The 72089-nt window shown below is 40.9% G+C and overlaps 2 protein-coding genes across 3 annotated transcripts in view; both read left to right on the forward strand.

Annotated features, from left to right (window-relative positions):
- The first annotated feature begins 13544 nt into the window (after nucleotides 1-13544).
- Nucleotides 13545-26436, forward strand: SERTM1 (serine rich and transmembrane domain containing 1). Of its 2 annotated transcripts, XM_040055573.1 has the most exons (4): nucleotides 13866-14028; nucleotides 20524-20625; nucleotides 22563-22694; nucleotides 25258-26436. In XM_040055573.1, the coding sequence occupies exon 4, from the start codon at nucleotides 25441-25443 to the stop codon at nucleotides 25762-25764; it is 324 nt and encodes a 107-aa protein (XP_039911507.1). In that variant the 5' UTR covers nucleotides 13866-14028; nucleotides 20524-20625; nucleotides 22563-22694; nucleotides 25258-25440; the 3' UTR covers nucleotides 25765-26436. The 2 variants fall into 2 exon arrangements, with proteins under 2 accessions (XP_039911508.1, XP_039911507.1); XM_040055574.1 differs by lacking the exon at nucleotides 22563-22694 and having other exon boundaries at nucleotides 13545-14028.
- A 39470-nt stretch (nucleotides 26437-65906) lies between these two features.
- The window catches only part of RFXAP (regulatory factor X associated protein), an 11023-nt gene continuing 4840 nt past the window's right edge, over nucleotides 65907-72089 (forward strand). Inside the window, exons 1-3 of the mRNA XM_040055254.1 lie at nucleotides 65907-65921; nucleotides 67058-67801; nucleotides 70333-70440. Of these exons, the coding sequence (XP_039911188.1) occupies nucleotides 65907-65921; nucleotides 67058-67801; nucleotides 70333-70440 (867 nt within the window). The remainder of the gene's footprint in view (nucleotides 65922-67057; nucleotides 67802-70332; nucleotides 70441-72089) is intronic.

The raw sequence follows: 72089 nt of genomic DNA on the forward strand, positions 1-72089 counted from the left end.
AGTGTCTTGACACCACTCCAAGAACAATTTACCCAGAATGGCAACCCTCTGGCAGTGCTCCCTCTGCTCCAGGGGTGAAAGTGACTCCCCCTCCTCATGGCCAGCATGTATTTTTTTCTGTATGCCAAACATACCTGTACAGCTGATCTAATAGGGAAGGCTTGGTTCCTTCATGAAAATCAATGCCTGAAGAACTCTGCAGAAAAAAATTATGGTTTCCACTCAGGTTTGACTGTATTCTAAATAGGAAACTCAGACTCCTAAATCATGTCAGCTCACCTCTTTCTACCAATACATCCTGAAAGGATTTATGGAAAACTCCACCTGCCCACACTTGGCACCTTACTCACTCCATCTCTCCTCCTAAAACAACTCCACCAATGGGGTATCCTGCTGCATCAATGCTTTGTGTTTCCTTCCCCAGTACATGGACAGAAAACCTGAAAATGAACATAAACAGCTGACACCTTCATATTCAACTACTCAAATATTAATAGTGGTGGTGTTTCTCTTCAGCCTCTTTTTCCAGCTCTTCCCCTTCTCCTTTCCCCGTTGCTTTAATCTGTCTCACTCAGGCTTACAAAGAGCCACGAGTGTCTTGGGATAAAGAAGTAATAAGTTAAGGAACAAATAGAACTACCCAAAGAAGCAAAATCTCCCAGGAATGGATATCCATTATTTATTTCATACCATCAAAGTAATAAATGCTTCTAGTGTCTCATGATATTGCTTTAAAACTGTCTGCTACATGACTTATATGAAAAAATTAAGACATCCATTACAGTAACAGCCCTTAGTACTTTCATATTCTGTATTCAAAATACTTTGTAAGCATTATAATATATTAATTATATGCTACACATTAAAATCCTTGCAACAAAGTGATAAAACTATTGTTTTCTTTCAGCTAGAATATGGCACATAGAATAGGGATAATGTGAAGACAAGCATCCACAAAGGAGTGGCTTCAAGGAAGGCCACAAAGATGATCAGAGGGCTGGAGCACCTCTTCTGTGAAGACAGGCTGAGAGTTGGGGCTGTCCAGCCTGGAGAAGAGAATGCTCCAGGAAGACCTTATATGTCGGGGGCTTTCTCAGACATTCAGGTGGTTTCAGAGTCCTTTGCTCCCCTGCACAGCTCCGAGCCGAGCCGAAGGAAGACACGGAGTTCTCAGGTTTAGATTTTTCAAGGTTGCATACTTCGTTTATTGTTTCTTATCTTACAATTTTCTCGGAGTCCGACAAGATGTTCGCAGCTGCATGGAATCCTCACGTCTCCCCCCGAGCTGGGCTGTCCTTATCTTTTATACTAATTACTACGTATTTCTTGTTTACTATTTCTTACCAATGTCTATCACTATTACTAAAAAGGTCATCTTTACTTTGACCCAATCCTCACTAACTACTTTGTGCCACGTCAATGCAGCAATGGATTGAGGGAAGGAGAAGGAGAAGAAGAAGGAGACAACGCCCCAGATTCTCCATCTTGTCCCCATTCACTTCAATGCTAGGAACCTAAAACTACTATTTTCTCACCCTGTGATAAGCTAAACTACTATTTTTCACATTCTTGTGGCCTGTAAACTTTCTCTCAGTGTAGGAAGTTTTTCCCATGGACTGAAATCAAAGCCAGTGTCTCTCTGAGCTCTGGGCTGGGGTCCCAGACCCCCCTGCCCAGGTCCCTGACCCTCCAGGGCAGCCAAAGGAATGCCCTGGACTCCAACACTTATAGTACCTTCCAGTACCTGAAGGGGGCTTTCAAGAAAGTTGGAGAGGGACTTTTTACAAGGACAGGTAGTGATAGGACAAGAGGGAATGTCTTTAAACGGGATGAGGTTGGATTTAGATTAGATAATTAGAAAGAAATTCTTTACTCTGACAGTTGTGAGGCACTGGAACAGGTTGCCCAGAGAAGTTGTAGATGCCCCATTCCTGGAAGAGTTCCAGGTCAGGTTGGATGGAGCTTTAAGCAACCTGGTATAGAGGAAAGGTGTTCCCTACCCATGGCAGAGGGGTTGGGACTGGGTGATTTTTAAGATCACTTCCAATCCAAACCATTCTGCGACTATGGTTCTAAGACTGTCACAGCACCTCTTTTATTTTTATTGTATATTCTGAACAAATGTCTCTAAAGCAAACCTCAACTGTAGCCTTTTTTGTTCACCTGTTTCTCTCAAAGGTATAATTAATGTGTGTGAGGCATCTGGACTCAGATGCTATTTAAAAAAGTGCAGATCCATGAGGTGTCTGGGGTTCACTTCCACACCCTCAGATTCCACTGCCATCCTCCCAGTCCCTCCTCCTGCATGCCAGCACGGTGTTCACTTGGAAGTGGGGCCACAAATCCCAACCGGTGCTGCCGCTTCCATGTGTAGCAGATACCCGGGTTTTACACTGAGCGCTTTCATCTGCCAAGCTATTAAATTATATTTGCCTGCACTTATGTATGCAAAACACTGGGTGCAATTTAGCTTGAAGAATATATTAATGCTAATTTGAATTCATATTATAAGAGATGAAAATCTGTCACCAGTTCATGTTTAACCACTCCTGTTCCCATTGTCATTGCTGCTGACTCTTCCAGTATTGGCGTTTTTGAGGATCAAAAGTGACAGTAACTCTGGCCCAAAAACCCTGAAGAAGGCAAAAATCAGTATGCTTTTTTACTGAAATGTGAAGTTGAGTTGAGTAAAATTGACTATCTTTCCTTTGATTTGATTTGAATGGGTGGGGATTTATCCATTCTACTCCATTTAAATTCATGGCTGAGGGACTGCCATGTAGCCAGCCATTTCACCATTAGCTACCATTCTGCTTAACTTTTAAGTAAAATAACATTTAGTGACCCTACAATCAGGCTTTTTATTGTCTCCAAACTGAGAAATATTCACAAAAGCCTACAGCCTATATAAGTTTTATTACTTCTTTGCATTCTATGTCCCTTTCTGCCTACAGAGTGACACCTGAGATTAAAAATGCTATTAATTACTATTCTCTGTATAGCTTTCAGAGACTGCTCTAACTAAAAGGAGACAAAATGTAGCTCAGAGAGGAACAATGTTCAATATTATAGTAAAACTATCTGATAAATAGAAGAGGACTGCTTTGGCAGCTTCTTCAATTTCAGACCTAGCCTTGTTGTCCTGACACACACAGAGCACTACATCATTAAGTCGCCTCGTTTTTTTCCTCCTTTCAGCAAGTTTTGATCTCCAAGGTTGTGGCTATAATTTTAGTTACTACAGTGATGAGTTTAGAAATAGTCTACAGTCTTTAAAGGTGCTATCCAGGCATTTCCCTCCTCTGACTTGCATCTAGTAATTTAATTTTTCTACTTAGGCGTTCATGCTGTGCTTTTGTTTTCAGAAAAGCTAATGAAATTAAGTGACCTTTTAGAAATGCTTCAGTGTCTTCCAGAACAAGTTTAAATGAATGAAAGAATATTCTTAACATATAAAATAGGACAGCTAGGAGGGATAAATGAAGAGCTGAGACACATTCACAGAAGACTGTTGACATCCTATAGAAGCAAACACATGTGGACTCCAGGTTGGTGACTGTCTTAGAAAAAGATGGGAGTTAAAAGTGCTATAATTATTTCTCAAATTCAGAATAGTGATCTACTACAGAAATTCATATACCCTGGTAAGGCTTAAGGGAAAAATTCTGGCCTTTTAATCCCACCATGGGATATAGTGCGCAAAAAAAAAAAAAAAAAAAAAAAAAAAAAAAAAAAAAAAAAAAAAAAAAAAAAAAAAATCAGAGAATGGAAGCAGTTTTAATGCCTCTTGAGACCTCTGGCAATGTGCAGGCTCTCCCCGCTGCAGTTGCTACATGTCCACCTGTATCTCTGCAGCCCACAGAAAAGTAAGAAATAGAGGAAAATAAGACTCTTCCATAAAGCAGTGATGGAATTAATTTGAAATGTGTCTTTCACTAGTGCAGCTTATTTTTTGTACCTGGACCTTATATTGCTTGTCCTGTTTTTAGACCTCTGTCCCTTCACCAAGGACAAAGGTGATATTTCAGAGATATATCAACACAGAGAATTAGTGAGCACATTATTAAAGAAAAAATATTATCCTCTATCACCTTATAATTTAGTACACTTCAATGATAGGAAGGAAGCATAATGTCACCACTTGCACAATAGAAAACACAAACAATAGTTTGATGAGAATTTATTTTGGGGAAAAGTGTGACACCTTTGTTTTAATTCAAGTGACAACTTTGACTTTTTTTGTCTCTGGTACTTGTACAAAGAATATGTCAAAGCAATAAAACGGGATCATAGGCTCCAAGTCTCCATGGGGTTATTGCTAAGGCCTACTGAAAGTACACAGGTAGAGTTTAGAACTACAATACACATTCAGTACTGTTCCCTTTCTGAGGTGATTTGACATGGAGAGGGCTGTGGTAACCCATTCAGTCTGCCATGAATGATGGTTTGAAACAATCAGCCTTCTTTCAGAGAGACCAGAAAATAACTAGAAAGAGTAAAACTGAAGACTTTGGTCATTACTGACCTGGCCTTAATGGAAATAAATTACCCTGGGAGAAAGGCTCGAATATATGCCTCACATTGAAAACTGGTGAATTTTTAAAACTAATTCTGATACTTTTCTATTTGCTAGGTGGAAAAAAGGTAATAATCAAACTCCATATTCAACTTATTTTCTGGGAATTTATTACTGCTGCATAGTAATAACTTATTTATTATTGTTAACTATTTTGTACATATTAAAAAACAATTACTTTAGTTTAAGGGCAACACAAATAATAAATCAAATCCTTCTTTCATTTGTGATGTTATCTGCTGAAGACTTTGCACCCATTACACTACAGCTTGTCCAAAACTTAAAAGGTTGACTAAATAGCACTCTTTGGTGTTTTTGTGCTTCCAAATGTCAAGTACTTCACCGTTCATGTGACCATAACCAGGGACAAGTTTACCTTTTTCTGACAATCAAGGCTACAGGCTAAGAAACCCAGCAATTTACTAAAATGCATGCACCTTATCTATGTGTAAATTATGAGAAAGCAACAATGGGTCATATCTGAAAAATCTGGCGAAATTTTTCATATAATTTCATGAAAAATCAGATTTTAAGCAGTGATGAAGTTGTAATGGCAGAAGGTGAAAATCTGGCACCAGCTGATCTCTTTTAATTAATTATGAAGGACAAATTGGAACAGAGATTATAAATAAACCAAATCAAAAATTCATTTTCCATTGCTTTTCTGCTAACACTCAGAAATAGCTGCCAAACAGAAGACTTTCATGGATTTCAATATTAGAAATCTGGCTCAAGAAAGCTGTCTTCCATACTGAGTAATGGGAATAAATCAGTTTGTGGCACACTTCTCCTTATAGGGCCTTCTTCTGCCACTCATGTGAATCACTGCTGCCCATGGAACGGCACATGCATAAAATGATATGAGAAGTGAATCCTCCCCAGTATGCAGCTGTTAGCCCACCATCCTGAAACTGCTAAACCATCTTTCTCAGTCATCCTCTGAGCCTTTGCAACGGTGATGTGTTTAGCCTTGCCCCGTTTCATTGGGTAACAACAAATAATTGGGAAATAAAATCTTTTATAGCATCTTTCATTGAAAGAGCACTCACATAGCCCACCACAGAAGAAAGGACATTGGGAAATGTCATGAAGAAGGCTCATCAGACACACCAAGTCAGGTCCTGTTCTTCACAGGCTGCCTGTCTCTCCCACTGTAGAGCTGGCCCTCCATACACCTTGAGTGGTTTTTGAAATTAAAAGTAAGGTTTTTCACACTCGCAAAAACAGAAAATCGGGAAAAGGAAACAATTAATATCAGAATTAATCAGACTGACAAAATACAGGGCGCTGTATTCATGATACAACCTGCATATGTCTAAGTGTTGCATTACTCTCTCTGTGTTGGCTGGTCCTGGGTAAGAGTCTTGTTTGTAGCTCAGCATGAGCCTTGGTTGGACACCACGATGCAGAAATCTAACATGACCTTGTTGATCTGCCTTTCACAAACAAACCCATCCCTCCAAATGCTTGGGTCAGGCATCTTCCCTTACTGGTCTCGTTTACAATTTAGCAGAGCTTTGAGCTTCCAAGCCTCAAAGGTGTAGCACAGGAAGACCTTATCTGTTAGGTTTACTCTGATCTGAAACACAATCAAAAAGGAATAGCAAAAAAAGAATTGCATTTTGATAGGTACAGGTGAAATTGGATGACAACATGTAGTAACTCCAGTCCTGACTTTTCTGTTTAAAACTTGAGAAACTGTAAAAGAGAAAACCTAAGGATGCAGGAATAAAATAAGCATTGTTTATAAGTGGCCTGAAGCTCAGCTGCATAACATAGGATATACTATATGCTTGCTTTAGGGTAAGAGCATAGAAAACTGCAAAGCCCCACTTTCAACAAGGAGATAAGCATGTCCAGAGAAGATTTATTTGCCTCTCTGTCTATCAGTGTTATGCTCTAGCATCCCTGACTGCAGTCAAGAGATTCCAAAGGCAAAGGATCTGATGTCAGTGCCAAAAGAGGATTCTCCTCATATATTGCTAAGCACATGTTTAGTACTCTTCAGAATCAGATCCAACTTATTGAAACACTGTCTCAAATGAAAAGCCTATGAAAATTGCACTTGCCGTTAACATGGCTGACTTTTGAGAAGAAAATCCTGGAGTCCCTTTTGTGTACCTTTGGCATTTCTGTCCACAGATAACCTGTGATTATTTGCCTTTGATATTATAAGACTCTAACCCAGCAGGGAATCCACTTCTTTTTTTTGCTAGCACTTCAAATGTGAATAGATCACAGAAAGAGGCAGGAACAGCTGCTATTTCTTCACTCTTAGTTGGTGACAGAACTTGCATTTTATTATAGGGTTGGGATGAAAAGCTGATCTTCCCAGAGTATATGTTCCTGGGTTGTGATGTGCAGATGCACTCAGGAGCTGATACATTATCAAAATTATTCTATCTCACTGCTGATGTCACAGCACTTGATGCTACCGCTCCGAATAATTACCTAAGGCTATCACACAGTTAATAGATTTTCTCTGACTTTAATGAAAAAGAGACACCACAGAAAAAGGCAATGTTACCTCAGGGACAAAAAGAAGCTGCAGCCACTGACCTTTGAGATGTTATAATTATATAAAAAAATAAAAATCCCATTTCTCAGAATTATAATGAACCTTCTTTCCTTACACTGTTGTTTTTGGGTTTTTTTCCTTCAGCTCATAATTTATTACTATATTAAAAAAAAAAAAAAAAAAGTGCTTTTTCAAGAAAGAGTGGCCTCATTTGAGAATATTTCATCCGACATAAATAGATGGGCTGCAGTAGCTGTGCTTCATCCCCTGGGTAAAAGGCAGCCCCATGTGAGATCTGTCTTGTGCTTCGGGTTTGTTTTCCCTTCTTGCTGTGGGCTCTGCAGCTGCCTCTGCAGGCTTCCAACAGGAGGCCCCTGCCCTGAAGAGATTCATCTCTACCACTGTTGCTTCTGCTATTTTGTGGAGATGAGATTGTTCTTTTGGCGGGTTCATTTATCTTTGTGATGGAGGTCCTGATTTTCAATTATACTTAGGCCACTTTGGAGCACTCTGGCAGTGTGATGGGTCTTTAGAATCATCTCAGATCACATTTGCACCCCCTTTAAAGCACTTCTGCTCTGACAGAATGGTATTAGATGATTGTTGAGTACATGGGCATCAGATTTGTAATGGTTTGATTAACTGACAGCTATGTAACTATCTTTTGAAAATGAGATGAACATTAAGATGTCACAGGTAAGGATACCAGGGTAGTTCTGCCTCGGATATATCCAGTATTTGTAAGTGGATTGATCATCTGATACAGGTGCAATAGCAGCCGAGGGTGTGCCTGTGAGCAGACTAAATACAAAATTACACCTCAAATGGCATATAAGTGAAAACAGTGGTTGTACTGACTGATGCAGTGATGGGCTTTTGGGAGAGCTTGTGGATTGCAGTGAAGGCAAATTTGGAAATCCCGGCTTGGGACTTAAAGCTCTTCTGGCACCACTGTGAGATCTATGTGAACAGAAAACCCTTTCCAGATGGCAGTTACTGTCCCCCCAAACTTAAGTAATAAAATAAAGTGTATATATATATATTTTAAAAATAATAAAGGGTGGGAATTGGCTGGTTGGATTTTCCTTAAAATACTTAATTGTATGTGCATACTTGGAGATGAGTGCCCAAGATTCCAACAGAGATAGTGGAGAACTGGGGCTCAGTGGCTCAGTGCCATTTGAGATGCCCTTAGGCATTCTGCCTGCATCTTAGTTACGAAGTAGGAAATCTGAATGCCTCCTGTAGGTCCTGTTCATATCTACCAGCACTCTACAATGTCTCAGGTGCTCCATGACATCTAAAATATCATGGATGGTATCTGTGGGCAAGATGCCACCATTTAACAAGTTTAATCTGATGTTAAGTAAACCAGAATCAATTTCATTGAAACAGGGTAATTAGACCTTATGAACTTAGGGCATGAAACATCTTGGTCCTTGCAAGAGAGACAGACCATCAGAAAAACTACACATATACGCATGCCACCTTGTAACTGTTCTGCCTAACAAAATTTCACACGGAGCTTGTGTCTTTGTGAGGACAAGAAGTAATTAGCCACAAGACACAAATCTCTAAGAAAACAAACTTCCACAGCTGCAATACTTGCAGAACTATTTATTCATCGTAAGTTATGGATGAATTTCATTACCTTTAAAAATCAAGTGCAACTTTCTCATCTGGCTCTGTACAGGATTTGCTGTTGGCTGTTAATGAACCCTGATTCCCAGAAGGAGCAGCAGTCCCCAGACATAAAAATACACCACAATTTGACCTTGGGCATTATCCGTGTACTTAATGTACCTCACTGCAGATACGTCCTAAACAAAGAGCCAACTTACAAAAATTAAAAAGATTTTATGAAAAATGCTGACTGCTAACAGACAGAGCTGACCCATGCCAAGGTTTTATAGCACGGATAAGCAACGTATGAGGCACTTGTCCTCTTACTAGAATGTGAATCTATTAACATGATACAAGTGACATTTAGGGAAATGAATAGCCCATTATTCCACAGGGGTCTCATTAAAGATAGCCTCTCCTGAGGTTGCTTGGTGGCAAAGTTTGTAAGTGGATTAGTAGGAAGCATGGAGAGAATGAATGAACTTCAGTGACTGCTCCTTATAATGACTCCAGGTAATTAAAAAGGCCAGAGCTATCTGGAGAATTCTACTTCTAATAGTGGTCTAACAGTATTTTAAAAACATCTAAGGATGGAGTTAATTGAGCTTTAAAATTCATTTAGTTGGTCCTTGCATTAACAAGTAGCTTTTATGTGATGGAGGAATTAGAAGTTAAATATTGTCTCAATAAGTCTTCAAGGATGTTTCCTATTTTCTGTGTTGGCCATTATTAAATAGTAATGTTTATGCAAATTTAAGCGCCAAAGCCTTTTCAGTATCGGAAAATGTTCCCCTGAAAACTCATTAACTTTCAGCCACTATGTTCACGAAGAAGTACAAGACAAAATGGGTGCTGAAGGCAGTGCTACAAGCTGAGTACAAATCCAGGCACTGAGAGGACATGGTCGGGTTCAGGTAGGCATTACTGTTCCCTGCCTTCTTCTGGGAGCTTAGGGAAGACTGAGGGGAGACACAGTGTTCATCGGTTGTCCAAATAGCAGAAGGTTTTATTTTTAACCCGGCTCTCTGCAGAACTGCATTCTCTGTATGTAAATGTTTAAAGTGGAGACCTCAGATGAGCAGATTAGGATCTGATTTTCTTGGGTGGGATTGAGTTCATTTAACTGCTGTGTTATGTATTGAAGCAGACCTTTCTGAGGAAGTTGCTGAGCTCCTTAGATAGTCAAAATGAGAAAGAGAAATGGCTGCCAGAGAAGGTCACGTACACCTAACTCCTGTACTCAAACTTGGATGAGAAAAAACTCCCTCTGGGAGTTTTTATGGTCACTCTTTGCTTATTCCACCATCTAATGACTCTGAGCAGGTACAGGAAATCATATAAAGAACCATCAAATCAGTAATAATAGCAATAATAAAATGTAATTTTCCATACATTTCTGTATTCTGGGAAAAGCTATAAAAAAGCCATCCACTACTTCCATGCTGTCTCAGACAGCCTAGTAGCAGCAGGAATGACACTGAGCTCTGGAGGCCCAATCACACTAAGCATCAGTCAAGCTACATCTCCTTGATGTGCTCTTTCCAGAACCTCAGTGGCAACCAGGCCCATCCAGACCCTCAGCCTGTTGCTCTGACTCCAAGGAAAAGTCACTACTTATCTGACTGCAACAGCATCTTAAAATAAATAAATAAATAAATAAATAAATAAATAAATAAATAAATAAAAGCTCTATTTGTTACTTTTTTTTTTGCTATTGTTTTTGTTCTCACCATCTCAAGACTCCAGGCATTTTTCTCTTTACTTTCATCTTTCTTTCAAACCTTCCAAACCTTCTCTGAAAATATCTGTCTTCCCATTTCTCTGTTTAACACTCTTGGAATATTTTATCATTGCAAAACATTTTGAAACACCTTTTGCATGAAAGACACTGTCCTGAGGAAGAGCCAACTCACACTGAGTTGTTTGCATAGAGAGCATGAAGGAGGAAGAGCAATAAAAGATCAACTTAATTACTTTGGAGTCGCGGTGCTTCCTGCTGCCACAGCCTCTGCATGAGGTCCTGACGCAGCCACCAGCACTGGTGAGGGAGGTCTGATCTTGCTGACAACTCGTCTGGTGCAGCTCTGCCCGATGTCACTGAGCAGCTCACAGCAAATGAACAACACACAAAGAGTGGCAGGACGTCTGTGATGTAGCCCAGGCTAAAAAAACTTACAGAAACAGCAGTGACCTCCAAAAAGCACGAAAGCCTTTCTGCCCAGTTCCCCTTTTTGCCCTGTTCTCTCTCCTCTGCTGAACAAATCATAACCTCTTCTAGCAGTGCTGTTCACCTCCCCTTGAGAGGTGCTTTATCCAGAAAAAGAATGAAAAATCAGAGCACAGCTGGAAAAAATAATTCTCACTTGTTGCCTAAGTACTTGTATTTTTTGTACCTGAACAAGCTAGGATGATATGACCTAACCTACATTGCATATGTTGAGATTGTGAGACACAGTGGATAGATCTGGATCTGCCTTCTCAGTTTCTTCCAGAGTCAAGGACTACTGGCGATTGATTATGTCTGAGGCTGTGGGGTAAGCACATTCATCAGTAGGAAACGTTTAAGAGTTTTCTCATTCTTCAGTGGATTAGGCTTTGAGCAAAAATCCACAAAAATAATACAAGTCCGAGCGATCATAGTTTGTTTCCTTTTTAGAAAGCACTGGCTTTTTTCTGGCCAGTCCTAGCAACAACATGCCTGGCTTAGCAGCCACTTCAGCTCTGTTGCATTTGCCTTTCCTTCTGTTCTTCTCCCTGCTTGACCTTGGGACAATTCTTGCTGTCTGTCTCAGGTTGCAATTCCATTGGTGGAATAATTAAACCATAACAGAAACCTTTCCCTTGACTTCTTCTTTTTATTCAAGATTCAAATATTTTGCTTTACCACTTTTGGTTCTCTTATCTCCTCAGAATTTTGTACCTAGGAACTTAACTATATGCAAAATCATTGTTGAGAACTTCAATGCACCATCTGTCTCTGTTTATATCCAGTGACGTCCCAGACACAGGGCTTGAACCAGAAAGTCTCTATCTCTAGTCTGAGTATACAAATAAGAAAGGATATAGCAAATTCTCCATATTTTTTTAAATGGTTCCAGCAGGATTATCCACCTCTAATCTAACCATTGCCAGTACAGTAGTAAGTATCTACAACATTTCTTTCTGCACAGTTTCAACAGGCTTTGTGTGCTATTTCCACAGAAGTTAACGTAATCAGCAAATTCACTGTCAAATGTGCCCTTTTCTGCAGTGGCTGCAAGTTGAAGTGAGCCAGTGGTCTGCTTCCAGGTTAGGAATATCACAGCACTAACTGATACTCCATTTTTCTTTTGTTCAAATGCCATAACTGTGACTTTCCCCTCTGAAAAGCCAAACCTAAAAACAAAAACAAAAACAAACAAAACCCCCCAAACAAACAAACAACAACAAACCCCACAGAAACACACACACACAAAAAACCCCACTGATTTCCTTTTTTTATAGGTGAAATATGGAGCACTTTTGCCGCTTGAAAGTCAAACCCATCTCTTGTATGTCACTGCACTCACTAGTTATTATCAAGGAGAAATATGGCTCATTCTTGGGAATGATTTTTCCTTTAAGCTTTGTCTTTTTCCTACTTGTTCATGTGTCTTGTTCCTCCAAGACTGTCTGTTTCATGACATTCCAAGTTACTCTTCTACTGAAACTGTGTAGACTGTATCGAAGAAAGCACATCTCACAGAAGTGCCTCCGCAGCACATTACGGACTGCACAGCTCCCTAAGAGCAATTTAAAATGAAGAACAACCTTTTCCAACATCCTTTCAGAACTGCGCATGGACATTAGCCAGACACAAGACTGAGATGCAGAGAGTGCATTAAACTCCCCATCTGCTCTTCACAGCGCTCATCACTGATGTCTAAACCACAGTAAAGTCATCATCACTGATGTCTAACCCACAGTAAAGTCATTTGGCCAAAAAAAAAAAAGCCATAGTGGATGAGACAAGTGTACTAGAAGCCAGATGAACCTTTCTTTCCTCAATATCCATGTAAGGAAACGTGTCTGATCCAGCCAACATTTTCTCAATATTTCATTCCAGAGCATGTGATATCTGTAGGTAAGTCATTCTCCTAATGAGCTAGGGAAGCCAGGTTTTGTTCTCATTTACACTACCTTATTATCTCAGTTGATCTTAGCACAACTATTAATTTACTCCAGCGTACATGATGTCAGAGTATCCCTGAGGCTCTCAGCAGCCAGCCGAAAACCTGGCAGTTTTTTTCAAAAGTCATCTGCAAGTTTTCACTTTCCAGGAAACCTCTTTTCTAACCTACACCTTCTCTAGGTGCCGTTCCCGTTACGGCGCCACGATCTGACCCCTCTGCAGACGTTCTGCTCCGGAGGAGCCCGCATTTCCCACGGGCACCTCTGCCCGTTGGAATACGGACTTAATATGGCATTAGTTTTGGTTGTTTGTTTTTTTTTTTTAAGGGACCAGCCCCGGCTCGTTTCAGGAGTGTATGCTGTGCGATAGCCGTGGGACGGTAAGCGCCAGGCGTTGATGCGGGCTTGTACGATTCCCGGTGACTTCCATCCCCTAACGCCGCTGAGGTGGGGGGCTCGCCCCGCTTCCAGGCAGCGCCTGGCCCGGGCTCTGACCCAGAGGGTGCGCTCGGGGGGCGCCAGGCCCGCCCCGTCCGTGGCGCTGGGGCAGCGGCCGCCCCGCCCGGCGCGGCCCCGCAGCCCTGCCCGGGGAGGGCGAGGGGCGGGCCGGGGGCGGCGCTGCCTCCGCGGCCGTGCGGGACGGCGGCGGGAGCCGGGGCCGGGGCCGGGGCCGCGCAGGGGAGCGGCGAGCGAAGAGCGGAGCTGCGAAGAGCGGGGCTGCCCCAGCGGGGCAGGAAGGTGCCGCGCCGCCGGAGCATCCCGAGCATCCCGAGCCGGAGCATCCCGGCGGCGTCAGCCGTCTGCTTTTCGAGGGAGGTGGAGGCTCCGGGTGCGGGGTGTTTTTTTCTGGACCTGGCCCTCACCCGGTGCGCGTTGTTCGTGCCCTCGGCGGGCACGGCTGCCCGGCGGCCGAGCGCTGTGGCTCGCACGTTCCCGCGGCGCCGGGGCCGCTCGCTCCCGCTGTCCGGCGCCGAGCGCTGCCGCGCCGGCTGAGGCGGCTCCCGGAGGGTCCCCGGCGGGTTTGGGGAGCTGCCGTGCGCCCTGGAACAGCTCCCGCCGTGCCAGAGCAGCCCGTGCTGCTGCTCCGAGGGAGCATCCTCAGCGGTTTGCCTGTCCTGTGCTGTAACCAAGGGCATTCGATTTTCACAAGCGTTTAACCGAGGTACGTGTTCCGTGGCCTGTGCTTGATCGTTCACAAACGTCTTTTGGAAAGAGCCTGTATTTAGCCTAACTCACTTCGCGGGTTGGCAGGGTGCTTGAATTGAGCGGACGCTTCTTGGGTTTGGAGAAAATGCTTTCGGCGGAGGCAAAAAGAGAAAAGCTCTGGGAGAGCGTGGGGACAGCACTGCCTCTGGAAGGAGGGATGCGGAGAGAAGGGAGGCACGGGCTGGTTTCTTTTGCTTGAAAGGTGCTGCAGCCCAGGGGTGTGATAGCACGGACCATTGGGTCATCATCACTGTGCCAGCAAATTCTTGGCTCAGTGGGCATAAGCACAGACTGCCGCCAGTGTGCTCTTTCACATTATTTGCGGAGAGATGACGGGAGAAGGATTGCTCCCTCTGCAAATAGATTGTAACATGCCTATCCGATGTGCCCTTTGCAAGCACTTTATGTCTGCCTAAAAGCTGCAGGCTGTTTCGACATCATCTTGCTAGATGTAATAAAGTTTGGAACAGAAATCAAGTGAAGCAAACTCTTCCTAGCCTTGCAAAATCTAAACAGTTAAAGGGAAATTGTGAAAATAGTGGTAAAGGGCTGGGAATTTGCCGTGTCGATTAACATTTGTATAAGAAAAGATAATTAGGAATGTATACTAGCTATTATTAAATTAATACTTAGCTGATTGTAGCAGAATGGGAGCAAGATGAAAAAGAGAAATGTGTAAAATCTGGACCACATAAGATGCACAGAGTGTTGGCAGTTTTATTACGATAAGTGATCCAGCTGGACTGTCGTGTCTGTTTCCTTGTGATTTTGCTTTTTACAGTAATTTTGAACCCACTCTAACTTTCCTGTGCCTGAACACACTGAAACAAAAGGCAACCTGAAACCACCAGCTGCCTTCTCTCTGCTATTATGGCTAGAAGGGCTTGCTCCCCTTAGGGATGGTTGCTGGTTGTAGCTGTGTACGGGTTGCCTTCCTTTCCCACCTCCTTCTCGGACTGGGTCACCCCTATCACCCAAGGCAAGGAAAAGAAAAGGCAGGCATATCCCCCTGCCCTCCTCATGTTTCCCCAGCTTTCCTGCGCTCTGGCATGCAGGCTGGTCTGCCTGCGGGCTGCTACTTGCTATATCCAGTACGTGTGCGTTGCTCTCAACAGGATACGTACTGCAGGACCTGGAACTGCTGGGGAAGGGGTCTTGGGCTGTTTCAGTATCCAGCTCTAAATCTAGTATGATCACCATGTATGCATGTGAATATATTTGGCTTAGGAAGTTATTGCCCTGGGCATTCTGTTAACCTTTTCAGATGTAAAAGGCTGAACCTGCATAACTCGCCTCTGCCAAGTGTCTTTGTTCAAAATTGGGTCCTACTGGTGCTGTTAAAATTGTAAGTTGTATTCTGTACATTCCCCATCAGAGGCAGGGAGCAATGGAGCCTTTCCTCCTTGCACCCCATCTACACAGAAGCAGAAGAGGAATTATCTCAATGACAGAGTGCATTCAGAAGTTGCTGAAAAATCTGATGTTTCTGATAGGTCTGAGACTTGGAATCTAAATACTAAAAAGTCACTATATTTTCACCTCTACCTCCTGCCCTCTTTTGCAAGCAGTCCTCTCCCTGTGTCTTCATGACTGCGGTTGTCTCCTTTTCCTGGCTTGCGCAGAGGAAATCCTGCTACAACACAGTCGATCCTTGGCGCTGCTGCAAACCCACCTCTTAGCCTGCCACTTTGTCTGCATCTCCCCTCTTTGTCAGTCCTTCTGCTGCTCCCTCCTTCCCCCTGCATCGGACATGTCAGTCTGAGGCTTCGCTTCCAAGCGTCCTTGACAGTCACCCTGTACATGATGTACCAAGTCTCCTGTTTTCCCAAGATGTACCCTGGGCTTTGATCAGCCTGTGCTCTCAGCATCTTTCTCCCTCAAGCCATCATCTTTGCATTTCTCCGAGCTCCACCTTGTGCTTACTTGTAGCTTCGTATAGGCACCTTGTCCATCATTCCTTTAATTTCCTTGAAATGCCCCAGCACTTTCACTTTGGTTTGATGCCTTCAGCAGCTGTCCGGTGAGATGCTAAGACGTGCCCTCACCCGTGCTGTCACCTTCCCTGCCACTGGAATAACTCTTGCTTCTGGATTGGAGCACAACACTGTCCTCTAAAGCTAGGACATCTGAGAGGCAGTTGTTGGGCAGATGACTCTATCTAGCACCAGCAGAAACTCTCCTTCCATAGCCTACATCATCCTCGCTTGCTCTTTTTAGGCATTTCAGGTGCAACCCTGCCCCCTTATGCTTGCACAGCACAGCGTGGCTCACTGCAGCTCCCTTTGCCATGGTGTTGTTTCTTTGCCTAAGTTGTTTCAGGCTGTTTTGCAAACAGGGACTGTATGTGAATATTAGGCACACAAATATGCCGAGGTTTCTTTGTCAGGGGAGGGCATGCATGCAGCCTGTGTCAGTGAAATAAGGAATGGCATGAGGATAGGGATCTTCTGTTACAGCAGTGAGGGGAAACAGAGAATCAAAAGAGAGGGTTGTTTTCTTGCTTTTCTTGGTAAAACCTGCTGAGCTACCTGAGTCAGGAAGAAGAGTTACAGTAAACGGAGTTACTGTGATAGCACATCCGTGCCTAAAACTCCCTTGACATTTAAGTCTATGTTATGTAGTTGATACTGAATCTGCATTTTTTTTGGAGACAAGAAAAAAAAAGTCTGAAAATGATGCATTAACAGAAATTTCTGGTGAGCCAAGTGTAAAAAATTGTGTCTCAGCTTTATAGTGTGACAAGGTTCCTAAGGAGGTTGAAATGAAATCTGCTTGACATTTTTGGGTGTGATATGGATCTTAAAAAATTGTGATTTATAAAAATGTGTGATTTATAATTGTTGTTTTTATAAAATATATTGAAATCAGTATGTCAGCTGAATTTTGCAAAAGAAAAGTGTTTTCTTATTGTTCAGGACTGTACCTCCTGGGTCACATCTTTGTTAGTTAAGGACCAATAACACCACTGACTAGCAAAGTTAAAGGACACTTACTGTTCAGCAAGCTCCTTGCTGTAGTCTGCCCAGAATTCTCCTGAGACGGGAGTGGACGTGCCTGCACAGAGTGTGGGAGATGAGGGCTCTCAGGTACGCTTGTGCATGCAGCCACGTCATCGGAATCAGGCAGGAGGATGTGCTGCACCACTGGGAGAGACAATAGAGACCTTAAATCCATTCAGTTCCAGATTTAGCCACGCTTTGTCCTAGCAATGCATTCCTTGTAGATGAAGGGGATGTGTATGATATTTTTGAGGGGGTTTTCCCCCTGTACCTTCAGATCCAGGTACAGGAGGAAAATCTGAGGGTCTAAGCACTGCAAGTTTCACTCATGAGTATGACGCAAAATGAAAGCAAGCTCTGATAACAAGAACTACTTGCCTTGGAGCTTGGTATTTAATCTGGTAGGTTTTGGTCTGAGTAAACTGTGCAGGAGCTGAAGCACTGCTCCATGAGAAGTGTGGTGGCTTCAGGAAGGGCGAAGACAGTGCACAGCCCCCACCGCACTGGCCACTTGGCCTCGGTTGTGGAGTCCAGCGCTGCTCTGCTGTGTCAGAAAAAAAAGGTGGTTATTAGGAGCCCATGTGAAGAGTCAGGCGTGAAGTAGCAAAGCTTAATTAACTTTTGTTTGTTCTGAGATTGATTACATCGCTGCTCTGCCACACACACGCATGCTGAGTGGAATCTCCTGAGAGGCTTATCGGGTGGTGGGCTCCACACAGCCTTCGGAAAGGAGCGGTAGCAGGAATGGGACGACTCAACCATGAAAGAAGGCAACAAGGCAGAAGCAGCTGAAATACTTTCATGTATTTGTTCCACTGAGGAGAACGGGTTTTAACAGAATTTTCATTTCTCATTAAGCAGCCATTCCACACTACACTAAATTTTCTGTTCAAACAAAACTTTCAAATTGATCGTATGTTGCAAGAAATCAAACAAGAACTCATTACACAAAATGCAGAAGTTAATGATTCCTGACACCTGCTGGTTTCTCCTCTTCCCTGGCTAACCTTGCCCTGGACCTCCTTTCCAGCTGCATACCCAGGATCTGTCACTTTGACAGTGACACCTTGGTGGCTGTTTTTGACTGTAGAAGTCAATTACCAAGATTTAAAATTGTTATGGGCAATAACTGTGTGAACCTTCATGTCTTCTCTGCCTGATTACCCACTGTCATTAAACTTTAGGAGCTCAGATCTGTTTGAGGTGTCTGCCTGGGTTGAATTTGGCTGAGAGTGGCAGCAGAAGTTATTCAGAGTGGCAGTAAGGGGAATAAATTCAGGAGTGGACACCAAGAAATAATATATCACCCATCACTATGCTCAGCAAAGAGTAGGCTGTTGAGTTTTGGGTGGGGTTTTGTCAACAACCTGTATTTTTTCACTGGAAATTAAAAAAAAAACAAACAAAAAACCAAAAAACAAACAACAAAACAAACAAAAAAACCACCACAAAAACAAAACAAAACACCACAACAACAACAGAAAAACAGCACAGGAAGGAGACTGATTTCCTTGGTGACTGTCCTTTGGGTGAGATTCAGGTTGATGGTCTCAGTGGAGGCTAGACCAGGAGGGACCCATTTTCTCTATCTAAGGTCTCAGAGGCACAGCAGTGAGACTCCTTACCCCACTCCATATCCTGAGAGATACAGGGAACAGGTGGATCCCTACTTCTTTCATATCTTACTGGCACAGTAAATGAATACACTGTTTGGGCCAAATCCTTCTGTAGGATCCTGATGCAGCTGGAACAGTAAAAATAGCTGTGAGGGGCATTAGAGTGGTGCAAGAGGATGAAGTACTGTGGGATATAACTATGCATGGCAAGGGATCTTCTGAATATAAGCTTGTTTATGTTCTGGTCCAAGTATTTCTCTGTTCTTCAAAGACAATTAAAAGCTCTTCCCTCCCCTCCTCACTGTGTACATTTTCCATTTGAATATGAATGCCTGCACTTAGGAAGCCTCGAGGATGTCTTGTGTTTTTGCCTTCGTGTTTAATCAGCCCAAGAGTTGGTAGGCTCTGGTCCCCTTGCCTGGCTGGAGATTGTGGCACTGTTGTATTGAATGAAGGGCTAAACGGGCAAAAGCAGTGCTCTTTGTATCTGGGGGGAGATGGACTAACAAAGACTCTACCAAGAAAAAGAGCAAAACTATTTGTATTTGCCTTGGTTGAAGATACAGCCATGTTCTAGAGATCTATGCCTCTTTCCCCCAGGAAAGAAATAAGGGAGATTAAAAGAGTCTCTGCTACAAGCAGACAAAACTGGGGGGCACAGGGTAGAGCTCTTGGCTGCGTGAGGCGTATTTTCCAGAGAAGACACCTACAGGGGCTGCTGTACCCCCTCCAACCTGTACCACACCTGCCTCAGCCTCAGAAGCAGTTCTGGGCAAGGTGACAAGGGTACATGCCCTCACATCCGGAGCACATGCTGGGTCCATCTCTGGGACAGCTGACTTTGGGGTTCACCTACAGCATCCTACCTCTCCTTCACAAAGAGATGGTCAAGAATCTGTCTGACTCCCTTTGGGTGGAACATTAGTATAGTCAATGTTACCAAAACATTCGGATTTCAGCAATACTGTCTTTTAACAGCTGCACTAGATAATTTTCTTCATTGAACTTGGAAAGGCTTAAACCAAAAGTGATTCACTGACTGTAGGGATGAAAGCAGTACAACAATGCATAAACATCCATCCCCAGATATCAGCTTCTCTAACGCAGTCAAACCAAATGTGCTGAAGGGGCAGAGCTCCAAGATGTACAATGATTGTGAGAGATCCCCTCTTTTGCTTTAATCTGTATCATCTCAGATAATTTCTTCATACACAAGAAATTTAATTTACTTTATGAAAAACCATTCAGGGTCTGTATTTTAATTTTAGGTATTGAACTCATGTAGCACACAAAATTCTTCTAGCTATCCTTGTGCTTATAACATATTCAGTTTGGATATTTCAGGTATGTGAAAATTTTAACTGCAGATCGTTGGAAATAAAGAGAATGAATAAATAATAGTGTGTAATCCAAAAGACCTGATTCCTGGCAGGAGTCTTGAGGGTATAATGTGAAATGAATTGGAGAGCAGACACAGTGCTCTAGTGCTTTAAAAGGTGCCAGGGGACAGATGTCTGTCTTGGTCTTGGAGCACACTGCCGAAGAAGAGAAAGGTGTTATCAAAGCCTGTCTGTAAAGCAGAGTTCAGGATCATGGTTTTGATACTGTAAATGCTGTGCTGTAACTGGGCAGCAGGAGGATGTTGTTAGCAGGAATAAAACACAAGCCAGGATTCCAGTTGCTTTGATGGGTTTTTTTTTCTGTAATTTCTGCCAGTAAAAGCAGTCAAAATTCAGCACTTGTCCTTCCTTTATTATTATTATTATTATTATTGTTATTATTATTATTATTGTAGTTCTTACTAAACTCTTCCACTTTTATTTGCCTTTTTTATAGGGGCTTTTCTCAGCATGCAGTCCCTTTAGATTTGGGCGTGATCACCAGCCACATCCTCTGCACTGGACATTTGGCTTCTATTTCCATATCTTCTTCCTGCTTGTAAGTATTTTATTCTTTCTCCTTGCTCATTTTTCTTTTACTTTTAAAGACCAGATTTAACTCAGGGTTTCTGGGTCTGATCCCAGGTCATGACATCTTTGATTTACATTGATATAAATGACTCTATAATCCTCAGATCCACGGGAAATGTAAATTAGAGAATCATTGGAGCCTATCTGAATTAATCTAAGTATCCTTATGGCTCAGAGGGTTTCCTTTTTCCAGCCCCACACAAACCCTCAAACAAAATATAACTTGATTTTAGCCTGCAACCAAGCCATCTGGGGACTTGTCTTCTTAGATTTTCAAAGACATAAATTTAAATCATATTAAATCAAAATAAAAAAATAAATCATAAATTAAGAGGAAAACTTTGCTTGTGGCAGGAAATAGTTTTTATTTTCCTTCTGTGCTCTATTTCATTGAGTCAGTTGGCAATGTTTCCCAGGCAGAGTGGAAAAGGGATTCTCTGCTCCTGGAAGATCTACCTGTAATGGGAAAAAAATCATTCTACTTACCTGCAGTGTTTTAATTGCCAAAGGCATGAATGCAAGAAGTATTAGGGATCATATTCTTGGTAAACTCCAAGCCAGAACTCATTCTTTGCCTTTTCTACCTACATTTTCAATGGAATAAAATGTTACTCACATCTTTTTTACTGTCTAGAGCTACTGTCTTATTTAGTTGAATGGTGTTAAACTGCTACATTTTTCCAGAGCATATTGCCTTTCAAGGCTGAAGTGTTCCTGGTATGCAAAATTCATTCAGTCCTTTAGTAAGAGCATGCAAACATGTTTTATTGGCATTAAATATTTTGTATTACATGTTTTCTGGAAGGGCAATATTGGTAATATAGGAAGGAAATAAATGTAGAAAACAAAGGTGGTCAAGGGGAAGATGAAAGAATCAAACAAGGATCTCCCTGGCCTTTGCACATAGATCAGTGAAAACTTGCTGTCAGCTATTGGAATCAATCACTATGATAGCAGAACCTGGGGAGGGGCAAGACATCTTCAGGGATGAGTAAGTCTTATCTTAGAACTGGCATCACCTGGGAACCCGCACAATCTCCCTCCTGCTCTTTCTGCCCTGTTACAGCATTTTGAAGTTTGGCCAGACAAGGGACCTGTCTGTTGTAACTATACTAAAGGCAAATTAAGGTCTCATCTGTTAGGAGATGTTTACAATATGGGCTTTTCTTACCTGTAAAGAAACAGTTCGTAGGAGATTGTGACAAAACTCTTAGTTTATGTAATCTAAAAACGCTGATTTTCTTTGATATCAATTTGTCTCCCTGTTTAAACATTTTGGAGACACTGAAACAGCCAAGGTATTTCTCAGCTTGTAGTCACAAAAACACAGGAAGATTCAAGAAAAGAAAGTGTTTATCTGTGGGTGACAAACCCACAAGAAATTGAGTCTACCAGACTTATCTTTGCTGCCTGTTCCTCAGTTTTTAGGGTCTTAAGTTTTAGTGGTGTGAGTACATGCGGTTAAATTATATCTGACTGAGAAGTGGAATTGTTGCATCAAGATCCATGAAGAAATACAATACAGACAGTAAAGCATTTATGACATTGGGACTATGAAAAAGCTCTGATCACGCCATCCTGGAGAGTGTAGCAGTCTCATTTAATATTCTCTTTAGTCTGAACTGGGAAATGGCGATTGTCTTAGCAATGCTAAAGATTAAATTACTTATGTTACCTATAATTTGGCACTCAGGGTGTATGCTAGTTTTGAGGCCTCTGATGCTCCTGACCACATTTGGATTTCCTTACAAAATGGATTTTCTGTCAGGTACCATCAGATATGCAATGGTAGCTAGCTTTGGCATGGCTGCCCAGGCGTGGTGCTGCTGGTACCTGTGGCTGGCCTCTTACACTGTGATGCCTTGCCTGATCCCTCACCTGCTCAGTTTGCCCTTCTTCTGACAGGTGCAACCTTGCCCATCTCCTACTTACCACAGGATAAAAGGAAATATGAAAAACTCCAACTGAGCCTGCTTACAGTATCTGCCAAGTTGGCTTACCCTGGAATAAGAGTGGTTGTCCTCACCTGTGTGAAAGGTATTTATACCAAGGACGTGAATGAAGAAACAATGTACAGCTGGGAGAATATACCTAAATAGTGGCTCTGGTTGAAAAGCCAGGATGTACAAATGACACCATGTATCTAGGAGAGCCTTTCCTTTTGTGCCAGCGCTCATAATTGAGGACCAGAGTAGCAGAACAAGGTTTTGCTGTCTTGTACATATAAAACCAGCAGGGTGTGGAGGTAGAGTCTGTGCTTTCTTGGACCAGTGAATTGTTTTATTGAAGCGTGTGATTCGTCTAGGCAGATTTTCCACCATAGCAGCAAGGCTGTGTAACAAGGGAACAATAGCAACAGGAAAACTCAGCCATAGTCAGAAAGGCAGAGTATGATCTGGGGCTTTCAGCACTGGGGCTGGACTGGAGAACCAGGGAGTCTCCTCAAGTCACACAGCCATGTCCTGGCTCACTGTCTCTGACAAAGTAATCCAGATCCAGCTACACCACAAAATCTGAGTTCCCCAGCTGACAGGTGCCAGTTCTGCCATCCCAGGAGTTTTCAAGAGTGGCTAATTGGAAAGCCACCTCCTGTCAGACAGAGTTCTCCATCAGCACTTACTCAGGAACAATATTTGCAATTCATTCTTTGCCTTAAACCAACTCAGCTTTCCAAAAATAGATAAGGGAAAGGCAGGGACCACTAGAGAATGTGAAAACCTTGCCTCTGTGGTTCATTTCTTGGGTCAGTTTACAGCTGTCAGAAAGAGAACAGGTTTATTGCAGTTCATCAGCTTTGCCATTATACTTTGAAGTCAGTGGCAAAATTCCCAATCATTTTTTGGGACTAGGTTTGGGCTAAATATTATGACGTTGCTATATTTAGTTTTCAGAAATGAAAAAAAAAAACCAACCCAATTACCTAACAAGAAAGTGATTACACACTATTATTTATTCATTCTCAGCCATCTGACTCTCTGGGGGTTATTTCTCCAGTAGGATCAGGGTAGGAGAGACAAACAGTTCATGGCATTAACCTTCTCCTCCAAGCAGAAGCAGGAACCTGAGCTGAAGTGGTAGCTGTGGTGCACTGAATAAAACTACTCATGGCTTCATTTGGAATCAGAGTTTACAGTTTCTCTGACCTCACTACAAAATACTCATTTAAAAATAGCCTGGGTGATGTTTTAAGAACTATAAAAGCTCTGATTTAGCAAAACACTCACATCGCTGCTTAACTGAGGTTCTGATTAGTGCTATTTAATACTATAAATTTTCCACTAACTTTGAAAAAAGTCCCCAAAAATGCCGAAGTTATTCCTTGTACCAGGGTCAAGTTGTAAAAGCAGAATATAGTAGATTTCAAATTTGTGAAAAATTTAAAGGCTTTCAACTTCTGCCATGTTAAAGAATTCATATGAATTAATTCCTTATTATATAGCAATTCAATTAATAATGGATCTGATTCTCATTATGACAAGTAATTAAGAATAAACATCTTCTATATCAAAGCCTATCTTTTAAAAAGGATAAATTAGCTATAACACACTTAACTATTTCCAGAACATGAAATGAACACATATTGTTCCATTAGTTAATTTTATATCTCTAAATTAAAGACAGTTCAAAAGGAGTATAATCTCATAAGGAGCTCTCTTTGTTCAGCCTGTTGTGACTTATTTCACGAGGTACAACAAATACAGTTTCCTGTAGGGCTAAATACTATTAGGGTTATAAAATGGTTTTAGTCTAGTATATTTTATGCATCACTGTGAGTTATATACCACAAAGGTAAGAATATTTTTATCTGGTATGTGCAGATGCAGTTTTGCACTCCTGCATATCTTGCAATCTATTTGGATGCTTGATTAAGGCCACCAAAAGCTCCACAATAAAACAACAGACACAATAAATAAACAGTAAAAACAACATTTGGAATGTAACCTTTTGTCCGCAGCCCTTAGATAGTCCTCTCATGCTTGCTGGGCTGCAGGGCTGCCCATTTCTTGGGATTTTGCTTGCAGCTGTCAGAAGCTGCATCACTCCAGTGAAACATGTCTGCCATTGAGATCTCCATGGCAGAATTACAGCAAGGTACATTTTGACATTTGAAACTGTTCAAAACATTTTGTAAATACGCAGTAAGAAAGCAAGTCTGGCAGATTTTCTAATTCTTGGTACCCCTGGCAAGACACTATGGAGTAAGTAGCTAATGGATTCACCACTGACTGTGATGTTGAGTGGCTTTGCTCATCTAGGTTCAGGAGCTGAAGTCTTGAGAGGAGGTTTCATTACTTGACTAAGTTGTTTTTATCACAAGATAAATTCGGATTCCAATACCTCTGTCCCATATAAAGTACATTTTTGCTTCTGCTGTTCTGCAATTAAACTCATGGTTGGGAAGAGTCAATTTTATTCCATTAGGATTCAGTAGGATTTCTCCTAATCCCTGCATTTTGGAAAATTGAGATATAAAGATAATTGCTAGATAATTCTTTAGGAATTGCATCTTCGAACTAAGAAATGTAACTCTTAAGACCTAAATTATATCAGGTGCACATTATCTGCTAGTAAATTAACTTTTTTTTTTTTTTCCTTGCAGTTCTGAAGGATAAATCTTAAATTGTCCTGGACTAGAGCAGTAAAAAATAAATTCATTCACTGGCTGACCTGTCATCACACCATTGTGATGGAAAAATGTTGGCTTAAGACAAACCCTTTCTATGCCTCTAAAACTGCCTTTGAATACAAGATCTGTTGTGATTTTTAAAACACAAACCCAATAATGTCAGAACCCGACCCTTCATCTGGATTTGTGGGAAACATGGAGAATGGGACTTTTCTGGAGCTGTATCCCACATCCCTTTCAACTTCAGTGGATTCATCGCCTGGCCGTTTATCCAACGTCTATGTCTATGTTTCTATATTCCTTAGTCTCTTGGCTTTTCTCCTTTTGCTACTGATCATTGCACTTCAGAGGCTGAAAAACATAATTTCTTCCAGTTCCTCCTACCCTGAATACAATAGTGATGCTGGAAGTTCGTTCACTAATTTAGAGGTTTGCAGTATTTCTTCCCAGCACTCTGCTCTCTCAAACCTTTCTTCATGAAAATAAATGAAAGGAAACACACAGGGAATGGAAGAGCTTTGCCTAGCTTCTTGGGGAAGTAGTGCATGTAACATTTGCCTTAGAAGACTATTATCCAGAGGTGTTTTTAAAAGTTTCCTTACTTTTTTCCTTTCTTTCCTTTTCTAGTCTTCATTTCCCATTCAACTAATTTTCATTTTGGACAATGGATAATTAGACTTGATCATCATTTCTTGCCTGTAATATTGATGCTGCCTCTTTCTCACACATAGACAGTGTTCATTAAGAGCTCTCCTGCCAAATTTTAATACATTTCTAACTGGATGTGTCATTTTTCTGCTCTAATTGTGGCCCCTTCCCTGGTCTTGTGTCAGCAATATGCTGACTATTTTTCATTTCCTTTTTTAATTGTATAAGGACTCCTGGATGAAATCCCTATTGCTAAAGTACAAAAAAAATCTGCTTAAATTATAAATATTGGGACAATTTAAAGTTGCTAATATTGTTTCCTTATTTCTTTTTAATTTTCACATATTTTTCAGTATTTATTGATGTTTATAAAACACAACTAATTCTTGAAGAATGTTACTTTTGTTTATCTGTGCTCCCAACTCGTTCTGTATAAAGTCTGTGTTTCAGGTTTTGAATCTCTTTGGTTAACTTAGTAAAGTGACTACAACAACGATGCTCACAGTTGAATGTGTGGAGGCATTTTTGCAGTTGCATCTCATTATCTCATTTGCCTAATGACATGTTCCTCCAGGGGGCAGCTTTTGCTGCAGAATCATAAATGCCACACAGCTCCTTTTCATTCTTCACTGACACTGCAGCTTATTCTTACTGGGTACCAGGACAAACCAGTGGTTTCTTGTAACAGACCTGCATTCAACAAATACAGGTAGCCGGTGAAGAGCTCCTAAACTGTCCTTTAGGCACATGATGTTTGTACTCATGTGAGCAGGGCCAGCAGGGACAGCAATTGCTTGTACTGGTGGGCCAGGCTTTGTCCTGTGATTTCAGAAATGCGCAGTGAGTGGAGGGGGACACACAGTGACCTGCACAATGGTCAGGAAGGCTTGGGCTCTGACCTGCAGGAAGTACAAGGTGTACCTGCAGAGGGTAGGAAGGGATGGGAAGGAAAAATGGCACCGGCTTTGCCACTTTTCCCCAACAGCATAAGGAAAGACCAGTGAGAGGGGAAGAGGAGTGGATTCACAATCTCACTCTTCTTTGCCATGCCATTTTCTGAGTCATCATTTCCCCTGCTCAAAATGTAATATGTCGCTCAATTTCTGCAGTAAAATAATGAGCAGCTTTGTGAACTGGATTCTGTGGTCAGCTGGGCTTTAAATCAAGCCAAACATTCAAATTAGTGATTTGAAGTGCCAAGTGTGACCTACTAGAACTGCAGCCCCAGACTGGTGCAATGCCTTGTTGCCCTTACTGCACACTTACTGTGTGAGCACAGCTCCATCCTGCCACCCAAGCCCATACAAATTTTGCTCTCATGGCTCGATCCCAGTCACTGAAGAGACCTAAGAAAGGTATGGCACTGTCACTACCATTTCTATTACGGACATAACACAGGTGTAACTCTGGGAGATGGGATGATCTCAGCAGAACCAGCTGCCCTCCCCTCACATGGCACCACTGCCCAGCAGGCCGAGAGGTTAGGGAACACTTCCCAAACAGATTTACACATCTTGCCAAGCTGTCCATGCATTCATAAACAAGACAGACCCTGCCATTAACTACACAGGCTTTAAAATGCAAATTTGGAAAGTCTGGTGAAAATATAATCATTAGGAATGAAGCTGCTGTTGCCAAACCATACAGATGATGCTGGAGTTGGTGTTTTCAATTTTTAAAAGTGGACATGCAGTATGGTGAGTGGTAATGACTTATGGTGGTGATTAGGTTTCTTACAGAGGCCAAAAAACTTGCTGACTAATAAAGAATGTAAGCCTGCAGATTCCCCGAGCCAAACTGATTTAATGAATATATTTACTGGACAAAAGTTTCTTGTATGTCACTTTTCACTGCATTTGACAATTGGCCATGAAAAAAGAGGTATCTGTTTAAAAGGGATCAGGAAAGAAACATTACTTCCCTTCTGAAACCTCTTTGAAATCCCAAACCTGTAACAGAATGTGTTTGTATGTTGAGCAGTAGATAGAAATAAATGAGCCGTAAATCAAGACAGAGCAATGTTTGACTATCTTCCCTTACTGACAAAGCTGTAAATCTGTTGCTTCCTTTGCTGCAAATGGAGGCATTTAATCAAAACCAGAGATGAGACCACAGGTTGAGATGGGTGTTTGGTCCCAGCAATGTGTTTATATTTGCAGATATAGAGCCATTAAATATTAAAATACAAATTGTTGAAACCCCATGGCTGTGTTCAGTGAGCTCTTGTCAAACTTCACCAGAACAGAAAGTATTTTTCTGACTGCAGAAAACAGCAAATATAACTGAAGCCACACATTTGATTTTGCTTTGTAGCTTACTAGCTGCTATTAATTTTTTCCCACTCTGCAGTGACATACGGGATTGTGTAGTCATCACGGTTTCAGCTGAGTTGCATCTGTTCTCTTTAGGACAGATTTGAATAGAAACAAGTAGGTTCCAACAAAATAGCATAATAGGAGAAGCCACGGGAGAAGAGCACAATGGCTCTTCTGAGGATTACTAAGTACCGGTTCATCAAGGAAAAAAAAAAAACAAAAAACAAACAAAAAAACCAACCAACCAAACAACAACCAAAACTCAAGGAAGAAGAAAAGAAATCCACCTGAGAATCTGAGCCTAAATTAACCCGAGACCACTGGAACAAGCTTCCTAGAGAGGTGCTGGATACACCAAGCCTGTCAGTGTTTAAAAGGCACTTGGACAATGCCCTTATCAACCTGCTTTATCTTTTGGTCAGCCCCAGAGTGGTCAGTTTGACTAGATGATCACTGTAGGTACCTTCCAGTTTCAAATATTCTGCTATTCTATTCTAACTAGAGTTGCAGGGATATGTTTTTCTGTGTCTGGTTCTGGGTTCCCCAGCAGAAGAGAGAGAAATGTGGAGATACCTCACTGAGCCCAGCTCAGGGCTGCTAAGATGATTAAGAGATTGGAGCATCTCTCCTATGAGACTGTTTAGGTGGGACTGTCTAGACTGTAAGAGGCTCTGATGGATCTCATCAACGTATATAAATACCTGATGGAAAGAAGGAAGAAGAGGGAGCCAGGGCTTTACCAGTGGTGTCCACAACAGGACAAGAGGCCAAACTGAAACACATGAAATTCCACAAGAAAACATATTATTGAGAGGGTAGTCAAACACTGGCACAGGCTGTCCAGAGAGGCTGCAGCACTTCCATGTGTTGACTTGCCAGCAGCAGACCCTGCTTTGGGCAAGAGGACTGGATCAGACAATCCTCAGGCAGCCCCTTCATGGCAGTGCAAAAACTCAGAGGCTTCTGGCTCGCTGCCTCCTTCTGATGTGTTATCTCATCCCTGGAGCTGAGTAAACAATATCTTTACTGAGAGGTAATTAGTTCAGTAATTTGTTGCTGAAGAGCTGCGCAGCTCCCCTGCAGCCACCTACTTTTCCAGATTTTACACTGCCTTTTTGTGGTGTGCGTTCACATTTCACAGTCAGCTTTTTCCCTGGGCCATTTTCGGTTGTTACTGCATCCTCTAACTCAAACCCTGCCATTAACTTTGTTAAGTTATGACTCCAATACTGCATGGCATCAGGTAGTTGCAAAGTATACCTGGAAATCTATAGGGAAAAAAAAAAAAAAAAAAAAAAAAAAGGAATAAAACATGGATTAGGAATGAACTGAAGGAGTTTCTGGAACACAAAGAAAATTATTTTGTTTTAGTTCACCAACTATGGTCCATTCAAACATATTTAATCAGAGTACCTGCTGAAAGTTGTTGCAGCCTCTCTATCTAAGGTTCACTTGCATTGTTGGTCACCTTAGCTCTACTGTCAAGTTAACCCATTACATTTATCTGCCCTGAAAATTACCACAGTGTCATGCTTCTCACTTAGCAACTCCTCAGCTCTGTGAAGAGTTTATTCCAGTGAAATTATTTCCTGCGTTCAGACCTTCTCTGCCAGCTCACCTGAAAGGTTTGTCTCTGTGAGCTTAAAGTCTTGTCTGGATTTCCAACGAAAGCCTTTTAACCTGCGGGCAAGCGTTACTCCCATCACTGCCTAACTCCATGGTACTCTGGCAAGGCTGAAACCCCAGCGTGAAAAATGCCATTCACTTGTTTTTGAAATTTTAAAAGTTTAATAGCAAATAAGATGGTTATAAAAATAGAATTAGAGTAAAAAAATTGAACAACTAGAGTTAGGACAATACGAGACAATAAAAAACAAAGTTACAGACGTCTGGGTGCCTCCCCGAGCAAAAAGCTCCGAAGAAGGACCCCTGCTAACAAAGGATTATCTCTTAAAAGCAATAGCTCGTTGAATATTCATATATTTCATACATGATGCATAAACTCTATTTAAACAAAGAACCGTCTCTGGTTAGTATCACTTTTTTTTCCTTTAATTTCTGTGGCATTCTCAAGGCTGAGAGAGGCAGGAGGAGTTGGTTTCTTCCGATAAGGAAGTAGGAAATTCTTTTTTTCTCTGAAAGAGTTACGTTTTCCTGTGGTTGGCATACAAAAACTACACTTTAATTACAAAACTATATTTACTATACTATCAAAACATTAATACAACATTAACAATTAATACAACATAATACATATCGTAAATATCTTGCGTAGAGCCATATAATATGCATTTTTCACACCAGGGAACATCATGTTCCACTCTACTTGAGCTGTTTTGCTCCAGATTTTTTTACTTCCTTTCGGTGAAAGCCCTAGCAGAGGCATCTGCATCGGGAGATTATTCAGGAGGCCCGCGTACCCCCGTTCTCCGGACGGGCCTGTTTTCCCTGCGTGCGCTGCGGCTGTCCGGGGGCACTGCGAGCTGCGGCCCGCTGCCCTCCGCAGGCTCCCAGAGACACGGGCCCCGCGCCGCGGCTGCCGCCGAGGATTGCACGCCCCGAGTGCAAGGCGCGAATCTAGCCCGAAGGAGCCCCCCCTTTTTTTTTTTTTTTTAATATTATCTCCGAGAAAACTGGGCTCGCTCTTGCCTGGAGCAGCCCTGAAGCTGGTTGAGACCTCAGTGGTGCCGGGCAGCTCGACGTGCCCGCGGGACCCGCCTGCGGCCACAGGCCTGCGCTCGCACCCAGCCCCGCAAAGCTCCCGGCTCGCTCACAGCCCCGAATGGGCAGCCCAAAGTGCCCAAGAGGGGCTCGGCCGAGGTCACTTTCCCGATGCCAGATGCAGGTGTTTGCCCAGCTCCTCCCAGCACCGTGCTTTGGAGATAAAAGCAGCATCAGCTTCCCGTGTATCCACCGTGGCAGGTAAGCCCATTAGTGCAATCGTGATAATCACCATGCAGGTGACAGCGAGGACCAGGTGACATGAGCTATTTTTCACTTCTGGTTTCTTTGTTTTAGTTCCGTGGGAGCTGATGACGCTGTAAGTCTGAAAACGCGCTGGTGGCTCGTAGGCTATCGACACACAGAATCTCCAGGTGCCTCCTGAAAATTGGACTGGCTCCTTTGCATAGCTTCACTTCGCCTTCTGTCCTTTACAGGCAGCAGCACAGTGGCTGCGTTTGTTTCAGCACCAAAAGGTGCAGATTTGATGTAATAAATGTTTTTGAACAGCTTCAGTTAAAAAATCAGAAGCAGGAAAGTAAACTTTTTAAAAGTAGAATCTAATGTATAGCTTTTTACAAATAAACTTGGAACTTTTCCTTTGTAAATTCTTCTTTTTTTCCCAAAATATCTGTTTCTAAAGAGAAAAGCTATGCGATTGAATTGTTAAAAATGGAGCATTTTATGCCAGCTGTGCTGACATAACTATTTTTGCCCACAGATTTTTCTAGGTAAGACATTCTACTGATTAAGAGGACAAAAAAATTATTCAATTATTTCTCTCCTCCATATAAACAAGTGCAGGTGTCTGTCAGGGCATTTTTGCCACACATATTTACTTATGAAGCTGCAGTCCTAACACTGAATGCAGATCTGGCCATATAGACCTGGTCCCAGAATACAGTTACATCTCTCTTTTTTTGTTTGTTTGTTATAGAGTATTATTGGATAAATGTAAGATGGAGACTAAGCTTCTAGTTCATGAATTGTGCCCTCACTTCTCCTTCATTACAGGGATCAGTTTGTCATTTGTTTTAGAATATTAGCTACAATCCATAAATCATTTGCATGGCTTTTTCTTCAGCTTGGGCTCAGCAGCTGCTGACAGGTAAGAAATTAGTGTAAAGGACATATTTATGATGGAGAGTCCCCATGTAGTTTGTTCAGGGCAAATCCTGCTCCAGCTCCCCAGATGCTGCTACAGAGCTGCAAATTGTATTCCAGGAGGTTTCTGCCAAGGTACTCTCCTTTTTCCAAACAGCTTCATCAGGATGCAGAAGGTGAAACTTATTAAACTAGGACAAGCTAAAACACCTGCCAGGAAAAAGGAATGGTGATACAAAGGCACCCTAGCAAGAACAGAAGCATGGCAGGGAGCAAAAGGAGATGCAGCCTGAAAAACATGCAAATGGATGTGCCTGGGGCAGGAGTAAACTCAGAAAGGACTATGCTGCCTGGAGAAGCAAGGAGCAGCTGTGACAGAAGAGCATCTTCTCATGTGAGGTGTGATGAATTAGGAACAAATAGGCAGTATTGCAGCAAAAGGGTAAATAAGGCTATCATCCCTCACAAGACACATGGTCCCTTTTTCTGCTGTCCCCAGGGCCACTCTCAGGGACCACACAGGGACAGCTACTGGACAGAGGGAAAACAAAGTTTTCATATCTTGGCAAGTAACTTCACTGGCGGCCCACACATGGAAAGTTCCCCCCTTGCCCCAGTCACACACTCCCCTCCTGCTGCAGCTCTGGCTGTTGCTGCTCTGCTCCTAAATCCCTTGCCTCTGGCAAAGCCTTTTCTGCCCAAGGCATATGAGAGTCCTATTTTTTCCCATACTCTAGTGCTTTTTTTTCTCTTTTTTTGCATCTGAAGGCTCCAAAGGATTGCCAGATAATTTGCACTTCATCTGGGATATCACAAAAGACTCTCTCAGGCTGTCATGGTGCCTCTCTGCACAGCCTGGGCTCCTGGGCAGGAGCTGGACAGGTACCTCCTCAGCTGGAGATACTGAGCTGGTGCTTCCTGTCCTGCCCCAGATCTGCTCTATAGCAGATCTAACTGCTCTTCAAAACCTGTTCTTTACATATCCAGAGAAGGCTTTTTGATGAGAAATGGATCTATCCTCACAGTAATTCTGCATGGTATTGTAACATCACTGGAAAACCCATAGGAGTGTGCCTAATTTCCACAGTAAGAAGTCTGAAGAATGAGTAACACATATTTTCAGTATTTTCTTTAAAACAGAAGCTGTGTCATGGTTTTCAGTTTCCATTCATGGTTTGCGGTTGTTTTTATTCAGAAATTAACTTGTGAGTGGACATGTCACTCTATCTTTGCAGGAATAATTTTTCTTCACTAACTTTTCTATATTTGAGAAAACACACTGTTTCAGATTATGGTCCTGTGTTATATTCCTGAAGAAATTTGCAATTTCAGCCATCACTATGAAATCAAGTGCTTGTGAGGGAAAAGGGAAACCCTAATATCTGCTCCTAACAGTGAATTAAAGGCCAAGTTTATACCTGCCAGACAATTTTGTGAGACTCAGGTGATCCAGGTTTCATGGTGCTGGTCATAAGAAAATGTCAGTCCTGCTGATGTCAAGTGAGGGGCAAGTCTGTGCTTCACAGTGGATGAAGTGAGATCCTGTGGTCCAATCCTGTCCTGAAAGGGTATTGAGTACACAGATTCCCTCCCACATTGTCCCTCATCATCTGCTCTTGCACGGGCTGGCGGCCCAGGGATGATCTGGAAGGACCATACACGGATAAATTTGTGCATTGGAAAGGGGCTCTGCAGCCCTATGCTACACACACACAGAAAAACAAAACAAAATAAAACAAAACAAAAAACCAACCAACCAAACAAAAAACACTTCCAGGAAAAAAAACCAAAACCAAACCCAAACAAACAAAAAAACCACCCCTCTTGATAAAAATTTTAGAAATTTATTACAAAATATTGTAGTCAATTTTGAAAGTAAAGAAGATTGTACTGACAGATTTATAATTGCTTACATCTACTGAGAATTCAGAACAAGGCATGTTGTTTGACCTAAGGCTTTCTGGTGTCTAACTCATCAGTATTCATTCAGTGGAAATAGAGCTTGCTGTGATTAAAAAACAATATCAGATACTGTACCTTGAACTTTGGCAAGATCCAAAGTAGTTAGCTGGGTACTAAAATCAGAGTGCTTTCAGCTGAAGTGGAAGAGAAGGCAGCAAAAAAGAGAAAATTTTGCATGATTTTGCATTACAGAAAATTATAATTTAATGCTGGATTCTAATGCTGTGATAAAAGGGTTGTTGCAGAGGGAAAAAGAAACTGGAAAAATCAGGAAGACAGACAGACTGAGCTTTGCTCAGCTTGGGTGCTCCTAGCCTTTGACATCTGGATTAGTTCAGTGGTTTTCAAAAAGGTAGAACTCTGCTGTTGCTTCCTCTGTGCCCTAGTCCATCTGAGTAGCTGTCTTCTTAAAGTAGTCCTGCTGAGATGGTCTTCTGAGATGGTCTTTGGTCTTCTTCCCCAAAGACGCATCCCAGCAGAGGGAAAAGTGAAGAGGAAAAACCAAGAAAGTTTCAATAATAGAATTTTATATATATATATATATATATATATATATATATATATATACACACAAATAAATAAACAGAGAATAAGCAAAAGGAGTTGAAATTTGTGCAGATAGGACTGAACTGAATTTGTACCTCCTCTGTCTCTCTACCTTAAAAAAAAAAAAAAAAAATAAAAAAAAGCTTTCAAAAAAAACAAGAGGAAAAAAAAAAGTTTTGCTTTGAGGCAAACTACCCACCAATTGCCTCCTATTTACAACTAGAAACCCACCATGCAAAATAGATAAATGGAAGGTTAATTAGGAAAAGGGATATGATTAAATGTTTGGGGAGCGTGGTATCTTCTCTGCCCATGTGCGTACAGCTGCTGCAGGAAATGTGCCGGAGAGGACAGAGAAACAGAGCCACCTCTGCAGACAAGGACTATTGGGCAGGAACTTTGCCTTCAGTAGCACTGGGATCCATGGGCTCTGAGGGGGATTTGAGGAAGCAGGATCTGCTCCTCATCTGTTTACACATACAGCCAGCCTCAGAGACTGTCGTGGCATCCTCACATGCCCAGGGCCAGTGGATACCATCCAGTGCCTTCCCTCTGGGAAGCCAGGATGCTGTAGTTGCTGCTGGGAGACTGTGTGACTCCTGTGAACATCTGCATAGTGACCAGCTGTAAATGCTTTAGGACAGCTCTGTGGTTGCCTGGAGCAGTTATCTAACCTTTCTCTTGTCTGGAAGGAAAAAACAGGTTTACATCACTCACTTGTATCTGAAGATGCTGACTGGAAATGTCTGCTGCTATGTGGACTGTGGCAAAGAGAATAAAGAAACAGAAGGAGAATGAGAGTAAAGCAGAGTACAGAAGCAAGGGACTGACTTTGCTGTACATCATCCTCAAGGATCACAGGATTTACAGCGAAGCAACTCAGTTGTTCCCCCCAGTCCTTCTACTACTCCATTAAATCTAAATATAACTTAAATTTTTTATGCTTAAAACAATGCAGCAGCTTGGAAAGCAGGGTAGGAGGCATGGTTTTCAGCGGAAATAATAATAAAAAAAAGATTAGATACCTGTCCTGTTTCTGAAGCAAATAATGTGCAGGGTCTGGGCAGTAGTCCTACTGGAATTAGCCTCCAAGCAGCCAAATCTGCAGCAGAGTCCTATACAGGTATTTCCTGTCTTTGTTCACAGGAAAATGAAGGTCACAGTTTACTGTCATGAGCTTGATGCATTTCTGTCAAAATTATTTGAATTAAATAAACAGCATTATTAATTAAAATGTTTTATTACAACATTTTGGAAACAAGCACTGTTCTCAGATTGTTTTGCACTACATTTAAAGGTGACTCAAACATCTATTTCAAAATGAGGTATTCAAAGCATGTCTATACAGATTAAATGAAACAATCTTGTTTAACCTATTAAAATAATCCTCTTTTAAAAGTAGATTTTAATTGTTTTTTTTTCAAAACCACAATATTTTTGTAAAGAAAATATACTTCAAATAGACATGTGATGATTTTCTTCAATTATTTAATCAATCAAGAAAAAAAAAAAGTGATTTATTTATGAAACCTTAATCTAATTTTCCTTTATGACTAGATCCTAACGCATGTTTGCCCACAGACCTCCTGTTGACCTCCTTGGAAGTTACGCATCTAAAGGGAATGCAGAACCAGACTCAGCAGACAAAATTAGTGATTTTCTAATTGCTCTAATTGGTGTTTAATTTTTCCGCTGTTTAGAGACCAAGTTACTGACTTTTAATGGGAAAAAGAAATACATGCTGGAATGAGAATGTAATCAGATAAGAAAAATAGCTAACATTATACTAGAGCTCCAGAAACAGAGCAATTGGTAAATGTGAATGTTTTCATTTGAGTTACAAATACCACCAATCGCCATTTCCGTTGCCACTTCTACTAATTTGTATTCAGAAAACCACATCCCTGAAAATGTGTAAAACATCTGCTTTGGGAAACTGAGCGTCAATAGCTGAACCGTGTGCAATCATGCCATGCAGAGACGTTTGGAGCAGTACAGAGGAAGAGGAGATCATTTCCATTATGGATAGGGATTTGTGAGCTGTCCACAGGATGGATCTAATCACATTATCCATTAATTCAGCCTACATGGGGAGAAAGAAGAGACTCAAAAACATCAGCAATGACATAAAGTATGTCAGGTTTTCATTCAGATGAAACATGACACTGACTTCAGCAGCCTCCCCTTGTATGGAGGTGCTTCAGGAACCCCCCATTTTCCTATTTTCTTTGGGTTTTCTGAGTTTCTTTGTTTTTCCTGAAATTAGTGCCTGTCCTTTGTATCAGACACTTTATGCTAAGCAATCTGAAACTCTCTGGCGCTGTAATAAGGTGTGACTTGACCTCCCACTGATTTACTGAGCCTAGAAAACCTCTGCAATAAAAACTGCAGTGGAACGGTTGGGTAATTTCACAGCAGTAATACATGGCCTATCCCCTCCCACGCTTTACCAATACCCTCTGCTGAGCAGTACTGACTTTCTTAGCATGCAACACAGGCCTTCTGCTGATAATCAGTAACATCTGCTTTAGATCAAAGGGGTAGGGAAAAATATTCCTTGCAAGCAGGCCCTGCTCATCTTGGTTGTCTGTAGCAAATTTCAAGTGGAACTGACACATAACAAAAACCACGGTTGACAAGGGGTATTTTTAGCTACATACCTCTCATCTGAATATCAGTATACAGAAGCTCATTTGGGTTTTGAATTTCTACCAGTAATGATTCTCCAATCATCTCCTGAATCCTGGTAAATTCAGTGAGCTTACCTGATGAGCATGCAATAGGACAAGTATCTACAGTTAAATTGGGAAATGCTGTAAATACCATTTTGGGCAGTATGTTTGATAGGTTAGATACAGATAAATTAGTTACAACCTTTAAAGTAAGTAGTATTTCATAAATTATCTAGTGCATTACTGAAATGTAATTATATTGGGTAAAAGTGTCAGGGCTATCAACAGAATTAAGCACGTTACACTCAAAGAAGACCTGCTGCTTTTCTTCTCCTTAATTTTGCTTTTTTGAAGCAGAGCCAGGGCCTGGGAGCAAGAAGGGTGCTTGGGTGGCACATGTATGGAGCCATGAGATACTGTGGAGCAGACACTGCTGCACTGGACAGGAAATGTCTATAGCACTGTCCTCAGTGGCTCCTGCTTTCCTTCCACAGATATCTGGGGTTTTCTTTCCCCAGAATTCCCTCTATTGCACAAAGTGAGATGAGAGCTTATCCTCAGCCAAATATAACTGCCAGGATTGTTCCTCCCTTACAGAGAATCTACACCTGAATTTCTCTTCTTGTTCGCACACAACTTAGAGCTTGAGCTGCCTTACTGAGAAGTTTCTTGCACCCTGAGGTCGACACCACCAACTAGCAGGCAGTCTCTTCATTGTCCTTCATGCATTTCTTCCTGGTCCAACCCTTAAACCACTGTTGGAAGTCTCTTGCAAACTCTTCCTTTTCTGCTATGTCTCAGCAGACAGCCTTTGTCTGGGAAGCACATCCAAGTCTGGGAATGTCATTGAGGCTACTTGGGATTGATGACCTCTCCCAGACACCATCTCAGCTGGCTCAGGCTCTGCAGGAACTGGCAATGTGGCTGCTCCCAATTAAACCTTACATTTGCTGCATAAATACCACAGTCCCCATATGACCTGAACCGACTGTCTTTTTTATGTTTATATTTTCCGGGAGCCCATGTCTGGTTTGGCAATTAACAGGTCTTTTATTAGATCTCCTTTACTTCCTAAATGCTCCTATTTTCCTTTCTCATTATGACATAACCTTTTTATAGTCAGATAAAACTCTTCTTGTGCGAAATTTAGTCCCCTCACCAATTTCTGGATGTTTTCCTTTGTGGCAGCCTTTTTTCAGGCAGGAAGTCGCCTTCAGTTGTATTTTTCGTTTGTCCTTTGACCATTTCTGACTACATTTCTACTGGTTCTGTCTACTTATACATTTTTCCTTAAAAGCCTTAGCCAATTCTTTCTTTTTATTTTGTTCTATTGTTGTAGGTTTTTTTAAATCTCAGTTCTTTTGTTTAGTTCATTAGTGTCAGCCTAAAGATGGGGGTGACGGGGAAGAAGCAAAACAGAAAACATTCCTGAGATCTCAGCTTAATCACAAAATCAACACTTGATAAAAGCATGAGCACCTTCTGGTATGCTCAACCATGCTAAGAGAAAAACCACTCCCAGCCACTAAAGGCACTTGGCTTCCCAGCTAGTGGCATGTAACCTCTGAGCACACACCTCCACTTTTATTCAGAGAGACTACGTGCTGAAATTGCTATTAATCAGCTGGGAAAAAAAGTGAAAATCACAAAAGGGCTTTGTTTTCTGCAGAATCACAAATTCAATTAAACTTAAAATGTGTTAGAGTTATTTGCTACACTAAATTCTGTCTTACCTAAGTCAGCAGTGACAATAAATACCTCAAGGTATTTTGTCATGTCCGAGGCATTTGTTTTACCACAAGGTGTGATGCCCTATGAGGTGACCGGAGTACAGCAGTATTGTGTTCTACTTTCCTTTGTTTTAAACACAAAGATTTTGACAGAAGCTTACCTAAAAAAGTGGTTTTCTTTCTAAAGGAAAAGTTAATAGAGCATCAGATACCACATTTCAAGCCTGACTGCATTACTCAAAGTGGAAAAAATGCTTTAGATTTTTTTTTAAACCACTCAAGGTATTGTTTTCAAATCTGTGGCTTGTCTCAGTTGTCAACTACAATATCTTCGGCAATGAGTTGCAAAGCTACCTCTTAAAATAATAGATAACTTTTAATTGAAGAAAATTCTATGAGAGAGTAATAAAAGGAAAATCTTCTTGAAAGGATTTTTGGAATATTTTGCAATCCAGCCTGGGTCTCAGTGTGGCTCTGAGGCATGAATATATTTGCGTAAATGGAAAAGAAATGTGGGAAGGTTATCAAATTTACTGAAGTGTTGGGCTTACTGCATGGACTGAAAGGCCTTGCCAAAGCATTACTTTTGCACTCTTTCCCTGCTCATCCATTTCAGAGAGCAGCAGTTTTTTCACAGTGTTGAAGGTCCTTAGTGCTGCAATCAGGCTGTGTAGCCCCGACGCTAGGCACTGCCGAGCTAGGCACAGGAAATCCCCGACCTTGGGGTGTCACAGCTGGAACTCACTGTGAGATGTACTAGACCAGGATAGCTTTGCAATGTTTCAGTGAGACATCCTCACCTCAGTTTTTGTTCACCAGTCTGTTCGCTCCTGACTTTTGGATGTGTTTTATTATACTTGCAGCCCCATATGAAAGTGCATAGGGCAATCTCAAAGTACGCCCAATCTAAACAAAATGAATGGGGGGAAAACCTCCCACAGCTATTTTTCTTCTTTGCAGATAACTGATCAGGTCTTTCAAGTGGGATGTTAAATGTCTTTTCCAAGGTCGTATTAGGGGTATATAGCCAACCTTGGATTGGACCTCATTATCTTGAATCCAGCATTGCACTGAGAAGGCTCTCTTTCTTTGAAAATTCTTTTAGATCATAGGTGTTCTTTGTGTCTCTAAGCCACTGTCTAGAGGGCCTCTAACCTCTGTCCCCACAGCAAACAAAAGCTACACTCACTCAATGTTAAGTAGCCATCTCTTTCACACATCACGTGATAAAATGTGAAAAAACTTTTATCTTATCAAACTGTGCAACTGTGCATCTAAATGGCTTTCAAGTATTACCATTTTCATTATCTCAGGGTTGGGTTCTTTTCTTTGGTTGGCTTTGGGGTTTAGGCTTGTGGGCTTTTTTGTTACTAACTGCTAGATAAGGGAGAATAAGCATCCCCTACTGAAGATGAGACATACTGGCAGTCAAAGGAGTCCAGACTGACTAGCTCAGGTTGCCACTGCAGAGGTTTACCCTGGGGTGGATGACTTCCACAAACCTGCTCTCTGAAGGCCTTGCTTGCAAAACTATCACAGAGCAGATGTAGTGCATTAGCTTTGCATCTCCTTTCTTTGCACAAATCAAGCCCTACCAAACTGGGATCAAAGACTCTTTTTTTGTGCAACGGCTGTAAACAGTAGTGCAGAAAAAAAAAAAATTGAGGTTTTTTTTGTTGTTGTTGTCGTTGTTGTTGTTGTTGTTATTTAACACTCTACTCTGTTTAAACACTCTCTTTTGGGGTTTTTTTGGGTTTTTTTGGTTTTTTTTTTAACTCACAGTGCAGTTTCTTCATCTGTGCCTGAAGCAAGTTCCATTCACTTTATACAAAGCCACTAGATAGTTGAAAATCTTCTTTAGCAAAGAAGAAATGGAAAGATTTCTCTAGTGTTATCATCCACTGCCCAAATAACGAAGCAGAGGAAAACTGTACAGCTCTCATAATTTAAGCCAAATAAGAATTAAAGACATGTATTGATTTATTAATGACATATAACTCACCTGCAGTACATTCAGGATCAATGCCAATAATACCATTATTGGTATAAATAAACCAGAGATAAACCATGTCCCTATAGGCTCAGAAAGGTCCCTCCACAAGCCCCCTACCACAAGTGGTGGTAGCAATGCTGACAGGGAAGATTCTGGCCTTGTCAAATCATGTTTGACTACTGCTGGTTGCCCTTCAAGCTGTCTCCCCCAAACCAATTTTCAGCTTCTTTTATACTTCTTTTCAGGCTGACTCCTCCTTTGTTTCAAAGCTCTGTTCGAAGTTCCCTGGCTATCTTTCATCCATTGATGGTCTCTCTTCCTTTTTAACACCATCAGGTTGGGGCTTATCTTTAACATGGTCAGTTAACAAATGGCCTCCAGCCATTTTTGTGTTCTCAACACATACACACACTTTACCTCACACTGTCGTGCTACCAGGTGTTGTTATTCAGGCATTTTACCAAACGTGAGCTGTGCAAGCTCCTACACTGTTCGCTTGAATAGCGCTGTGAATATTAATATCTTCCCTGGTAATTTTTTATTGTTTAATCTAGTTTACAGTTGAGTTTGCTATCTTGGGGAATGCTTGAAACTTTTCACTCACTGGTACATTTGTTTCTCATTTAAGTAAAATTAATGGCAGCCACTGAATTAGAAGTTGCTTTTGTCACTTTTGCTAATTATACAAAGATAAACACCCGTGGCCAAGCCCAGCATATCCAGTTGCTAAACTGTTGGTGAGAAATAAGGCACAGATGCCTATTACCATCCATCAGCTTGGTTGCATCCTAGTGGACTGCACAAAGAGTGTGAAGCTGAGGAATCCTTTGCTTCCACACTTGCCCTTGTTTTCAATGTACCATGGCACATCAAGCAGAGAGCCAGTGCAGGCTGTCAAACTCTACTGAATCTCTTCAGCAGCTTGAATAGTCATTTACAGCAGTGGATGGGTTGTGTTCCAACTTCAGGGAAACGTCAGCTGCACCTGGCCTTTATAAACCTGTCTTAACACTTCCTGTCAAAAACCTGTGACTCCAGAACTAGCCCATGTCATGGGATTGTTATACTCTGCCACTTCATGATCCTCTGCCCTCCTAAGCTGGGCTTTGAGCTCCTTTTTACCACTACATGAACCAAGAGAATGATGTTTTCCTTTTTGCTTGCTGGCTTCTGAACCATGCCAGCTGTGCAGATTTCGTCTCTTGGTCCTGTCCTGTTGGCTTCATGGCCCATGCTGAGAAACCAGCACAGACTACTCAAGCCACATGAAGCTCATTTGCAGAGCTCCATTGTGGGACACATCTGAACCCAATGAGAGTGCACAGGCAATATTATGAATATTTTCCTAAGTACTTACAAAGTATAGCTATGGCACAGTGGAGCAAATACTGACTCGCTTTGGTAACCAGGCTGCTGCAGATAGGAAGGGCAGCAGTCTGAATGAGAAACAGGCCAAGAGGGAGGAAAAAAAAAGAAACTGAGATAAAGCATTTAACTATTGTCTGCAAAATGGGAATATCAAAACTCCAAACCAAGTTAAACAATGGTGTAACCAAGACTGACAGCTTGCTCTCCAAGGTTACTAAAGAGTTATACAGTTTCCTGAAGAAATCAGAAGAGGTGATTCTCAGCAGCTGGTTGCAGGAAGACCAGCAAAGACACCGACAAAATAATTTATATGATGACTTGCTTGGGTAAGTCTTGAGGATCCTACATTTTAAAATAAAATAACTGAGTTGGAAAAGAAGGAAAAGGATAAAGGCTATGCTTGTTTCAATCTTTTTCCTCTCTGCTTGTCACATTTCTATGAATAAATAAATCACAGTAGTGATCATTTTGGTATTTGACATAAAAAGGGAAAGATACGGAAGAGGAGGTGGGTAATAGGCTGGTGTGATATTTCTGATGAAACTAAGTTATTTAGGGTTTTAAGGATGAAGTCAACATTGAACAAAGATGCACATCCTACAACATTATGTTATGTGAATTAGTAAAAAAATGAAGCAACATGATTGAGAGTAGCCTCACTGAAACAAAGCTCTTGTACAATAAAATGTTACACCGGACAATTAGAGATTAATTTTACAGTGTTATTTGAAAATGGAAGTAATGTCATTCTGGGTTTCCATATTTGTTACAGCTTAATTACTTTCAGATCAAGGACATTGCCTCTGTCAGTAAGAGATATGCTCTGCTAGCCCTGGAAATTCTGCCTGCCTTCTAAAATTCAGACTAGATTATCTTCTCATTATGTCTGCTTTAATGCCTATAGAAAATCAAGCTGTGAATTCACTCAAGATTCATCAGCTCTAAGATCTTCCAGCTGTGCTTTTCTAAAATTTGTGCCAAACTCCATGATCCCGGGTTCGGTGATCACTGTGATGAGAATGCCCTTGAGGGATTCAACACATTCAGTTGTAATGATACTATGTAAACAAGGTACTTGCAGAACTGAAACATATAAAAGAGTATTTCTGTCACAAAATAGGCAGATCTGACAGTATGTTCACAGGAATGATCTGTGTGTCAGAAGATGGTATTTTTGCATATCTGCATTCCAGACTACACAACAATTATTTTTGACAATACATCAGACTAATGCACTCTGATATATTCTGTAAAATTAATGAAGCCATAGCAATGGCAGGTAGAGCAACAGCATTTGCTGTTAAATCCTCAGTGATTAGTTAATTATGGAATTAAGAGTAAGAATTAAGAACTATAGAATTATAGAATTAAGCAATTTTTCTATTCTCCTGCTAGTACAGATAAACTCTCAAAGGCTTTGGGGGAAAAATTATTTGGGACCCAATGAATCATAAATTTCAAAAATAGAATAAAACTACTAGAGTTCCTTTGTAATACAAGATGGCAGATCTTTTATAGAAAGAGACAAATTAATCTCAAAAGAATCAATATGTGTACACCTGCTGAACCAATTTGTTTACTGTGAACAGTTTCTTTAAATGCCAGCTGTTGTGTTCTGTGTGATGGTAGTCACAAAGGATGTACAGTCCTTTTAGCTCCTTAGGAACATTTATTCTAGATGGTTTTTGACCCAAGAATGAGCTGTCTGCTGAGAAAGCATGTTTTGCTCACATTAGTAATTTTAAGTGTGGGGATAAACCAAATTGCATATTCCTTTTTGCTGGATGCCTTCAATTCAAGACACAATGTTCATTTTGTCTTCCTGAATCAATAAATTTCTTTCTAAATGCAGGATCACCTAAATTTTGCCTTTTAAGTCCCTGGGGTTTTTCTTCAGGTACAATTATTTCTGAAACTACAGGAAGGTAAATCCTGTATTGTCTCACCGAGAAGCAAAACTGACATCTATCCAGAGTGCTGGACAGTGAAACACTCAGAGGAGGGCTCAGCAGCTTGGCAGACTATAGGTTCATACTCTGTCAGTCTACTTTCCTAAACCTTCTAACCCTATGCTAGTTCACACAAAAAGACATAAAACCCACATCAATGTATTCCAGTAGTAGAACCACTTTGAATTTGGTATTTGACACTAATAGAAAATAAGTTATCCTAATACCTTCAGAATAGGCTGGTGAGCCAGAAATTCTTTATTTCTCTTGCAGTGTTGTTGTTCTCTACATCCCTGCACAACTGTGCAATGTGATTTGTGTGATTAGGCCAACTTGACATGTGACTTGACACAGGTTCACTGAGAGCAGAGGACAGGAAAGGAACTTATGCCTTCTTGTGGAGGGTTTTCTGCATAATATTCACTGCTCTTTCACAATAGGTTGAAGCTTTTCAGAGAAAAATGAAACCAAGTTGAAAGATGTCTTAGTCCTTATACAGACAGTTATCGAGAATTAAACCAATTTGTCTTGTTGATATGCAGTTTTTGCTCATTGCAGAGATTTCAGACAAAAAGTGCATACATTTCAGGTTTTAAGTTAATCTTCTCACTGATGTAAAAATGTTAAATGGTCTGAGGTATCCACAGTGTGAATGTGCCTAGAATGAAAATAAGGTTAGATTCTTTCAGAGTAGGTTTGCATCCAGTTCACAAGATGTAAGTTTGTTTAGTCATCAAAATCCAAAATAAGTGTCATGGAGAGCTTCATTCCGCACTGACTGCTAAGCAAACATGGCAAATATTCCTTCCTGGGTAAACAGATAAATGAACATTTAAATGTGTCTATCAGTAGATGGCAATTTTTACAAATTTTAAATGAGATGGTTTGGTTTCAAAGTAACAGTCATCAGAGGAGACAAATGCTTTTTGTCTGTATAAAACCTCATAGCACGGTCTCCCACCATGGAGCTATTAGTTTGAGGAAAGAAAAACAAACCCCAAACACAAAAACACCTACTTCAAATCTAGGCAGATCAGCACTACATTGTGGTCACTGCAGTAATTGTGGTTTATTCCCAAAAACATTACAGTCTGTATAGGCAAAAAGGATTACAAGGATGTTATTGCCTCCTGCTATTATTCCTCAATTGAGGAAATGAAGGATTAATCCTAGACCACCAAAGTTGATTAATCATTAATTCAGTGGAAGTGTGGGACTAATTACCTCTGAGGATTGGAGCCAAAGGGGTTTGCTAAAGGTCATCAGGAAGTCTTTGACCAGTCTGTGCAGAAAAGAAGCTTGGAATATGATAAATAGGCATCCAAAAATACAACAAAACATTGTCTCTGATTTCTGTTTACAGCAATTAGGCATCCTGAGGAGACCACTTCGATGATAACCTCTCTGATACTTTGAATGCAGCAACACAAACAACTGACAGGCGATGCAAGCTGGGACTTCGCAACTGCAGTGACAGTTCTTTAAATTGTGGTTGTGTCAGGTGGTTTTGTACCTTGTGGAGAGTACAGGCTAAGCTACTTCACATTTGCTGTGGGTTGAAAACATTCTGACTCTCACAGCAGAATAGCAGGTGTGATATAAACTTGTCCTGCAGTAACTTGTTCATGCAGACAGTCATTCCTTCTGTTAACTTCCAGGGATAAGCAGAAGACATTCCCCATGGGTGAAAACTGTTCACCTCTTTTATTTTATCCCATTTTTTTGCGATAAAGTATAGAAAAATATTTTATGGGGGTCTTTTTGCTTGTCTAGTTTTGAATATAAAATAGGTTTAGTGCAATTCTCTGACAGGAGTTCTGCCATTGCTAAGCTGATCAGAAATTCAGGTGCAGCACAGCTGACCTCTAGTATAAGCTATGAGTAAAAATCACCATTGGGAATTACTGTGTACTTCTGAAGAACAAAATCAATTTTAAATCAGAATGAGAGATGTGGGACAGTCAAGGAAGCTTGGAAGGTGACCTGGGTAGTGTTATCATTTAAATAGATTTTATAAAATATCAATTTTTCAAAGCTTTACTCATTCACATGATATAAGACCAGGTCCTCAGGGATTCTGCATCTCATCAGGAGCAAAACAAGGCAGCAAAGAGAGAGCTGGGCCATCAATTGTGCCTGATGGCTTGGTTTCTTGAAAGCCTGCAGCAGTGTAACCACAGAACTTTTCAGAGTACTTGATCACACAGCTGCCATGTCCTAAAAGAGGGTTCCAATAAAATGCCTCCGTCATGCACTATCCAGCAGCACAGAAAACTGCTGTACACGCAGAACCCTTGGCGTGAATCAAAGCTTTGACAGTTGCAGTCAGACGATAAGGAACTTTATGAAATTTTTTCTCTCTCCTCACTGTTGCCTGTCATTGTCACAATTCAGGTCTGGATGTGGGCCGATTTGGGCTGCTCCATAAGTGTATGAGCTGCCGGGAAACACGCCAGCAGCCCTGTTACACGAGCAGCCCTGATGGCACCATTCATTGAATAGCACTGGGTGATCCTCTGACAACACGTGGTGGTGTGGCAATGGCAGACAAGCATAAGGCTGAGTGAAAACTGTCTGCATCCATATATTTGTAGTAGAACAGCAAGTCCAATAACTGTTGCTTTCTCCTTATCTTCATTTGCCTCTGAAATGGATTGCAGTTGTTACCTTGATGTTATTTAATCCTTACCATGATCTTGGCCATCTCCCTGGGCCATAAAAACCCTTGAAATTCTCCATGGCATCACTTCTAAAAATATTTTGGATCATGTGCTTGCTTGCTTTTGAATCTAAACGTGAATGACTTTGCAACTTATCATAGAATAATAGAATCATTTGGGTTGGAAGTGGACTTTAGGATTATCCAGTTCAACCCCCCCTGCCTTGGGAATGGACACCTTCCACTAGATCAGGTTGCTCCATGTCCAACCTGGCCCTGATAACTTCCAGGAGTGGGGCATCCACAGCTTCTCTGGGCAGCCTTTTCCAGTGCCTCACCCCTCTCACAGGACAGATTTTCTTCCTAATATCTAATCTAAATCTCTCTTCCTTTATTTCAAAGTCGTTCCCTCTTGTCCTATCACAAGCGTGGTCCCAAAGCCCCAGCTCCAGCAGCAACCTCATTTACAGTTCCCTACATCTGTTATCCACCAATTCCACAGTGCCCTGCACTTGAGCATGTCTGGTCTTCTGCTGTGTGCCCTCCTCTGGGGACACAGAGGCCTAGATTTTTATGTGAATCCCCAGAGAGCAAAAGCTGCCATACCAGAACTCGGCACTGACTTACGAAGATCACTTTACATGATAGACAAGGTGTGCTGTGGAGCGTGGGGAACTGAGGGTTAGGGTTCCTGCTCATGGGGTAAGTTCTGGTTTTACCCAAGGACTCTGTAAGTTAGTGATCACTTCAGAGGAGGGAACCCAGGTCTTCGCCTTATGAACTTCTCAGCTGAGAGACTTTGGGTGCCTTTGAGGATTCATCTCTTGAACCACCTGTGCTTGCCTTCCTGGCTGCTTGGAGGCTTCACCTGAAGAGAGGTGCAGTGGGTACCCTGACCCTCTCATGCGTGCAGCACTAAGGCCGACTCACTGTTGGAAGCAAGAGTAGATTACTTGACTCCTCTGAGATGGAGGAGGGTGTTCAATCTAATTTGCTCACTTTCTGGATTATTTAGACTCATAGAAGAGGTGAGCTCTGGTCTGTGAAGTACTTGTATGTATCAGTCAGGTTGATGAAGGCACTTAATGTGGGTTCCTACCTCTAATGGTGGAGAAGGTCTGGAGCTGAACCAATCCTTCCCCATATATTAACTCCTGTGTTTTGTAGATTGCTCTTTGAAAATGACCCAGAACGTGTCTGTGCTCCATGAAGAAACCAGAATGAAGTGCTGGATGCTCTCCTGCATTTGTGTTCCACCATATCACTCTAACAATGCTGTTAGCAGTTTTCTGTATTGCTTCTTGTACTCCATGCCTTAATTCTTCACACTGTCTGCCTCAGCTCCTATTTTACACGCTCTGACTCCTTTGCTAAGGCTATGGCCTTAGAAATAGAAATATGCTAAGGCATATTTCCTATTGTAATACCTATCTGGGAGGCATATCAGCAGGTCTTGTGGATCTTTCTCAAATTAACCCAGAAGTCTCATCAGCTTCAGTCACTGCACTAATCAACTTCAGTCCAAACTCCATGTCGTAGTTATATTCCTAATTTACAGTAATCTAAATATAAGACGGATACATAACTGCTACTGGGACATGTATCAGAGTCCTTCAAAATCCCTGTTCCCTGGCTTTTGAATACATTACCAATACTATGAACCCATGATGTGATTCTCACTTTCTCATCCTCAGTCACCTCTCCTGGGGTTGGTGCCAGCTGCATCTGCAAGAGAATTATGAGTCAATCATGAGTCATGACAAACCAAATGCTGTGCACAATTAATTGCCAACTTACAGTTTTAGAGATGCTGATCCTGTTAGGCTTGCAGTGACTTATGCATAATTACAATTCCTGGGATATATCTCATATTTTCTGAATTGACACAGTCACATCACGAAATTACAGAGTCACAGAATCATCAAGATTGGAAGAGACCTTCAAGATCATCTGAGTCCAACAGTCAACCTAACACCACCATAATAATCCCTAAACCAGATCTCCAAGTGCCCCATCCAGACACATTTGCAATACTTCCAGAGACAGTGACTCTACCACCTTCCTGGCCAACTTCTTCCAAAGTCTAACCCCTCTTTCAGTGGGAAAAAAAAAAAAAAAAAAAAGAAAAAAAAAAATCTAATATCTAATGTTAACCTTCTCTGGTACAACTTAAGGCAATTTTCTCTCATATTTTCATCCTGCCTTGATGGCAGAGTCTTACCAGCATAGGCCATTCAAAAATATGTACTTATCTGCATTCTCATGCAGGAAAACCAGGTGCTATAAGCCAAAGAGGAATCTCCAGTTTATAGTACATACTTGTAATTCCAATACCAGCAGCTGAACACAGAATGGTTATTCTGGAATTTTTGTATGTTCTGCTCTTTCTTGCAAATGTCTCTTGGAGACTTGAGGCTCACCTATGCTTTAGGCCCTGCTAGTATTTACTGTAACTGAAAATAACAGGTTAATGATCTAAGACAGATATAGAAATGCTCTTTTGGATGCCAGTATTATTTGCCATGTAGTTCTAGAGAAACATAGAATGGCTTGTGTTGGAAGGGACTTTAAACATCACCTACTTACACCCCTCTCCCCATGGGCAGGGAAGCCACTCACTAGATGGGGTTGCTCGAGACCCAGTCCAGCCTAATCTTGAACACTTCCAGGGTTGATCCATCCACAACCTCTCTGAGCAACCTGTTCCAGTGCCTCACTATTCTCACAGTAAAGAACTTCATCCTAACATCTAATGTAAATGTCTCCTCTTTTAATTTAAAAATGTTCCCCCTTGTCCAATCAAACTGCCTGTGTACGAAGTCACGTTTCTCTTCTTTATAAGCACTCACTAGGTACTGCAAGGCTGTGATAAGGTCTTCCCAGAGCCTTCTTCAGGCTAAACAGGCACAACTCTCAGCCTATTATGTTTTAAGTTTTTCAGGTGAGACAACACTGACCATAAATTAAAATCTGTGGACACAGTTGGACCTGACTTCACTCAAGACCCTCAGGTCTTAAGGTACTCCATATGGAATGTGACATTTGGGGAGGGGGGGTTTCCCACCTTGTTACCCTGGTTTTTCTGATTTTTTTATAGCCTTTTGATTTTTCATAAAATGGAGTCAAATCTTTTTAGTTACTGTACAATATTAAAAGCAGTTTTACCTTTTTCCCACAGATGTAACATAAACAAATCCTTTGTTTTTCATTCTCTGTCCTTTGTTTGCATATTTCTAACCTAAAAACAATTGTAACTGACAGCTAGTCTGGCCAGTTGGCTTGAGAGGTGAAAACTCTAAAAGCCAATCTTCTGCTAGACCCACAAATGTATAAAAAGTAAGAAATAAACAAAGGAGCTCTCTCTCCGCCTGGATTCAGCCTTAATCCGGATCGGAGAAGGACCTCTGCCCTGCGAAACCTCTCTCTCCGTGTGACTGCTTTGTGTGTCGCAGTGACAACACCTCAAATTCCACTTATGTTTTTACTTTGGAGCTCTCTGTAGACTTTCCTGTAACAATGATAACCTCTTCTTCAAACTGTTTTAGTGGAAAAAAACCTCATGCTACAATTGACAAGCACAATGGACTTCAAGACCAAAAGACAACAGAAGGCAAATTTTCCTCTTCTAAAATCTTTCTATATTAGATATGGCACCAAAAATTATGAACCCCATCAGGTCCACTTGTCCATCTCGTATTCCAAAACATTTCACAGACAGTTTAATAGATAGAGATCAAATGTGTTTCTGATGGCAAGAACAGAAACCTGCAAAATGGGATGACCAAGTATTAAAATTCTATGACAATGCATCCAGCATCTGCTACAGACAGGATACCATGCATTCTTTATTGCATATAGAAATAGGCACGGCCTACTGCTTCAGTACTTTGTTGGCGTTTGGTTCTTGAAGGTATTTGCCTCAGAAATCTGTTTCAAACAGTACCCTGGGGTCTTTTATCTGATTCTACAAACTATGAGAAAAGAAGGTCATGTACAGCTATTTCCATTTTTCTCTTATTTTTCCACTGAATTTTTCCAAATCAGTTCTTCATGGGAAGATCAAGTCCAAGACTTATGTGAATTTATGCCAACAGAGAATTTGGCCCCAGGTTTTTGTGTATGATGAATTGACAGTCTTGTACCTGTAGCCAAAGTGAGCAGATGGAAGAAATTATAGTGACAATTTCATTCTAGTTGTATGCTTCAAAAAACTACGACATATTGCAAAGATGTTTTTTCCTCATATTATTTTATATATCAGATGGAGGTATTAGGAAGCCAGAAGTGCCAGATTTAGCACAATTTCCTAGTACTACTTTCATAACACCCCGTGCATCAGCTGTTTTGTTGTTCCTATTCCTCTCTATTTTCAGGGGGGAAAACAACAACAACAACAACAAAAACAGAGGTATAGGTACTGACATTCTGTTGTATTTTTTTAACTACAGTGAACTCCACTGATTACTCTGATTGTGGCTAATGCAGGACCCCAGGGATTCAATCATATCTCCTGCTGTGGATCTGGAGCTGTGGACTCAAGCCTAGTTTACAGACACAAGTCTGGAGCCTATTCCTTGCTGATCCAGCTGTAAATGGATATGGAATTATGGCCAGACAGGCTGCAAGCTGCTGTCTACAATAACCACAATGCCCTTTCCAAACCAACACAGCAGCCTTTTCAAGACACTTGTCTCATAAACCTCATATTCACAAGGATATTTAACTATTAGTCCGAACAAAATCTCCTACAACTGTTACTATGAAAAGTCAGCTTAAGAAGAAACTGTCGTATGATCAGGAAAAATATTTTCTTCATGTTATTTAAGAATATAAAATTGGCCAGAATAGTCAGAAGAATCTAACTAGCCCAGGATTCAGCCTTCCAAAAGCATCACTGTACTGTTTGTCACAGGTAGCACTTGATATGCGGCCCATTTGGCCTCGGTGTAGCTATTTTCCTCTTAGCAATAACTGTCCTTTTCCCAGCATGGATCATAAGTAATTGCCAACAACTGGTAATAGGACTGGTGCTTCTGGAAATCACAAAATCTGAATACATGGGCAGTGATAGACAAGGCCCTAGGAAACCCCAGCACCTCCCTTCTTTATTTCCTTTTCTCCCATTTCCCAACAAAAGCACCGTCCAGTGGAGTGGAGCAACATTTTAGTCAATCCTGTGCCCATGACAGCAGTTAAACTTCAAAGGTGCCAGGAACAGATGGTAATATCCCCTAGTTAAGGGATGTTAGGTGAAACACTTTACAGAGCAGATTGTGGCACTGAATTCAGTAAGGGCTAGTTTTCCATTGAGAGGGAAAAAAAAAAAAAAAAAAAAAAAAAAAGGAAGAAGAGAAAGAAAACAACAACAATCCCCAGGAGAGCAGTGGTTAGCATACTCGATGAGGGCAATAAGAACAGTACACTCACAGTTGTGCTTCCTCCAAATGTTCTCATGGCAATCATCCAGCAAATAATCAGTTGAGGACTTCCTGAGCCAGAGATATTGTCATTGCATATATTAGAACTGTATTATGCAATTGTTTAATACAATTGTGGTGTACACAGTGGACCTTTTAAACATATGTTGTATGCTGTTATGTATAGTACCACCGCACATAACACAACTGGTTCACATTTTACTTCAGCTGAAGTTCTCGTTCATGAAACTCTCCAGTCACTCTTTGAAATATATGAACTTGTAGCAACCACAACTTTCTGCAGAGAAACTTTTCACAGCTTGATTGAATACTGTATGAAAATTCACCTCTTTTGTTTGCTTTTATCTAGTCATCTGCTAGTTTCATTTGAAGGTTTCTTGCTTTTGTATTGGATTAAACACTTTATAATAAAAATTTATAATTGTCTTTTCTAGCCACTTGTTTCCACGGACCTTTCTACTCTCTTAGTCATCTCTCAGCCAGTCTATCCAACTTGTCTGTATATTATAAAGCAGTTCCATACCTTTGGTTGTCCTTATTCTTTATCTCTGTACCTCTTCATTTTGTCACCACCCTTGAGACAGAACCAGAACTATACTGAGCATCTCCAAGAGGCACACTGTGCATATTATTTTCTGTTTTGTTTGACATTGCTGTGCTAATAATTTTAATGCACTAGTTACTTTTTGCTTGCCAACAGAAAAAAAAAATAGAAAAATATTAGAAAAATTGTAAGAAAGTAGCCTATATAATTTCTTAGCACCAATGAACTGATGCTAGGATAACAAATGCAAGAGCAGCAAAGATGCTAGAGGTGCAAAGAAGTCATACATATACATACTCAGTCACACACATACATACTCATAACTCACACCTCTTACTGACCCCTGTGGAACTGTCTTAGATGAGAGGTTTTATTAGAAATAAATTTTTGATTAACCTCATGCTTTCCCTGACAGCATTTACTGCTCTCTGGAAAGGCTATGACATTTTGATGGGGCCAGAATTTGAGCAGTATTTCAAGACTCACTGGACCAGAAGGAGATTTAGATTAAGACTCTACAGTTCTCAGAGAGGACCATCTCCTAAAGAACTTTAATTACCTGGCTTCACAGGCTACTGCTCCCTGACACTGTTAGCTACCACCACAGAAGGGCGTGGGTCCAGCAATTCCAAGTTTTTTTACTTGGGAGGATGTGCTTTCATATTTTATAATTACAATGATCAAGATGGATTTAATTTTGATTCAGCAAAAGGTTTTGAATACTAAAGTAATTCCTTTAGTTCAGTGTTTTCCATACAGATTTGGTTGGAGTCAACACAAACACAAGGCATTATTTGGAGAACTGCACAGTGAGGAGGCTTTTTCTCAGAATTTTCATGGCTTTGACAAGTAATTAGGGTTTGAAATTTTAGTCATGACAGGCAGAATTTTAAGGAAAACAAGAAAATGAATATGTAAAGAACAGAGAAAGGTCAGCATCAACTGAATGATAGCAAAACCAGAAGTGCCATAGTTATGCCATCAGAGATTTAGAGCGACTTCTATGGTACACATAAGAAAACTGGGAAAAGATACTTTAGAAAAAACGTGTCCTTATAGGAATGACAGGGGAAAAAAAAGGAAAAAGATGCTAAGGGAGAGAGGACTAATTGAAAACTAGGTATGGGTGATCCATAACATTTTCAGTACCAGGTTTAGCTTGATTTACTGAGGCCATTCAGGGATGCTGATGCAACACTTCCAGTTCTTGGGCCTTATCTATGGAACAGATCTGTTGTGGAGAAAATGGAAAAAAAGTAAAAGTTTTAAAAGTACATTCACTTGTTCACATATCATTCTACATTTAGACTCTCCAAACTAACCTATTGCATCTCCCCCAGAATCACGTGGCACTCACAGTGTCAGGCATCCCTTTCTCACAAAATACAGAACAATTTAATTCACTGGAGAATCCCATGAAGTTGTCTGAAGACAAATCTAAATCCCTTATCTTTGAATCAAGACGATAAGTTATTTCAAATCGAGACTAGAGCTTGCTATTTCAGTTCTCTAGATTTTGCAAGAATGAGTGGGGAAAGAAAGAAATGAAACCATCTACTGGATGAAATTATCCTTGGTGGAGTTTCTGGTCATACAGGGGTTATGAATGGCCCTCTTTCCTTACTGCACTCTAGTTTACTTCCTGACACTACAATCTCTGAGTGAAGCAAACTCTACTCACCAGGAGACCAGTGATCCCTTCTTATTATCACATTTTCATTTATCTAATTGATTTTTTTATTATTGAGTGTTTTGAGAGCAGTGAGAAAGGTTGATTTCTTAGACTTCATTCAGGCATTTAACAAAGAGGTTTTCATCTGTATGTCTTTGACTTTATCTTATTTAGCCTGTTTAACAGGCTTTTCGCTTATTTAGATAATTTTAGCTTATGCCATTTTCTTGTGATGATTCTTGGCAATGTCAGTTGATGATTCTGGGACTTTTGGTAGGTGCAGCATGACAAATGGCAGAGATAATCTCTGTGTCACAGGAATTTCTGTGTAAGTACCAGACAGAAAATGATCCAGTAGGTAATACATACGTCACCCGCATGAGAATAGGAACCTAACACATTTTCTTTCCAATAATTTTTTCTTGATGGATCATACCTCATCCCTCTCCTCCCTCTCTCTTCTCTGTGAAGTAAGGTGCCTTTTCTGCAAATAACCTCAAATATTCACATCTAGAGCTGCAAAAACAGTTCTCCTCAAGCTAGAAGCTTTTAATCTTTTATTTTGGAACATACTAATTTCTTTAGATGGATATAAGTATGGACTGTTACCAGATAGTGGGACTAAAAATTAATTAGCTTTCATACAAAACCTTTAATGGGAGACCCCGGATCAAGAATATTCAGAATTAGAATTTTTTCCAGTCTCTTTCCTCTAGGCCAGAAGTCACAGAATGGCTCTCAAAATTAGGAATGACATTCTACATGGTACAGAGAATTGTGTCAATCTACATTACACTTCCTGAATTCTGCCAGCTATAAACCCCTCAGCCAAGCCTTTCTGCAGGGAAGCCTGTCTGTTGGCATGCACACGGAAAGTGCAAGATTAAATGCTATCTTAGGAGAGAATGGAACTCAAATTATAAAAAGCTTTTTATAAAGAAAGTGACCTTTACTGTGAGACTGCTTTGTCCTTTCATGGCAAGGGCAGAACTAGCAGCATCATGGAGTTGCCTGAATCTTAGGAGAACTAGACACAGAAAATATTGCCTGTTTCTTCTACTGTTCCCACATAATCTGCAAAACCTGTCCCTCACCCTGACCATATTTCCGTGGTCTCAGCCTGCTGGACAGTCACTACAGCAGAAACTTCTCTGTAAGAAAAGGTTCCTCTTTGTAAGATCATTCAGGCTGGACCTTTTCAGACATATAGTTGATGTATACAAAGCTACCAGCGCTTTCTTCGCTGGGCCTCTTTTGAAATGTGACATAGTACCATTATCTGAATTGCAGTTTTGCATGACCTGTGCTTTGCTCCATTTAATTCATACAAGAGCAGATACAAATTCCCAAACTGCTGTCCAATGTGAAGAAATTTAAAAACCTTGTGGAAAGCCCCAGTAGTTGCACAGAAGAGCGTAAGTGCTAGAAAACCATGGAGCCTGTCTCCATAGCTAAGGAAATACTCAGCTGTCAACAGCACAGGTACTAGTGCCAACCATTGCCCTGCTAAAGGGAATTCCTGTGAGTGAATATAGGGAACAACTACAGAGGTTGTATAAGGGAGAAGGTGGAAAAGAAACAAGTTTCCCCTTTGCTACAGTGAGGAGAGCTCAACTTTACGTAAGAGAGGAATGTTTCTTTCCAAAAATGGAGTGAAAGGAAATCTCTGCAGAACATCTTCCCACTAGATTTGGTTTGACCTGTATATTTAAATAGCAGTTTTACAACCTGATCTAGATAGTATGGTCTTTTGATATTAATAACCTGAGTACTATCAAAAGTAAAATTTATGGTACCTATAGTTGACTGAATGAGGTTTACAGAGTTTACCAGGAGAAACGGGTATTAGATATCTGATTTGAATATCCAGTAATTCACAGATGTATCACAGTTTTATTGTACTATCTTGTGTTTGGCTGAACATATTTTCCAGCAATTTAGCTAAGCTTTAATCAAAAAACCAGAAAGATGGAGAATCCACCACAGTTTCATTAGCTTAATCCAGCTGTTAATCTGTTTCACTCTTAAAAATTTATGCCTGATGTCCCACTTGAACCCATATGACTTTCGTTTCAAAAAAATGGTGGGGGTTTTTTGTTTGTTTGTTTGTTTGTTTGTTAGTAATTGAATTAAATTAAGTTGAATTAAATAGGGAAAACCTCAGGAGAATCCTACCCCAAATAAACAAACATTCAAACAAACAAAGCCTTCATCATATCCATTTACTATTAGGCCTAGGAAGAATACATTTTCTAAAAATCTTCAGCTTCTCATTTTTTTCTATGAGATGCTAACATTTTTCTGCATTTCAGGATCATATATGCCTTTTTACCTATTTTTCATCACATATTATTTAATATTCACAAGGCCTGCCCTGGCTTCATTACTGGGCCAAGATTGGCTCTAAGCCAAAGTGTCCTTTCTGATAGATTGGAATTGTCTTTTTTTTTACCATCTAATAAAATCTTCTTTTAAATCAACTATTTTCTATTTCCTTTTCTAAACTATTTTGCCCACTTCTATTATTATTATTATTATTATTATTATTATTATTATTATTATTATTATTCTGTTTTAAGGTTTACTCCTATACACTTGATGTGCATCTTTATGTGTAGCGTAAGTTTTTATAATCACTGTTTAGGGTAATTTTTTTTTTTTCCCACAGTGACTGCAATTAGTCTTGATTACTGGCTCCCTGATTTTCTACCCTGTGATTAATTCTTCTATATCATCATCTGGCCTTTAGTATCTCTCATGTAAGTAAATTACGATGTCAAATTTTCAGAAAGTGTAATAATGCCTTAGCACTTGCAGTGTAAACCCTCCCTTGGTATTCTATGCTTCTAATGTAACAGGATGATGTATTTGTTCTAAACTGCTAAAATATCAAATGTTGTGTTGATTTGCCTGACTAGGACATGCTTGAAAGACCATTACTTTAAGTACAATCACTTTATTATGTGGGAGTAAAGAAGCAGATAAGACCAACAAGGCAAGACATGGGTTAAAGAGCAGTTCCAGTGGATTGCATTAATACACAAAGTCGTGCTGGCTGTCTTGCCTGTCAGCAAGCTACCAAGAAATTAAGGATATTGTATACAAGCTCAAGTCTGATGCTTCACTTGATGGTGGAAATAGGCCAAACTCAGTTGCAATTGTTCATCTAATTGCAAACATCTGACACACTTGCCCTTACAACAAGAGATCCAGGTCATGGAGAAATTAGGAGGACTAAACACAGTGAAATAAGTTATTAGCCTTTGGAGATCCCACTGCAGTCAGGAGTGGTGACTTATTTTTGTTTTACTGTTTATTTTTCTTTTTTTTTTTTTTTTTTCCCCACAAGAAAGATGGATCTTCCAGACATTGCCTGAGTAAGTAAAAGCATTGTGATTTCCTTGAAAGTAAGGCTTGAGTTGTAGAAGAGACTGTCAACAATTAAAGGGCTTGTAGGTCCAAATTCAGCTTTGAGTGGTATTTGTGCAACTGTGTGGAAATTGGCAGGGCTGATTTTGTTCTTACTGGTTTCAGTGTGGCTGTTAAGGCTTTAAATCAGAGCTGGATTTTGCAATTAGCCATTCCTCACACTAGATAGTGAACAAATATATGTAGACATATACTCACTTTATTCATACTGTCTGGCAAAAAATCAAATCAATAGTGCCTATTTAAAAGAGGAAAAAAGGGCAGTCTGTAATATCTAGAGTCTCTGCATCTAAAAATCTTTTGTAATACAGGCAGTTTCAGGGATGCACAGTGATTTAAACTTCCAACTCATGCTATATAAAACACAGCATTGGCATTTTTCATCACCACTAATCAAGTCAAAATCTGCATCCGCATACTCCTTACACTGCAGAATGTCAATTAATTTTATACTCAGAGGACTGGTCCAAAACTACTGGTCCTCCTCATTTCAGTATAAAAAATGAGAAAACTTTTGATCAAGTGATAGTGCCAAAGAGAAGCAAAGATGAACAAATTTACAGTTTTCAAATACTGACATGTTTCTAAAAATTAATTATAATTCTTTATTGAGAAAAAGCAGTTGAACAAGAATTACCTGATCCTCAGTCAACTTTTAAAAATTACTTAGAATAGCACTGGCTTCACTAAAGCTGTTGTGTGAAGAATAATTTATAATAAGAAAATAATACCATGGGAACCATTTTCTTTATTGCAAGGAATCGTTCAACAGTTGCAATATAAAGAGGAACATTTAGATGTGGTGAGAATTTTTTATGTAAAATATTCTGTTGAAAAGAGGATAAGTCATAACTACCCTTACGTCAGGATATGGGGAACTAAACAAAATGCTTTAATGGCGTGAGAATATTCAAATTGCATTTTATGCTTCCTAATCTGCTTTCAATAATTTAAATGCCCAGCTCTATATAGGATGCACAAGTCTAGGAAATTGAGAGCTGAGGACAGAAATGTAGGTTGCACATTTTTCCCTTCCAAGCACTAGTCAACAGATTGTGTGGCACAGACCACTATGAGACTGTTCACAAAGCACAGAAAAGGATGTTGACTGCGAACAATTCAGTAAACCTACAGGTTGCCATCTATTTAGAACACAAAACCGACTTCACAGTCACACATACAAAGTCCTCATGGACGACTTTTCCTTACTTCTCTCAACATTCAATGTGCCAAGAACTCTCCACATTTTTCCCATACAGTTATCCATTAATCTCTCTGCTTTCTAAGAAGGTAGATTTGCAGACCCAGTGTTTTCTCCTCTAGGACAGTACTTGTGGCCCTTGGGAATTGAGGAAGACTACTTTTCTGCAAGTTACTCCATACCATCCATAATGTTTATTACCTTTTGTAAACTCATAACAAACATTACACAGACCTCCATCACTGCAGCCCCAACACTTTGCTTTTTCTGTACTGAACAGAGCTACAGAAAATCTGCAGCAGTTTTGGGGTGGCATAGCTCAAAGGAGAATACTGTGCCCAGCTTCTTTAAGGAAATTGTCTCCTCTGAGTGCTGTAACACAGTAACCCCTTTACAAAGCTCCCTGGATGTCTGCCTCTTCTCAGAAAAATTCTGCATCTGAAGCTGACCATCCCAATGCACAAAGGAACATATCTTCACTAGTGTTCCTGTACCAGAATATGCAACCAGTAGCATTTCTCAGCACAACTACTAAGTCTGCATTGACCAAACTAACTTCTATTTTTCTGTATGCCAATAGCTACTTCTAAAACAATAACCAAGATCTGGACATGGTCTGAGTGTCTCCTGAATAATTCAAGACATTGACCCCAGCTGGTAGAACTTCAGCCTGTTGATTGCAACATTTATCCTTCTGGAAGGAATGCATAAAAAATTATGCAGAAACAGATGTGCCTCAGCCAAATAGTGACACCAGGGACTTCTGGGTTCACAAAAACATTCTGTAAAACTACATGGAAGAGCTCTTTTGCCTAGAAATTTTGATGCTTAAGTACACGTGTGTGACACACCTCCAGAAATATGTGCATCAAGCTGCAATGCCAGAATGATAAAATGACTGTAGATCAAGATCAAGACAAATGCTTGAGATGATGTTGCATGACAGGACCAAAAAATTCAATGTTTGAGAAAAATGTTTCATATGAAGTAGCAGTCCCAGGGTATCTGGTAGCTAACCAAGGAACTGTCCCTAGATCTTTGGAAGAGAGAAAGGATAAAGGCCATTGTAATTAGAAGATATAAGAAAATGACAAAGCCATGTGCTAATGGCCCATAAATGAATTCCTTTTGAGCTCCCTGAAAGCTGGTTTCAGGCTCCTGTACTTGGAACCAGCTTGATGTAGTTGGAAGTCTAGGTCCTGACTCCTCCAAAATTAAACTGCTTGAACATCCAACTTTAATAGAATGGCTTTGGGAGCAGCTGAGTCCCCAAAGGCATTCCAACCTCAAAGTCTGTTGATCATGGATGCTTCAGGGCCAGCATCCAGATAAAAATTAGACATGTTCTTGTTTGCCAAGATGAAAGGCAAAATAGTTGTATGCCTACAGTACAAAGCAGGACACTTGTCTTGAAAATGTCATTCTTGTACCTAAATAAAGTCTTGTAATGTCAGTCTGAGAAAGGAGAGACTAGCTTCTTATGCACAGAGACATGATTTACTGAGGGACAAGCCATGCTTCAGTGATGGCTTCTTCCCCTCTATCCTGCAAAAATGAATTCCTTTCAGTCTCTGATATTCTGAATCTGATCATAATAAAGTCCCTACATATGAATTTTCTTTGTACCTGTATTTGCCAAGCATTTCAAAGAGAACAGTAATAAGTTATTGAGCAGAATATAACAAAAAGATTTGACATGCCATGAATTGGACCCCTTTCTCCCTTATTTTAGATAAATGAAGAGTGGACTAGGAAAACATATAAAAGAGGACCCAACAAATCTTATTTGCTGAAAGTTCTTACTATGCAATTTCATAAACCAGGGCATCTTGACTTTCCTGTATCAGGAACACTCTATGCCTCTGCTCTTCCCTTTGTGTATGCCCTCTATGTCACTGCAGTACAATGAAGACAGTGATTGTGATTCTCTCACTCTTTAAGAATGGTGGCTTAAACAGAGCAAATCAAATAACACCCACCGTGCACACACACACACTTGATATCAAAAAACTAAACAGAAAAGCCTCCATGACTGGGTAAAAGAAGGGTAAAAAAAGTTGTTATTGCAGTTTTAACAAAATGCAAGAAAAGTGTGCAAAAGTAGCTCTAGTTCAAGAAAGAAATTCCTGTTAATAGGTTAGAAGCACCTTTTCCACTAAGGGGATTCTCAAGTGTGAAATACATCTTTCAGAAAAACCAGACACCTTTGATAACACTTACATGTGAGAAATGTGTGGCATTAAGCCAAAAATAGAAAATATAAATTTTGCTGTCCAGATAACTATGCCAAAAGTAAAGGTAAATCTTCCAACTTTTGCTTGAAATGACATGCAAAACATACTTATGAGAACTATACAGAAGATACTTCCCTGCTTGATTAAAGTGATAAAAGATTACTCAAAACACAACCTGTGAAGAAGTTGGTGAGAGACCCCAAGGTGTGACTCCCTCAGATCATGAAACAGAGTGCCTGGTGAGAACCTCAACAAGACCTGGCAGTGTTTTCTCCCAGCCCAAAAATCATATCCTGGGTTGCACCAAAAGGGGGTTGGCCATCAGGTCAAGGAAGGGAATTCTGCCCCACTACTCCTCTCTTGTGGGACCCCACCTAAAGTACGGCATCCAACACAAAGGTGGTGAGACAGGTTACCCAGAGAACTTGTGGATGCCCCAGCCCTGGAAGTGTTCAAGGCAAATATTGGATGGCATTTTGAGCAACCTGGTCTAGAGGAAGGTGTCTCTGTCCATGGCAGGGAAATTGGAACTAGGTGATCTGTAAGGTCCCTTCCAACACAAACTGTCCTATGATTCTATGAATGTCAGCACAAAGGCCAGAACACACGATTAATGTTATCAGTTGTTATAAGATAGGAAGGAAAAGATGTCGATATTCAGACACAGGTATGAATTACTTGTATTTGGCAGCCACAGCTGTTGGCAATGGACAGAGCAGCTAATGTGACATATTTCCCTGCCAGGAGAGGATTGCTTTCCTTATCCAGAGCTCTGCTTCCATCTAGTTTTAACTTAATACGCAAAGCTCTCCATACTTCTACCGCAAGAGAATGTTCCATAGTCTAAAACTGAGCTTACTGCTTTTTCTTTTTATTTTTGCAAATTTATCCCATTTTTGAGATTTACTGCTTCATTGCATAGTGACTATGCCTACTTTTTCTACAGTAAGCAAGTTTCTGTTATTCATGGTTTCTTGGTTATAAGGAGAGAAATATTATTTTAAAGTTGGCTTGAATTCAACAATTTAGATTGAGAGGGAATCATCCTGTGAAACAGTAATAATTAAAATTAGCAATGCTGACCTCTGCCAAGGTGCTCACAAGGTGTTCCATACCATGAAGGTATACATAACAACTCACAGAGACTAGGAGACAGCTCAGGACATGTCCAAGGATGTTGGCTCTGCATGGGGGGACAACATCCAGAATGACACTGATCCTACTCAGAGGCTAAAAGCAATAAATGCGATCCATTCACTGTGAATGGAAGTCACCTAGACTGACAAAATGGTCTGCAGTTAAGTTTTACTTCAGAAATTTAAAACAGCATCAAAGAACCACTGTTTTGAAATTTAGTAGTGCTCCAGTAACTAAAACTGAGGAGGGAACAGGGCTAATAACTCTCCAGTGTCAGGTAATGCCTGCCCTGCACACTTTTATTCATGTCTATTTTGGATTCATTTTATTATAGTGTGAATTTTAATTTTATTAAAAAGCTGATTTTTCATGTCTAATTATGTGTAAATATATGGAAGGGGAGGTTTTCTTTCAACATAAATTTATTATTTATCTTTAATTTTTCTGCTGTCATAGGACAAAGGTAACCATGTAAAATAAGAGGGGCCTGGGGAAAGAAGTCTATTTCTAATGGCCGTTTTTGTCATACATATACTAAAACCAGTATATATATCATAATGGAAACCAAACTTCCATTTAGGTAGTTTTTTTATTTCTACGATTGCATAAATAAATTTGTCTGCAATATATAAAGCTTAATGAGTTCCTGATTACACTAATTTTGTATACTTGAACAGTGCAAAGAGAGATGTTTACAAGATTTGATGAAATTGCCATCAAATTTTTGTACACCTAGCTGAAAAGCAAGCTTTAACAGACTGATTACAGTAGCTTAAACATCCTTGCATTACTATTTGTGATAAGACTTCATCACTCATTGGCACCTGGCCATTTGTATCAGTGAGCACATTGATCACTCTAAGCTTCACCTTCCTCTGAGGGCAGATTTGTTTTCAGACTGCTGAGCTTTTGAATCTTTCCATGACTGTATCACTCTGCAATTTGGCTTGAGCATCAAGAGCAAGTAGGAAGAATAAATGGGGAGTTGGCTAAGCAGTACAAGGTACAACAAAGCAGAAAAATCTCGCTTCACTATACACTTGCATTTGGATTCCCTCATCAAACGACATGTTTCTAAAGAAATACATTTTAAAAACTATTAGTTCTCAGCTTCCTCCAGCAGTCTTCATGCATTCATGTCTATCTTTCAAGTACCACTCATTTCTATTTTAAAAACCCAAATTCTCTCCTTGACTTGAGCTGTTAATTTTATGATAAACAGCCAAAAGCAATAAGGTTATAAGATACTTTGCATGTAGATTATGTTTGTAGGGGTATCACAACAGTGGATGTATGAATTTTAGAGTCCCATGTCTCACAGAAGTTCTTAGTATGGCCTGTGCTCTTACAGCACATGATAAAGGCGAATGCACTTCTGTGTAAAAGACAAGACAGATAGATAGGTAGACACACAGACATATTAACTGAACAAAATTCATATCATCCCTTATAGAAGAGTGCTAAAGTAACTTTAATAATTTAAAAATATTATCTCAGCTATAATCATTAGTACTATCTTGGTTTGTAAGCAGGGCAAATCATCTTCTTCCATGACTATGTCCTTTCTGCATCTTAACCTGTATCTGTTTTTTTAAAACATGTTGTTTCTGAGACAACTAAGAACTTGATGTTGAGAACTAGTACAGAAATCTAGAACATTAAAATGAACTATTTCACAAACACAAATGAAGAGAGAGCAGAAAATCAGAGAATCTATTTAAAATTTTATTTAGAGATGTCAGCCTAAGAACAAATGAACTTATTACATTTCATTAATTGTATTTGTCGTCTCCTTTAAATTGCACCTGGGAGTACAAAACATGAGGTGTGACTGCACCTGGCTGGATAGAAATGATGGACAGATTGATGATTAAATTTTCCAAACATGACCTTCCTTCTCCAACAACCAGATGTACAACAGAAGTGCAGCTCAAGAAAACAACTACATTTTTAGATTTCTTTTCCATCAGAGTGTTTCTCCTTTCTGAGCAAACCAGGCAGAAGAGAAGAACACCAGTAGCAGCTTTTTAAGAAAGACTTGCTTTGTTAGCTGTCACTAATTTACTACCTGTGTGTATTTCTATGCCCTCAAGCAAGAAGATTGCAAGGTTCTGGGGTAAAAAAAAAAAAAAAAAAAGGATAATGCTTCACATTCCAATACAGTAATAGACTCAATAAATGTAAAATTGATTCACTAATTAATTCACCCCTTCAATATCTTTGCAATATACTGTTAGTTTTCTGTGGCTTTTCGTTACTTTTTGTTCTTCAGAAGAGGAAAACGAGAACCATGGAGTTGAAGTATGCTTCCAGGCATAGTTTCCAATGAAATCCCCATGTGTTACCAGAGTGTCTAAGGTAGAATTGAATTTATTCTACAGGAGAGGAAGTTTTCAGCAGAGCATTTGGCTGGAAACCTTAATTCCATGAATAATTGTCTCATGTAGTCTTTGACTGCTTTGGTCTGTTGGTCAGTGCCTGTAGGTCATGCCTAATCCTGCTGTCTCAGTAGGGCTTCACAGAAGGGAATGAAGGTCCCAAACAACTCTTCCTGGAATTTAAAGGTTATCACTTTCCTGTTTCTTTTAATTAGTTATCATGTATATACACACAGGGAGTGTGGCTGGAGAAAAATGTGATTTGATTCATTATTACTTCGGATTTTTTATTTTAATTAATGTCAGGAGAACTTAGAATTTTAGGAAAACATTATTTCGAGATGCATTTAAAGCAAAGGAAACAAAATAAAATTATTTCAATGGACCTTTAATGTGAAAAAGTCCCCAAATATTTTGTGATGACATCAAAATAGTAAAGAAGCAGGAGGAAAACAAGGCTATGTGTAATTTTTGTACGTTTCACTACTGACACAGATCAAGGCTGAGTCCTAAAGAAAGCTTCTGGTAAGTTGTCCCAGCACAGCTGTAACAGAGATGAAAGAATTTGAAGCAGATGTGGGGAAAGTCTTCACTGACTAAAATAGTCTGTAATTCCAGTTTAACTGGAGCTGGTGGTCATCTCAGCCATGACTGTTTGGTCAAAGGCAATGAGGACAGAATTACTCAGTTCACTGAAATTTTTCTGGGACTATACCCATCATTAACCATTTTGACAAATGAGATAGAGGTGTATTATGACAAGATTGAGGGTGAAACAGAATGGCTACAACTGCAAACAGCATAATCATTTATCTTAGTGACAGGAAAAGGGAGCTGTAGTAATTGCCAGGGAATTAATGGAGTCGGCAGTGTCCTTTAATATTGGATGAACTGCTGGGTGCAATGAGAAAGGCAAGAACCCATGGAAAGTGAGGAGGTAAGACAAATAAAGGGAGGCCAACAGCAGGTGATCAAGGAGATGGAAGTCAGTGGGATTTCTCTGCAGCCATGCAGAAGAAACCCAAGGAGAGAATTGATACCCAAAGGAAGAAAGGACAAGGAGCAGCATGCTGACAGCCCCGTGGGCAGTCACTAGAGGCAACACAAAGTCTGTGTGGGGGAAGCCACACTGCATCCCTGTATGTGCACTCACAAGTGACGGTGGATGAAGAGCAAGGGTGCAAGTACAGCCTAGAGACAGCACTTGTGAAGATCAGTGTCAGGAAGGCTTGGGACTGGACAGCTCTCACATGACCACATTAGGACAGGAGGCTGAACAGGTAGAAAGGGTGTAGAATCCCAGAAGATAATGGGATATTGTGTACATCTCAAAAACCATAGCTGGATAGCCATGGAGCCCACCAAGGATTGTTTGCACTGGCAGACAAGGACTGCTGGTGTTAACACTGTAAGAAAGAACAAGATGTGGCTGAAGATGGGGGCCATGCAGAGTGAGGGCAGCACTTTTCCAGGACAAACAGCCTTGTAGTTCCTGGAGATGAGCACAACAGTATCACACAAGAACAGGAATGAGGGCAAGATGTGTGGGAGGAGATCAAGACCATCCAAGTCCCTCGCAGCCCTCTGAGCTATTTCCCAAAAGATCTGAAAGAACAGATTGTGCAAGATAATTAATTTGCATAAAAAGCAGGAAACCTGTCCATGGAAAGGTACCCCCCTCCAAGTCTGGGGAGCTCTTCTCTCTTCTCTTCTCTTCTCTTCTCTTCTCTTCTCTTCTCTTCTCTTCTCTTCTCTTCTCTTCTCTTCTCTTCTCTTCTCTTCTCTTCTCTTCTCTTCTCAAATTCTCTTTGTTCTTTTCCTCTCTCTGACCAGAGACTACTCCCTCTTTAATTCAGCTTTTCTCTCTTTCCTTTCACCCTGTCCCTATACCCAAAACCCACTACCGTGTTCTTACGCAGTAGGTCAAGGACTAACAAACCAATTCCCACTCCAAGCGTGTAATATGTTACTAAAACTTTCTGACTGCTTGCAGACCCGCTGACTTCCATCGCTCCTTTCGAGCATCTACCACCCGGGGCCGAACCGCACGGGCGGTTCTAACACGGCCACAAGGGCTCCAGCCGCCGGTGCCGCCCCCACGCCGGCTCCCTCACGGCGCCCCCGGGGCGGGGCCGCCATTACCGGAGCCCCTCCCCTGAGGGCGGCCGGGGCGCGTGCGCGGTGCGCGCGGCGCCTACGCGCGGGCGGCGCGGGAGCGGCGCGCTCGGGGACCGGCCGGGCCGGGCCGGGCCGGGCACCGCCGCGCTGCAGGACAGCCCCGCCGCCCTGCGGGACAGCCCCGCCGCCGCTCCCACCTCCTCCGCTTCTTCCTCCTCCTCCTCCTCGTCGCCGCCGCAGCAGCAGCTGACGCTGCTTGTGATGCAGCCGGGCGGCGGCGAGGAGGCGGCGGCCGGGGCGGCGGGGGTGGTGCTGCAGCCCAGCGCCGACCCGCAGCTGCCGCCCTCCGCTAGCGGCGGCCTCATGGTGTTCTACGAGCTGGGGGCCGCCGGCGAGGTCGAGGTGGGGGAGGAGGAGGCCGAGGCGGCGGGCGGCGAGAGCACGGCCAGCCTGGAGGAGCTGGAGGAGGAGGAGGTGGCGGCGACTGCGAGCGGCGAAGCGGCTGCGGGCGGCGAGTGCAAGAGCTGCACGTACGAGGGCTGCAGCGAGACCACCACGCAGGTGGTGAAGCAGCGCAAGCCCTGGATGTGCAAGCGGCACCGCAACAAGATCTACAAGGACAAGTACAAGCGCAAGAAGAGCGACCAGGCCCTGGGGGGCGGCGGGGCGGCGGCCGCGGGGGGCGGCCCGCGGGCCGAGGTGAGGCGGGGCGCGGCCGGACCGCGCTCGGGTGCCGCGCCGACCCTGGGAACAGCGGCTTCCCTGGAGAGCCGCGTTCTGCCAGACGGCCGGAGGAAAGGGAAGAAGTGTAGGGCCGTCCTGCAGCTCGCGCTTCCTCCTGTTTGCCAGTGCAAACTCCGTTTGCTTTCAGCTGTGACACAAATTGTAGAAGCTTACAGCTATACCAGAAGATTCCAAGTAAAGAAATGTCGCTAGAAGATGCTTCGCTTGCAGCGTAGCTTTTTTCCCCGCGGTAGGAAAGTCTCGATCTAAGAGAGATGTCAGACTTGTTTCTCAGCTGGTGCTGAAGTGTGGGGTTTTAAAGTCACAAATGCCATTGGGTATCAGGTGTATAAAAATAAGTTGTGTAGGTTCTTCAGGTTATTGCTTTTATATTAAATGACAGGTAAATATTTTGACCACTGCTAGTTCATACTTAACTTGCATAAGCTTGTGTGTATTGCTTACATGGGGAAATACTATCAGTGGGAAAACTGATGGTAACATTCAACTTTTTAAATATTCTTTTTCCTACAGTTTGTGGACTCAGCTAGGACCACACACTTCTCTGATGGTCACTTGTACAGAGTTGGTGTTTCAGATCTTGTATTTAGATGAGACAGATAAAGGGAAATAGTTTTACACTTGAAGGTGCTGTGTGGTTTATGTTCAGAGGGGCAGGTGTAAAATAGTGATTGCATGAAGAAAAAAGAATCTTAGCTGGCACTCCTCCTAAAAGCAACCCTTTTATATCGTCACAGCTGTGTCTGGAGTCGTGTGACTGGGAACTGATCTAGCTGAAAACTGACCACCAACAAATTTTCCTGTTTCTCTTTTTCTTCATTTAAATATAATAGTAACCAAACCGGGTGTCACACAAAAGAATCTTCTTTTGTATGTCTGTAAAAGCCGTGAGGCAGGTGCTTTAAAAAGGGGGAGTGTACATGATACTGCTAGGGAATATTCTCTCACCTTCTCTTTCAGTTCAAGGACTTGCTGAGGTTTTCCTGATGTATTCTGTAACTATAAGTGATATGTGTTCCATATAGTGTTTTGGATTTTTGTTGAACCCTTGTGAACTCTGAGCCTCTTTCATTTTGATAGTTTCTTCAGGTCTGCTACCTGGTGTGAATACTCACCTTGTTTTTGAATCTTGTTGGTGTCAACCTAATTTGCCAGATAGTGTTTACATTAGAACAATTCCTCTTGTGTTTGTGATACTTACTTGGAAGGCTTGCTAAGTTTTTTTCCTTCTCAGATTGAAAAGGCATAGCATTCTTGTTTCCAAGGGAAAAGTTACGCACTTTCATCATCCTTGCTGTTTTGTGAGCCTTTTCTAATTCTAGTAGCTACCTCTTTTTTCAGTAAGGTCAGAGAAGCTGCACACATTATTCAAGAGGAGAGTGAATTCTAGATTTACATACCAGCATGACTTTCCCTCTTCTCTCTTCCTTCCCTGATAGTTCATCTTGCTTGCTTCGTGATGTGTCTACACAATTACTAGTGCTGGTTCAGAAAAGGGGGCAGTATGGGAGGAGGGTAAAAATGCTGCATTTCATGTTGTGATGGGTTAAAACTTTGATCTGTAGGATGAAATAGTGATTATTGCATGTTGGAAGAGGGTGGGTTTTCTTTTCCCAGCTTGTGCGAGTGCAGGTTGCTTTGAATATGAGGAAATCGGGGCCTGAACTTGCATAAGAAAGCAGGGTATTTAGTGCTAAACATACCTTTTTTTGCAGTGGTGTTAAGTAAGGCCATTTGCAGTAGAAGTTCCTAGTTGAAGTTTCCTTTTTCACTTCTGTGGACAGAAGTGAAAGATAGAAGATACTGGGATAGTTTTTTGTTGTCCGTGCTTTTGAACCCTTTCAGGTAAATGGAAGTGTCAGTATGTTTTGGATGTAATACACATAGGGTTCAGCATTAGTTGAAATTTTCCAAACCTTTCATGTTTTCCTTAGAGCAGATTGTAGAGTCTAATTAGAATTAGGATGTCTAATTCAGATGACAGGTGATTGTACAGGGAACAGAATAAACTTGGGGGGAAAAAAAAAAATAAGACTGTGGCTTTGGCAAGTTCATCAGAGCGTTCTGAAGTATGTTTTGTTTTGGTACTACAAGAATTATTGTCATTCCTGCCTAATTACAGATGGTAAATTCATTCATTTCATCATTCATTTTCACAAGCTGGACCCTGACCTGTTGTGAATTACTTCATTTTTAAGAAATGCAATCAAATAAACTGAAGCCATTAACTAGCCTTGGTAACTTTTTTAGCGTTGCGGTGTGGAAGGCTAACTCAGCTGCATTGCTTCACTCTTGCTGGTGAAACAGTGAAAGGAGGTAGAAAGAAGAGGCCAGGTCTTGAATAGATAGATTTCCATTCCTGTGCTGTTACTGTCCTTTCCAGATTAAGGATGCAAATGTTCTTTACTCTTGGGATTTTCTGTGTATTGCTGTATCAGGGTTTATAGTCTGACCTCCCCTTTGTTTTTGTTTCCTGTCATGTGCAGGATAGCGTTGAAGGTTCAGTGTCTGTTACAAAGCAGAGATCAGGATCCATTGGAGATCGCCCGGCACGACCTACTCTTTTAGAACAAGTATTGAATAAAAAGAGGCTGGTAAGTCTTGTTTTCAAGAGGTTTTGAGCTCAAATAAATAAAGGCAGTGTAGCAATGTTTACCTGTCTCTATTGTGAAAAAAGAAAATCAGTTTAATAAGCATCATTCAGTGATGGGTGCATCAGCCTCTCTGTGAAGAATACTAAGATGACTGAATTTAATGATCTGAAGTTTTGATAATAACAGGTGTGGTGGTTTCTTTAGGGTAAATAGTGCCTACAGTATAACTGAGATGGTTTTAGCTTGTTAAACCAAAGCCTTAGGTAGAACAATGAATGGACTTTTAAGTCTGATGTAAGCTAAAACACAACACAGTAAAGAAGTTGTCAATGTATCAGACTTAAAGTTGTGTATATGTGTGTTGATAAAGCAAACTAAGCAAACAGTGTGATTTATAATATTTTCAGACTGCATGAATGGCATCTCTAAGTTTTTTAAACACTGGTTTCTCCTTTAACAAGTTAAGCTCCTTTAGCAGTGCAGGGAAATAATTTAGTACCTACAGTTTGTTCAGCTTCTTCTTTACAACTTTCTTTGTTGCATGTTTTTGCAGTCCCTGTTCTTCAAAATCTATTGGGACTGTTTGTCTTCTCTCTGTTACCTGTGCAACACAATATAACAGTACTCATTATAGTGCTGTTGTGCTTGTTCAGAAATTTGGAAAGTCTTAAAAGAAACATCATGTCAGTCTTAAGTATAAAGCTACCTAGATATATTTCTTGATAATTCTTTCTCAATGATAGCACTTTTTTAGTGATTGTATTTAAAAAGTAGAGGACTATTCATAAGTTTTCATTTTTTATGAGGAAAACAAGTAATGAACTATGGAGTAGTTCATGTTTTCATACTTTCATATTATCTTGTTCTTCATGCTCCACTTACTGGCTTGCTGTCCCCTTTCCTGTCTGTTTCTATTGATGTGACTTTCAGTTAAATTTGAAAGATATCTTACAAATGAAACATTATTTTTTTATAGAACTGCAGCAACCAGAAGCTCTTATAACAGATGTTCAGTGCTTTTGCACTAGTTATGTCAAGGCTATTTAACAACGCAGGATTCCTTTCAGTGTATCTGAAATTCAGATTCTCCTTCATCTGGTTCTTGCTTCTCTCATCTGACCTGAAGTTTCAGTACCTCTGGTTATATCACTGAAGTGACCCTGGATAATGAGCAAGCATCTAGGGAATTCATTCCGCTGAAAAACAACCCTTTTCCTGTATTAATTTTTGGAAGGCTCAATTCCCAACCTTATTTGCCATTTGACCTTACAATCACTTGTGCTGCCACTGTGCAGGAATGAGAGTAAATAACCAGAGTTGGATTACAGGCTGCAACTCTTCAGGCCAGGAGCCAGATGCAAATACTTCTAGATACTTTTGTCTTTTGATTGAATGCAGAGGAGCTCATTCCCTGTGGATGGACTGCTGTTTTGAAATGTTGGGAAATTCTGGACAGTCAGTGAAAAATCATAGAGTATCTTGAGTTGGAAGGCACCCACAAGGGTCATTGAGTCCAACTCTCTGCTCCTCACAGGACTGCCTAAAACTGAAATATGTGCTATGGGCGTAGTCCCGATGCTTGAACTCTGACAGGCACATGAGCTTTGCTGCAGGATTACAATATTTTATTAATTTATTAAACTGTTTTT

The sequence above is a fragment of the Hirundo rustica genome, chromosome 2 (assembly GCF_015227805.2).
Source record: "Hirundo rustica isolate bHirRus1 chromosome 2, bHirRus1.pri.v3, whole genome shotgun sequence".
NCBI classification, from domain to species: domain Eukaryota; kingdom Metazoa; phylum Chordata; class Aves; order Passeriformes; family Hirundinidae; genus Hirundo; species Hirundo rustica.

What these genes read in the sequence shown, in the direction of transcription:
- SERTM1 (XM_040055574.1), top strand. Translation starts at nt 25,441, where the DNA reads ATGTCAGAACCCGACCCTTCATCTGGATTTGTGGGAAACATGGAGAAT.